At 46.0% G+C, this 71450-nt stretch overlaps 2 protein-coding genes, 1 long non-coding RNA gene and 1 pseudogene across 3 annotated transcripts; 1 reads left to right on the top strand and 3 right to left on the bottom strand.

Moving 5' to 3' along the window:
* Window positions 1–3639: 3639 nt before the first annotated feature.
* On the bottom strand, window positions 3640–3820 carry LOC144095744 (U2 spliceosomal RNA; annotated as a pseudogene).
* A 2733-nt stretch (window positions 3821–6553) lies between these two features.
* LOC144136675 (gamma-butyrobetaine dioxygenase-like) lies at window positions 6554–15555 on the bottom strand. The gene is made up of 8 exons (XM_077669198.1): window positions 15447–15555; window positions 12115–12198; window positions 11699–11856; window positions 10371–10606; window positions 9629–9879; window positions 8682–9046; window positions 7263–7531; window positions 6554–6745 (listed from the first exon to the last, which is right to left on the bottom strand). The coding sequence occupies exons 1-8, from the start codon at window positions 15451–15453 to the stop codon at window positions 6667–6669; spliced, it is 1449 nt and encodes a 482-aa protein (XP_077525324.1). The 5' UTR covers window positions 15454–15555; the 3' UTR covers window positions 6554–6666.
* A 27222-nt stretch (window positions 15556–42777) lies between these two features.
* LOC144136673 (uncharacterized) lies at window positions 42778–46350 on the bottom strand. Its single transcript, XR_013315656.1, has 2 exons — window positions 45743–46350; window positions 42778–42852 (listed from the first exon to the last, which is right to left on the bottom strand). It is a non-coding gene; the product is annotated as an uncharacterized LOC144136673 (long non-coding RNA).
* Window positions 46351–47905: 1555 nt separating this feature from the next.
* On the top strand, window positions 47906–59169 carry LOC144136674 (gamma-butyrobetaine dioxygenase-like). The gene is made up of 10 exons (XM_077669197.1): window positions 47906–48042; window positions 52531–52605; window positions 53086–53240; window positions 53654–53841; window positions 54407–54627; window positions 55192–55356; window positions 55989–56179; window positions 56611–56747; window positions 57677–57808; window positions 58898–59169. The coding sequence occupies exons 1-10, from the start codon at window positions 48036–48038 to the stop codon at window positions 58986–58988; spliced, it is 1362 nt and encodes a 453-aa protein (XP_077525323.1). The 5' UTR covers window positions 47906–48035; the 3' UTR covers window positions 58989–59169.
* Window positions 59170–71450: the final 12281 nt, after the last annotated feature.

The following is a 71450-nucleotide window of genomic DNA, read 5'->3' as shown; positions in this document are numbered from 1 at the left end:
GCGGGCAGTGGGCAGTCAAACACGCGGCGGATGGCAATGCAACTGATTTTGTTGCAAACGCTGAAGATCCTATATTTGCCTACTGTCTACAATGTTGGCGTGACGAAAAGCGTAAGGCTCAACATCACTGCACGTTAAGCTGAATATCACCCTGATACGGTGGTTCAACAAGGGCAGAAGTCACCCCTGCATTAACAGAATGCATATGGAGGCCGTGTAATACGATGATGTAAGCTTTACTCCTATTTGAGAAAGGGTGACCTTCGGCCCGCTTGAAGGTTTTAAGGGTTGTGTTATAGAATTTCAATAATCCGAGGATCGCAATAATCCGAGGATCTCAAATTTTGTGGCTATACGTAAAATGGCGAAGGATTTGCCTCTGTGGTCGTTTTTGAAAGTGGTCCAATGCTGGCAGCTCCGTAGTCCTCTACGTAGTACAAGCAGCGGCATGATGTCTAGTCACAGAGCTGTTTTTATCGTCGGAGAGATGCCAACACTTGCGGTGGTGCAGAGAAGGCAGCGCCGTCTAGCGATCACCTGGAAGATCAACATAGACTGATCGCCCGGGCCTGTATCGTCGCAGCAGCCGCAGGGGCCTTCGACCAGGAGCTCTGCACACCAAGCTCGCCATGACCTCTAGTGAGCAATAAAACTTTTTCGTCCATTCATTCACTGCGGCGGTCCAGAATGCGCTCAAGCACTCCGGTATAACGCTTTTCTCACATTTAAATTTAAAGCCATGTTTCTGGAGGACACTTTGGCTAATCCAGCTGCAACTTGCTTATTATAACGCTCAGAGTTCGCAAACAATGCTCGTTTTGTTTAAAAAAAGTATCTGATGTAAGTTTTACCTCTTGGGATTCAGAAATGATGATGAATCTTTCTTTTACTGAACTATTTTTTAAAGGTTTTCTTTAGTAGCGCGCTATTGACATCGTGCAGAGTCACATTAACACGTTATCTAAAGCAATTACATTTACTATATGTAGGCCCTGGCAGCCTCCGATTATGTCATGGAAATTATCAAACGTCAGAAAAGCGCTTTAAGCGGCGTGGCCATACGTGCGAAGGAAGGATTCATGTTTTTTGCTACTTCCATCATGTTGAACCTCTTCTTTGATAAAGGAAGGCTGAATGGCTCTTATAGCACCCAAATTTGCACTTATGTCCGCTTATCCTTTGAAATACGCTTTATTAAGTAAAGTAGACGATATTTTTGCTTTCACTGCTCATCTAGCAACATCTTCGACCATGACCAGAGCTCTAAGCGCCTTCTAGCACTAGGGTTAGCCTTTCGAATATCTTCGCCCAGAGCTGGACTTTGTCACTTGTATGTTGTAATTGCAAGTTACAACAGCTTAAGTTTTGGTCATGATTTAAAGCTGAGTATGATTAAGCAAAAAATGAAGCACTTTATTTCTTCTAAATACTCGCGCTCCGTGATAGGAAGTTATATTTAGGAGGACAACCTTACTGCATTTCCTGCCAGCACCACTGCAAGCGATTACAAATCAGGTAAATCCTCTCCACAGTGCTCCGCACCAGAAATTTTCGCAGTTCTGTGGTGACCTCGCTTTATTTCGACTCATCGAAGTTCCGGTTGGCGCCATTTTCTTTTAATAGTCAATGCGTTTTTTTAAAAGTCAGCACTCATTTCATTCGCTTGCAAACAGTTCGCGCTTGCCGCACAAATAGTCATCACTGCGAGCTTAAGCCTTCAAATGGCAGGCAACATTTAATTGTGCTGAAGACACGATAGATGGCAACACTGTTTCATAATGGTTCATTGCTGACCTAGCCGCCTGAGCTTGGAGGCCTCATGGTCCAGAGTCTCTAGCTAACCGCGATGCCCGCAGCTAACACCGAAGTTACCCAATGTGTGACACCCCGATGTTGATGCTGAGCACCGCCTCCCGTCGATCGTAATCCAGCGAGCAAACCGTTTATAATTTTCTGTTCCTAGGCACTCATTGCCTCGTGTCGCTAACTAAAAAGGGCTCACAAAATGTCACTTGCATCCTTTCCACCCCACTTTTTGAAAGCGGTGTTCAAGCAGTGCTTCTGAGAATCTATTTTTTTTTCCGCGAGACATTTACTCTGCGTTGTTCAAATGAGGCAAGTTTCATGAAAACTACGAGTACCATGCCAACAGCAACGCCTGTACGGCTGAGGAAAACAAGGGGTTTTTCGACGCATCGATTCTGGACTCAGGCATTACTAATTTTCGTTTACCTCTGGTTCTTCCACAATATCGTTAGTGCCAAAGCACAGCAGTGCCATGCCTTAGAGGGCAACTCTGAAGATTTTCGAACATGTTTAGTTGATCACGTTAAAACATCACATTAAGGCCCTTTATTGTGCTGTCTCTCCGTCACCACAAACCATTTTTTTTTCAAAAATACTACGTGGAACCGTTTTAAAATAGCAAAAATAGCAAACCGGGATTCAGATTGTTTTGGCGAGGACGTTACAACATTACTACAAAAACACTAGCGCGCGCGCTGAATGGCTCAAGTAGCGACTGAAAATTACTAATAGTTTTATAAAATGCCTCACACGACTCAGTACAAACTTCAAATTTAGTGAAGCCGGAAGCGCGTATTATCGTGCGGGGACTTTTTGTGACGTCGAAAGCATAGCCTTTACCTCAAAATTCAACTGAGCTGAAGCCCCGGAAACGGGCAAAAAATTAAAATATATAAGTGCCAGAATTAAATCTACCGTGGTTGCAAAACTTGCCGGATGTAGTCAGAAAGGAGAGCAAAGCCTACTGTATAAGTTTCGTTAGACTGTGGTGACCTCCAAAAACCCCGGAGCTGCTCAATTTACAGCACATACCCGAAAGCGAACTATTGGCGCCCTATGGTATATCTTCGCGCTAGGTGCTATTTATTAGGTGATAATTTAAAGAAAATGGACTGACTGAGCGCTGGTATCTGAAACAGCTAATTTCATAAACGAATGTGCAACTTCAAGCCGACGGCCGTAACACGACCATGGACTAGAAATACTAGATGGCAGCTCGACCCTCCGCCAGCTGTGTGCTCAAGGTCGCTTCGGAGTCAGCGCTGGGATAAACAAGAGCGCCGACGTCTTGGCTCTCTTGCTTGTTTGTTTCTTTTTTGCGTGCTTATTAGCGAAGCAGGATACGCTGCATCCTCTCGTTCTCATGGGAGCGTCTGGTGTGATAGGGCGCTCCGCACCACGGCTCTGGGACGAAGGCCTGCATGATCCCTTAGAGACGCAAACCTACTCAGCAGCTGCTGAGACGACTTATGCTTTACGGAGCTACCTCGACACACTTCGTTCGCTCTAGAAGTTCATCTGCTGAACTGTTTTCCTGCTTTAAGGGCCACGAAGCCACACCGGCGCAGTTATGACACCCCAGTAAGGAATGTTCAGCTTGGGTAACAAATGCGAGCTCAGAGCCCGTAGCAAAATAAACGCCTGATCATGCGCCTCCACAATAGCTACAACTGACTGACTGATGTTGCTGAGAGGAAGTAGGAAAAGGAAAGAGCACGGGCCTGCTTACTGGCTCAAGCCGAGCCACGCTCGCTGCCGCGTGCTGGAAGTAGGAGACTTAAAGGATAGGAGGGAAAGATAGATAGAAAAGGCGCCGCGCGCTAATAGGCCCATAGGCCCCGGGCCGATCCCGGAGGCAGTGCAATACCGGGCCGACCCGTGTCAGAGTGCGTCTAGCACTCTGCCATATTTCAAAAATAAGTTTAATATCTTGGGTCCAAATGGGACCCGTATCAGATATTAAATCAGGTATCAGGTACCAGGTCCCTCCAGCACAATAGCTAGAAGAAGAAAAACATGCTGCTGCTTGTGGACACAAGGCCGCTATGAGCACGAGCACCTATTCTCCATTTCCACTGGTTGAAAATGCAACCGCTTACTCCTAGTGCGCATGCCCGGTTCATGTTAGTGACAGGCGCATGCGACAGATGGAGGCAGCTGTCAAGCACACACGCAACTTCACAGGCGCAGCTCGCCCCTCGTTGAACCAGACCGCTCCTGCGTCTCCCATGTGCGTTTGTTTTGAATCAGTAAGCAGACGAATTTTCATCACTCCTTAGAGGGCGCCACGTATTGTGAAAAGGTGGATTTTGGCGGCGGCCGCATGCCGACGCCATTCACCAATCAGTTGCGCCGCGCTTCCAAGAAGGCCGATCCGGGATTTTTCGCTCGCGGATTTTTCGCTGAGGCCAACACCTACGACGCCGCTTTTTTTCTGCGACAAGGGTGTTGTAGAAAACTAACTGATTTAGCTTTCGTTTCTAATGACAGTAGACTGTTATCGTTTATGTAACTTCGTTTATTGCAAGAAACAAGAAACAATCAAACTGTTCGTTAGGAGGGGAGCAAGAGCTCGAAAAATTACATGCTTATCGTCGGGGCTCCCCGCTCGTTCTGCCCTTTTCCCTTGCCCCTCCAGAGCTCTCTGCTGGTCTCAACCTTTGGCCCTCTCCCTCGGGTTCCCACAGTCCCGTCGCCCGAGGGGAGCCGCCGCCGGCCATAAACAAGCGAGAGGTGTCTGGGTTTCGTCTCATGAAGCGTATTTAAGAAAATCACATACAAAGGACACACAGGTTAAACACGAAAAGAAAACGAAGTTTCAACAAAGGGACCATTGAGCTACCGTTGAAAATGTTTTCACGCGATAGCTTTAGCACCCCATGTCAGAAGAAAAATTGTCCGGTGTCGGCGTTGGCGACTGATTGAATCCTCGCAGCCGGCTTCGCAAAGTGACCAATTCCGCATGTACTATGGCTATTAAATCATGGACATGCATGCTATCGCATCATATACCCTTAAGGTGGAGCTCAAGCGTCTCTCCAGTTTTTGGGGAGGGGAAAGGGTGCACTAACTGTTTCTCATCTCGGTACACCCAGAAGGAGGAAAAACATTCATTAAGAGCATAAATACTATGTGGGTTCAGATTAGTTTAGTTTAGTTTATGTGGGTTTAACGTCCCAAAGCGACTCAGGCTATGAGAGACGCCGTAGTGAAGGGCTCCGGAAATTTCAATCACCTGGGGTTTTTTAACGTGCACTGACATCGCACAGTACATGGGCCTCTAGAATTTCGCCTCCATCGAAATTCGACCGCCGCGGCCGGGATCGAACCCGTGTTATTCGGTTCAGCAGCTGAGCGCCATAACCACTGAGCCACCGCGGCGGCTACTAGGTGGGTTCAGTAGGAGAACCCATTGGTCGCCATCATAATCCGGCCCCTCTCAACCAACGATCTCTGGTCGAAGGGATTGTGCCTATCAATGGTTGCCTCCCAGCGCTCATATGTCGGATCGGGATTGCTGTCCAAGTCTGGGTTTTCTTGACATACCCAAACTGTGTTAAAGAGTGTGCCAACTGCTCCACAGAATGGGCAGGACGAATAGTATGTGTCTTGATACCATTTACTCATTAAGTAGGGATGGGGCAGAGTATTAGTTTGCAGTCGCCTGGTAATGTGCTCTTCACATTTGCTAAGGGTTTTGTGAGGAAGAGGATATTTCCTTCTTATGATCTTATAGTACTCCGTAATTTCTGCGTAGCTTAGTAAGAATCAGGTGTTGCTAATGGTGTCAGAGAGAGGCTGCGCCCGAAAAGCACACCATGTGGGAAAGGTTGAAGGAATCATTCGGAATTCACCTGCTACGTAGCCTGAATGAGTGTGAATCGTCGGAGTCACATTTCTATTCATTTCGAAACAATGTGATTTGTGAAAAACTCTAGCTTCAGTTAGCTCTGGTATTTTGCGCACTGTGTGCTGATTACTATGTGCATTTGTCTGCGTGTACTCAGGAGCCAGAACTTTCAGATCAGAATGCGAGGAAGTTGGGCGCAGAAAAAAAGGGCGCAAATGCGTGACTTCCAGCCAGCTTTGAGCAACTCCTTGCCCCTAATTTTTAAACAAGTTTTGCGGGAATAATATTAGCAAAAGCATCGCTTGATAAACAAATGCCTACTGCATTTGAGCCTTAGCGTTTGGCTTTCGCATAAGTCGAACTGTAGGGCAGAAGTGGACCGAGTGTCTAGTGTATCGAATTCGCGGCATATCGATTTCTCAAGTGTTAGCAGAATTAAAAAAATATATTCACTTTTGAATCTAGGTATATTAGCTAATTTGATCATTAAGCAGTATAAGGGAATATAAAGTTGCCACTTGTGCATTGTATCTCTTTACTGAAGTCCATCGTCAGGCCACTCATAACAATCATTAACTTTGTTTAGCACGGGACCCTGTTCCTTTTAAATTTTTGTTCATTTGGTTTAATTATTGTTAAAACATTTATTTCACATCCTGCCTTTACGCTGAAGCTGCTAAATCCTTCAAATTATACGCACACTTGCCGCGTCGATTGATATTGCTATCATAAGGAGGCTGCAAAGAGACGCTGTGCATTATGGGAAGTTGCCTTTGCGGCTGTACGCAACATAGGATTTGAAGTTGTGGCAACTAATGTGAACACCTCGCGTTTCGACACAAGTGAGTATAAACTTAAGCGGTCTTCTCCTCCAAAAATAAAGACGACGAGTCTAGATCTGGGATAAGTTTTGTTTTATTGAACCAATCCCACTACTCTCTTTCAATATGAACTCCTATCGCGTATTTTTAAAGATGATCATTACATGTACATGGTGAATGGATGTCTATTTACAAAGCGTCATCTTTCCGCATCTTCTCGTAGAGGGATTTCAGTTCGTCTAGGTCCATATAACAGCCTTTCAGGTGCCTGCAACGACAAGACAAACGACCGTAATGTAGCGCACAGATTTCAACTGCGGAAAGCTTTCGTCATAATAGCAACATAAACTGACACCATAGTGATGAACTTTTGGAATATCATGAGTTGTTTAAACGTAATGTATAGTCTCTGCGGTGATTGTTAGCGCAGTTTTTTTTTCTATTTCGCACACTTCTTGACGCGACGAGCATATACAAGGGTGCGAGGCGTCGCTGCTTCAGATTAGAAGTGCACTTCAACAGTCCTATTTGTTTATTTGCCCTCTCGGCAAGAGGGATTACAACCTAAGTGCACAGCGTATAAGTGTAGTGATGAAATATGGGCTTATGCTATTCTGTTACTTAAACATGACGTGCCTATAGTTTTAATTCGCACCCAGAGCCAGGCCGCATTCAAAGGTACGCAAAGGATAAAGAGAGAAAAGATCATTACACCGTGAGAGTTCAGGGCATGTTACACTGGTGACAGTAATCACTCTGCACAAGAAGGAAGCTGGGCTGCTCACCTGTCGACCTTGGTGGGATCGTAGGCAGTTCTTCCGTGCAGGATCCTGCGGTTGTTCATCACGACCAGGTCGCCGGGGCTCAGGTAGAAGGAGTACTGGAGCGTGCTCCGCTCGACGCGCTGGGCGAACAGCCGCAACGCCTCGTAGTAGGTGGCCACCTTGTCCTGGGGCAGCAGCGGGGGCCTCATGGAGAACATGCTGTAGTGGATGTCCTTCAGCTTGCCCATGTAGTCGACGCTGATCACGGGCCACGTCTCGCGGAACCACCTCTGCGGGCCGTAATAGAATCACACGTGGGTTACTTCACTGTTGGCTTTCTTCTAAAATGGAATCTAAAGTTGCTACAGTTTCCATGCGTGCGCGTTAAAAGCGCTGTCCCACTGCATTCTGCCCCAGTTACGCGGACAACGTGATGCTGTCATTCAGCATGATGTTGCTACATACCTACAGCAAAGCTCTCTGCGGTCCCTTAGAGGGTCCTTGAAATCTTTGTTTTAAGTTGGCTATAAAATGCTCGCATTATGTAGAGTACAGGCCTCCGAGCGTTCATGCCGCGTACAAGACCTCAAAAGCGAGCCGATAATTTACAGTACAATTTTAAAACTCCCGATTCCGCGCCTCGCGGCGACCTACGGTGTTGAATTCTCGCCTGAATCCGCGCTCGTTACGTAAGCAGCGGGCTGTTAGCATTGGTTCGCGCGTGTCGGCAGCCGGAGGAGGGGGCGAGTGCGAGAAGCCGCCAGAGGAGCGCCGGCATTTCAGCGTGTAAAAAGTGACGAGGGGAGATGGAAAGGCGCCAAGACGCAGAAATTCAAATTTTGACTACAGATAACTGAGCTTGCACAAAGCGCAACTAAATTATTATTGCTGGAGAATATTTGTGAAGCGGCGTCCTTTAGCATCATAGACACATCGCACCTTTGTTGAGACCCCCTTTCACAGCCCCTTTAAAGCTGCATATCTATGGCCATCATCGTCATTAGCCTGATTACGCCCACTGCAGGACAAAGGTTCTCCCATATCTCTCCAATTAGGCCTGCCCTGTGCCAGCTGCGGAAACCTTATTGCCACATAGTTCTTAATCTCATCCGCCCACCTAACATTTAGCCAACCCCTGTCACGCTTGCTCCTCTTGGTGTCCAGTCCGTTACCCTCAATGACCAGGCAGCATTGTCTTCAGGAAATCATAAATTGAGCTTGTAGTGGATGTTGAGCGAATGACAGAACTCGTCCAAGAAACTAGATTCTACACTGTCGGCCATGACTGCTTAATGTGAAGGCGCACTATGTCAACAGGACACCTAGCAATGTTTTAGGAATATGTGGTGTACTCTGTTGAGGATTTCCCAGCGGCTGCCATAGCACTTATGGAACACAGTCGGTATAAACTACAACCGCTAAAAAGAAGAAACCACTCACGTCTCTCTCGGCATCCAGGAATGAGAACATCACGGGGGTCGTCGAGAGGATCTTGAAGTGCTCGGGGTAGTTGTAGCGCAGCCATTGGGCCGCGTAGAAGCCGTCCACGAAGAAGGACTTGCCGCCGGCCTCCTGTCCACACTTGGCCGGGTCGGCGGCTTTGAGACAGTGCAGCAGCTGTACACCGGGGGCTCGTTCCCTGTACGCCAGGTCGGTGTGGTGGCTGAACTCCACTCCGGTGTACGACAGGTGCGTCTTGGGGTCGGCGTTGTAGCGCACGTCGAAGGTCTGGCCGTAGCCGGTCTCCCGGATGTAGCCCATGCGCCGCGCGACACTGATGATCTCGTGCTCGTGCAGCGGCACTCCTGCAATGCAAGTAGGACACATATTAAGCATAAAAGCGTTTTGTCCAGCCTGCTTGTGGTGACGTGCCTGAGTTCAAAAACTCACGGAGGTTTCGATAACAAATGCGACATAAAGTGAGACTTTTAGTTTGTACTTTAAAACTGCTTCTTAGGTTCCTGCCAAGAGGAACTACGTAAACCAACAATTATCTGGCCAGTGGCTCAGAAGCCGAGTTTTGTCATTTTGTGCTATGGATTTACTTTTCACTTATTTTGGGCGTTGCTGCCCTCTGCTTTTGCTGCTAGTAATGGCTCATCTTGCACTTTGGCACTGGCCCGTGAAGACGTCCGTTTTCTTTCGAGCTACAAGGGAAATGACTTAGCATATATCTATTTCTGTGCATCAGTCCATCGATCATTTCAGGGGCACCCTCTGTGCATAGTGCTCTCTTTGGTTGAGCTCGCTGAAATAAACGATCAGTTCTTCGCGCCATTTATGATATGAGCGTGCAATAAATGTATCGTAGTAATAGTGCGTGTGTATTGACATCTCCATCATTAAGGTACGGGGACGTTGAGACAAAGAGGATTTAGTGAATTTACCTTTTAGGATAGAGATGCCATATTTGCAGACGTTCTTGAGCATTTTCTTGAGACCCGCTCGGGTGCCCATGAAGTCCTCGTACTCCAACTCAGGAGGGTTTTCCTCGATTTCATCCCGGTTCCATAGGATCACGGACGACTTCTTGTTGATGTATGCTTCATCGGTGATCTCGTCATGTGGTTGTGGCACAGCCATCGGTGCGGCGTCAGAAGCGGAAGCAGTGGTCGCCACAGCTGGTTCGGTGCGCTCTCTGCGTATAAGGAAGGCAAATATTACACCACACGGAAAATCCGCAGAGAAGATGGCTAATGAGGAAAGTTGTACACCCAGATATTGAGTAGACGGACGCTGGTGCCAATTTTTTTTTTGCGCCAATTTTCAGCTCTAATTAGTGGTTATAGGCATGTCAAATGTACTGCTAAAGAATCAGCACAGTAGTTGAGTGGAAAGCTTCTTTCAGCAGTAATGTTTCGAAATGAGACGCCTGGAGTTATTCTGATCTTAAAGGGTGGCATAAATTTACTAGAACTGCGTGTCAACAGTTCTCCAGTTCTCTTTCTGTGCCATGCAGTGTGTCTCACTTTGAATCGTCAGCGTCAAAGGTCTCTTGAAGATGAGAGGAACACTCGTCCCCACCCCACTGAAGCTTAGGACCCCCAGAGGAGCCAGGGAACCCCACTACGCGGCTTAGAAGCAAACCCCTTGGGGTGAACATTCGTGACAAGTGCTACGGCCACTTACGCTTCTCGCTCCTTGGGCTGAAAGACCTGCGTGAACTGGTGGAGCCACTCGGCCGAGTAGGTGCTGGCGTGCGGCGGCCGGCGCGCTGCCTGCGGCCAGAAGACCTCCAGGAGCTGCGCGTTGTTCTCGACGTCCCACGAGAGTGGCTGGATTTTGGGGTCGATCTGGGCGCTGTTGAGCTGCTTCTCCTGCGTGGGCGGGTGCACGCACGCCTGGCAGCGGCAGCTGTCCCGCAGCTGCAAGGATCGAAGGAAACTTGCGGTCAGTAATCATGCAGCTACTGTACTGTGCAGTGGACCCTTTAAACCGCATTAAGCTAGAGGTGCGGACAAGTGTAAGGACAGCACAGCGAGCAGACACAATGAGAATTTTTAGAGCTGTTCTGAAGACAGAGCAAAAGGGAGCTAGGACAAACAAGGCACAAATGACAGGACCGGCGCCTTCATTTATGTTTTCCTTGTTCCTGTTTCTTTTTGCGCCGCCCTCTGAACACGTTACAATCAAATACGAGCCAACTAGCCGAAACCGAAGTATTCACAAAGAAGAATGTTCGCGGCAACGGTAAGTCCCCAGCAGCGTATTACTAACGCACACAAGGGAACGGTATGGGGGTTGGCGTTTCATAAGAAAGCGGCACGTATCGGGGAATTAGCGCAAGCTAACGATTTCCTAGATGTGCTTAAGAGGAGAAAAGGTACTTTGGTGGTGTGTTATGGCTATACGGTGGACAGCAAGGGGAAACCGCGCAGGGGGCCTAAGGGCTGCCGAGAGCCAAGCTGGCAGGCAAGGTTAAGAAATTGTCTGGGTTAGTCTGTCTGCAGCTTTTATAGGACAGGGCTAATTATAGGATTATGATAATGGTGAGCAATTTGGACTTGAAGTGCTCTGTGTCTACTGTGTTGTGCTTAATTACATGTGTGCTTGTACACGTTTTTTTTCTCGTATTCAATTGAACAGGTATCTTCGGGTAAGCTGCATCGAGCAATGCCTCTACTGCGAGCTTCAGCTCAAGAGCAGCGCAAAATAAAGGTAAATTGGATGTACAGTACTCACGGATTGAAATAGGACATTCGGAGCGCGTGGCCGTCGCTTCATGGAGCGCCGCCCGTAGACGCTCATGGAACCAAGGTGGTGCATTGTGGTATGGCGTGAGAGGGAGAACATCTACAAAGCAGAATTGTTCCTTCCAGTAGCCAATCAGCCGGCCTGTGGTTTACCACATGCCTGCGTGGCACTGCAAGGCTAGCGCTCCGAATGTCCTATTTCAATCCGTGAGTACTGTACAGTATGTGCACATATCGGCTCGTGTAGGCTGTCAGGGTACATACCCACGTGCTGCTGAACTGGCACTTGCTGTTGTCGGAAAAGGTGACGCAAAGGGTGTTCTCGCTGGATTTGTACACATCTTTGATCTTTGGAGGGGGAAGTGAGATTTCTTCAAGTTCTTCGGCGAGGACGGTGCTCATAGGACGAACCGATCTTGCCGCTGGTAAAGAAAAACAGGAAATAAAGAATAGTTAGGCCAGCAAAAAAAAAGAATTATTGGAAGTAAGCCCTGCTCTTAAATTGATTTCCGTTCCAGAACATTTCGTTAAAATTTGAAAGAAAGAGCTGTACGGATGTCTCTTTAATTATAACTTCCGTGGCAGTTGAGTAAAAAAAAAACAAGATAAACGGTTAGGTACCCTTTTTGTGCTACTTGTTGCTAAGATCCATCATAAATGCCACAAAACTTAGTACCTACCTGTAGCCTGGGTAACCGCAATTCTGGAGGGACAGCTTTGAAGGATGTGCCTCCCGGTTCCATGAAGAAAGATTTTTCTGCAAACTGTAAAGAAAACAAATAAAGCTTCTCTTAAGATGAGTAATTTTTTGTCTAGTACTTGCCAAAGGAAAAAAGTATGGCGTCTCTAGGTAATTAAGCTGAAATTCACGCAGCGGCATTCGGTTCCTGCTCGCACTGGTTAACCCTCATCACCGTTTATTATTTTTTTTTTTCAGGTGCAATGAAACCCTCGCGTCTTCAGGGATAACTGAAGAGAGCACTCTTCCAGTTGACAAACGCTATTCCTGATGAGAAACGTTTGCTTATGGCACTACAAGGGGATGCATAACTCGGCGACTTAAAGTGGTTTCATAGCTACACATTAGCGAAAATTGACGATGACAAAAGAAGGTCAAAGCTCACACGAGCTCTCCTGACTGGATTTAGCTTCTTTTGTCGTCGTCTATTTGCGCTGAAGTCTAACAATGGCGTTAGCTCACGCTGGCTTCGTTATGCGTTTGGGGGTGACAACGATACAATGCCATGCGTATGCGTCTATCTTGCGGTCACCTTCGCCATCTCTCAGGCGATGATGCGAACCGCAAAGGACACACAGATAAAAACGGCGAATGCCCTCAGGCCTGCACGTAGACAGCTTCGAATTCGAAAGAAGCCCTATCCGCCCATCTATACTTCCACAACGCTTTCAAGCTCATTTCCTGGAACTCACCAGGCCAGTAACAGCCGTGATCGCAGCCCCGCCTTCGCCCTCTTGACCTCTCTTGCGGGCCCTGATATGTCGGAACAAACTTTCTAGCTACATGCCTGCACCTGTATCTCTGGATTATCAGAAAACCGGTTATCGGTGACCCACTACGCTCGGCAGTCCTTGTCTACGCTCTCAAACTCTGCAGTTGCCGCTCATCTCATTGTTACGTTTCAGGTCGCGTGCCCTTTGAACGGCTTTCGACTTGCGCTTCTTCAAAAACTGATAAACACCAAGGGCATGCGAGATAATCCGATACGGCGTCATTTGTCACGAAAGCCGTGTTGCAACGCGAAAGTGGGCAGCGATTCGGGGCAAAGTGGCGCCCTGGCAACAAACAGATAACGCTGCAGCTGCGCCTAACGGGCATTTGAGAGTATACGTCAGGTAAAAGCGCTGCGAAGAAATATTGACAAGCACTCACAGAATGCAGTGCAAACAAGGGAACTCGCGCGGCTTATCTACGATGTGAACGCCAGCACGCTTCCATTTCAAATAAGCAAATTATCGAAAGGAAAGAGAAATGCGCTTTCTGAGCGCGTGACAGCAATAACACTCTAGTGCAGTGTAAACGGTAAGATAAGGTCTAATCTATCCACTAATCGTGCGCACCGTATCGAACTGGATCCGGTTGTAGACAGTGTTTCACTTTTCCAAACTCGGTGCTCGAAAACATGGAAACATGAGGCCTCGCAAGCCCGCCACTTTCCGTTAAGGCATTTCTTGAAATCATTGTAATGGCTCACAAATTACTTTATCAGGATGAGAAATATTTATGGCTGCCCAGGAATTGCGTAAATTTACAACCGCAGCAATGGTGCACAGAGAGTTGTTATGCTTTACCTGCCTACTTTGAAAGCTCTAATAGCACCTTCGCAAGCAAGATGCCCAGTTATCGGCGTAGTATGCTATCGCTGCTCTCACTTGAGCTAGGGGCGAAATAAGCGCAGAGTGTTTGGGCCATTATGCTTCGAGTACAAGCTAGGCCCAACACTTGGCACTAGTTAAAGGCCTAGCTCGAAACGGTGATCAGGCTAGCCATTTAGGCGAAGAAACAGTGTCTCTCTGTAGCAGCTTCGGCATGCCCAAGAAGCACCCCTGGGACCCTTCTTATCGCTCGCGAGCTGTCTGTGCCCTTTGTGACATAACACTGATTGAGTCGCCATAAAGCCAGCAAGCGGAGGTTGGGTGGGCGAAAGCGCGTATCATCTCGGCCGCACACACAGGCAACGCGATAACGCATCGTCTCGAGTCCCTCTAGCTGTCGACGCTCCTGCGTTTGAGGAGAGAAAGAACGAAAGAACCTCGCTGGCAGTTCTCCAGACTCCGTCGCTGAGCTTGCGGTGTGTGCACTTTTCCTTAGCGAGCGAAAGAAAACGTTCAGCCCTAAATTTTTCGAGCGGCTCGAGACGTTATCAAGAAGCTTGCGAAAAAGTAAGCGCTTGCAAGATAATTGTGCGGAGTGACGCTGTAGAACCGCTCCCTATAAAATTTGACAACTTGGAATCGGTCCAGTAGAGAGGCTGGAGAAGAAGCCCTTGGCAGGGTGCCTCAGTCAATCGAAAAAACAAAAAGAAAGGATGGGAAGTGTTTGCGATTAGCGAGCGCGCACATGTTTTTCGAAAACGCCGGTACTAATGTTTCATTTCGTAACGAGGACGGAATCGCGGCAATTACGCTTGGACCGAGCTCGACGGCATCTCCGTCTAAAGCTGAGAGCAAGTGAGGAATACTCAAGGAAACCGCCATATATGGAACCCGATCCGGCAATGAATCCTGGCATCGATTCTGTCATGGAAGCTCTAATCATGTCTGCAAAATATCGGAACCATACCTTAACGTATCATTAATTTATTCCAAACACCTCAGATTAGCGAGAGGTCAAAGCCTCATCCGTTAGTTTCGTGTTTCACGAAATGTCATGCGGTACTGAATAATCTTGTACATAATTATTGAAGGTGGCAATGATGTTTCACGGATCACGAGATAAGTATGCAGCTACTTCTCCAAAGAACTCCAGCAGACATCAAGACGAAGAAAAAGTCAAAGCAAGAGGTGACACGGTGAATCACAGAGCACCTTAAATTCCGTTCTCATCTCACTACATTATACATATAGGTACCTATTATGCAAATGCTCAATTTCGTTTTCCCCTAATTAATGGCTACGAATACCTCGGTAACCCTGCATGAAATCAGAGCGCACTTAAATGTCTCGGGCCCGTTCGGTTCAGTTCAACTAGCTCACCTAATAGCGCTGTCAAATGACCATGTCACTGGTGAACAATCAATCCGGGAAATTACATAAATTGATAACTAGCTTCCGACCTTACAGCAAAAGTGCTGCGTTAGGCGCTTAATTATGCATGCGGGTACCCCGCTGACCCAAAGGGCGTTGACCCAACCGAGTTGTGCTCGTGTCATGTTATCAGCTTGTGTTTGCAAAGCAGCTCGCATCAACGTTGAAATTTGAAACCCTCATCGGTAGAAAGATCTTGCGTTCGACCCCAATCCAAAGGTGAAAGTGCATCAGCGCCTGTACTCACCTTCCATGGTTGCAAGAGTTCGCTCTGCCAACTTTTCATGTATGGGGTGGTCAGCTCGGCACTGTAGTTCAACTTGGTTTGAAGGAACCTCCAGGGTCCTCCATTCTTTATTCAGCCCATCAGCCAATGAGACGCCAGATCGTGACCCACGTGGTCTAACACGCCCCTCAGCTCCCCCGCGAGAGGAAGGAGGCATCTCTCCTCGTCGCCCCCCCCCCCCCCCCTCTCTCTTCCCTCCTAGCTTTCGTTTCCAGAGCACCTCGCGAAGCCTCTCGAACTCTCCCGCACTCGAGATAGAGAGGAAGGGAAAGATAGCTGTCGTGTCCCCGGCATGCTGGTCGATTGCTCGGCACGTCGTCTGCCGTTCCGCATACGTCACGCTCCTGTCATGTGGGCTGTTTGGGCTTGATCCCGAACACATTTACTATAGGTAAAAGCAATGCTGCAGATAAAATTTTCGAAGCAGGACTGTGACCGTGTGTATTTTGCGTCTTTGAGCCCATTGGAATCCAACAAAAACAACTCTTCGCAAATAAAGCGAACAACGCTCGCGCTATCTTTGTGTACGTATATATGTTTTCCTTTTCACACCTTCAATGACGCTAAGGCGTTCGTGTTTATTGGCGATATTTTCTTTCTTGTCTAATTTCCAAGATGACGCTCTGGGTTGTCATTGCACCTTTTTTTTTTTTTTTGGTGGCGCATGCCAGGCGGCATTCGGTGGGTTTTCGGCGCTTAATCCAGCTGAAGTTTTATTGCAGTAAGAAACCCGCATCCACCAAGCTTTCAGGGGGTCCAAGTCGGTTCACGTATCCTCTTGAATTGTTATTCTAGTTCTTCACATACCTTGGCTTCAATGCATGTTTAACCAGTTTGATACAGTTTCTTATTTATTAGTTTTCAGGGTGCTGCTATATCCTAATTTCTGCAGCAGCTAGTAATGTGTACATCTGAGTGATAGAGCCGTCACAAACAACTGTCAACAACAATAAAGGCTTTCTTCCGTGTGCGGACCGGAAAAGCTTTCTTTTACACGATTTCTTCGTGACACCGGAAGGCGCACTCTTTTTGATGTGTAAGAGGGCCGGTGACCGAATATGGCACCCGTTGGCTGATGCCGTCGTCTACCTGCCTGCCGACACCTATCGACTCCCGCTACGGAGACAAGAAGCGCCGTTCGGTAACGTTACCGCGACACGCGACGTGTTTTCCCATGTTTGCTTACGCCAGGGCCATCGCTTGGCCAACGTCGGGGTGACATAAACAGCCTCTAGGCCGGCAGACTGCCACGACGGTGTTCCCCGACCTTGGACTCGGGCGAGAGGCGCCGAGAGAGCAACCGCGATAAGCAGCAGAGAGCTGAGCTCGAGCGAGAGCCGCCGTCATTTCCTTCTCTGACCCAGTTGGCCGTGTTGCTGGGCGGTTGTCGCCGGCGTCGGCACGCGCGCGCGCGCGAAAGAAAACACGCCTTGTCATTGTGAGGGGGACGATAGCCCACAGCTACAACGGCCGGCCATAGTCCGCTGACGACAAGCACTGCCAGCCAAGCTCACATGCGGTGCTGGGCAATTCGAGAGACAATCGTCGGTGCCCAGTTTGCTCTGTTTTGAGGCCATTCTGCAGTGTACTAATGTCACCGATGAGAGCGGGAAAAAAAAGGTGTAGATGTGCGCTGTAAGAGTACGCCTCTGTAGTGCGATGCGCGGGTTCAGATACAATGGTGTTGTTATTCGAGAGGCTAGCTCGCTGGCAATGCCATTGTTGCCAGCGGAAAGAACATTTCAGGTATGCAAAGCAACGGGTGGTGATATTCGCCTGTGCAGACGGATGTACTTAAGGTGATAAGTGAAGGTTTCAGACTTGAGTTACGGCCCCGGGATGGTCTGCTGCATGCAAACAATCCACCACTTTTCTTGACTGATTGGCAAGCATACAGAGTGATTTGCTTTACTGCGTTCACGATCTCTGGAAGAATTAAACTTATAGTTCACATAATATACTTAGGTTCTTGCGATAAATCAGTGGATACAAGCAACTACCGTTTAAAGCGCATTGCTAGTGAATAACTAAATACCATTTCTTCCCCGATTAGAAAAATTCATGACTTTACAGGCACTAGGCTTCTCTGTGTCTCGCTTTTTACGCAATAGTTTGCATGCGCTTGAGAAATTAGCTGTTTCGATTTCTTAATGCCGGCTTACCGATGTCTAGCTACCTTTGAGCAGTTAAAAAGCCGCTGTTTGTGATTAAAGTGAAAGCGCAAAATGATTCAATCGAGGAATATTTTCTCATCTTAGCTATTATAAAGGACAACTATATATCTGCGTTCAGTGGTTGTAGACTCTATATTTGATCTCACATTTATTTTTTTTGTTCGGTTGAATGATTGCTGCTAACTCACAAAAAATAAATAAACACGCTTTTTGTTGGCCATCACGCTTGAACTTGGAAACGGAGGCCAGCAGCTTCTTTTTTTTTGTATTTCGCGCACTTGCCATAAAGGCATAATTCGGGTACAGCAGCTTGTGAGGTGCGAACTGAATATAATGAAAATCTATCTTAGGTAACGTTTGTGCATTGTTTCAGCAATAATTACTCGCATAAACTATGGATCGCCTTTTGCAACATTATTCCAAAGACCGACTGGGAAGCCCTCGCTTACTAAGCTCATTGATGTGTTTTCAATAATTGCTGTAGACAGCGAAATTAGTAAGCAAATGCGTTCGGTTTTAAAATGCTCAAGCGAAGAGTATGATGCAACAGAACAGTGGGCATATCTCACAGTCGGGAAAAAAAAATGAAATGAAAGCGTTAACAAAGCATTCATCCTGTCAGTACGTTTTTTTTTTTCCTTGGAGGGGTGGGAGGGATGCAAGTAACCATATTCTCATTAGCGGAGTGTAATGATTTGATTAGCACCGCTATCTGCGCTCCGCCCGACCGAACTGCAATAAAAGAGACAGCTTGTTGACATAGTATGAGGCTGCATACCGCCGAACGTACTACCTTGAGCGTGAACTAGATAGCAAACAAGTGCTGTAGCTTCTTGCTCGTGCCCCGCCCTTAGCGTATTTATCGGTGCAAAGGAGGATGAATTGGCACGCGTCTGTCCGGGCACAATTTATGCAGCGATAACGGATGGTAACGCATCAGGGAAGCCCCCAAGAAAGCGCCCACATAAATATATCCAGACAGTGTCCTGCGAAGCGCTGCCAACGGTTGCGCATTTCCTGGCCTACAACCGTGCACGCTGATAAACGTTGTGTTGCTTTTCTTTGATACAAATTATGCTGCCTAGATCCGATGGAGCTAGCGCGGCTTCTCGGTCTTGAGTCGAGAGCGCATGAATGCATAGAAGGATATTATGGGAGAAAAGACTTTCATTATTTCCAAGGAAAGACAAGAAAAATTGCGGTACTTTAGGCGAAGTACCGAGTAGACAGAAAACGAAATGTCCGTGTGCTGTGCGATGTCAGTGCACGTTAAAGATCCCCAGGGGGTCGAAATTATTCCGGAGCCCTCCACTACGGCATCTCTCTCTTCCTTTCTTCTTTCACTCCCTCCTTTATCTCTTCCCATACGGCGCGGTTCAGGTGTCCGCCGAGATGTGAGACAGATACGGCGCCATTTCCTTTCCCCAACCAACCATTTACATTTCCGCCAACTTCGAGCTTTAACAAAGATTAAAACCAGGGTACAGGAAACCAAGAATTAGACAGTGGGCCATCAGCAGCGGAAGAACGCATGCAAAAAGAGAGCGTAAAGGCTCCATTGCAATAAAACTGCACCATCGTGCAGGCTTTGCCTGTCATCACAGTCGTGAGTGCGGAAAGGGTTGACAATGTTGCAAACAGTACCTTCATTCTAGCGATGGATACAAAACACTGCACCGGACTACGAATGCCACATTAAGAATGATCGTCAACTGTAAGCAAATATGACACATATTTTTTTTTTTTGTGCTGCCGGTACCACCAAAGAATAGCGAGGTGTCACGACTGTTCATTGATGAAGAGTACTGCAGCGCTGGATGTAGTGGTGAGGAAAAATAAGCTTTCACCACCGCTGAAGAAGTTCACGTAGCTGCTTTGGAACACCAACGTGAGCTCAACACCGAGCATAGGTCCAACCTATCCGATCGCGACGTGTTGATATTGTTTCGCAGAGGTGTCTCACGCTCGCTGGAAAACATGGCTGCATTAGTAGAAAATATTGCACGTCACCCAAAGCGAATGCCGCTATAAAAGCCAATGGAGCGATGCACATAAGGTTTCAGGCGTTGAACACTCATCGAAAAAGAAAGGGTGTCCACACAAGAGTAGCCAAAAGCTTGAACATGTCTTCAAGGGGCGATTTTATCACTTCACCAAGTCTGCTCTTCTTCTGCTCAACTGGTATATGCTTTCTTCTTTCTGCCATGACTCTTGAAGTGCCTTACTCTTTCATGACTAAACCTCAACAGAAACGTTATATTTCTCCGAATTCATTTATCTCGCAAGCGCAAATCATGTTTCAAGGTACCTACTCGGCGGGAAAACTCCCCGCGGTCAGCCGACCCCGGGCGCCTGACATTGTGTGCCTTTATCTCTCTCCTTCTCTTCATTCGCATCCTGCGATAAACCGTCTAGCCCGCGCTTGTGCTAGACGGTCGGCGCCTCCGCGAGCTCACGTGCGGATTCATGTGATGTGACGTCGGCTGTGACGTCACGGGCGTCCAAGGACAGCCGGGTGTTTTTCTTTTGCGTTGCGCGTTGCGGCCAAGGGGTTTCCTGGCCTTGGCGGATGTCTTTCGTCAAGGGCACCCGCCTGCCCCGCCGGACTTGCTGCGCCACTTTCGAAAACTTCCGCACTCCTTTAGCCGCTGTTTGCTCCGATCCAATGTCGCGTGTAACCGCGTGGCCCCTTCTGTTGTGCTGCGCTGCGCATGCGCGGAAATGAGTAATATGCAGCACATGTGCTCCGCTGGCTGACATACTTGCTGTGATTGAACGAACAAAGTATCCTCGAGACACAGTAAAGGCACAAAATTCCTCCCAACGGTCGTTCTCAATGCTACCTACGTGTATGCAATGGAGAGAGATTGAAGCAGTAGCGATCTCCGAACAAGGCTGACAACATCAACGAAAATGTTTTTAAAAACCAGTCCAGGCTAATGAAATGTAATTGCAGGCCCGACCATTCATGCTAATTGTGTTGAATTCAAAAGAATCGTAACCAGCGCCCTGCACATCAAAAGCATAAATAGTAAAAAAACAACTATTTCGGGAACATGCATAATAGTACTTTTGAGGATTTTTTGTTTCTGCAGGTGCACCTGTGCGATACATAGCGGCGTCGAGTGAAATTGCACGAGGCGTGAGTGAGGAACAACAACAATTAAAAAGGGACGCGTTTAATTTTACAGAATACGCGACCCGTCTCAGCGATAACACGACTTCGTGCGCGAACTTCATTCCTAATATGTACACTGCCCACCGACCATATTGTCGGTGTGCAGAGGTGGTGAGCTGGCTGTGGATGTGAACCGGTTTATTATTATTATTATTATTTTTAACAGAGTAGCGGCCAGAAGACCAACCTTGTTGCCCAACCCTCTCAGTTGTCTCGTGATCCTGCCGGGGTCGCGACGTCATTTTGACGTCACGATTTGAGTCAGCTTCAAAACAGCCTCGCACGGGACAGGTTCGTGATCGGTTGTTTCGAAAGGAGAGCTTATGCCAAGAACTCGCTCCCTTATTTGTTCACCTGGAAATCACGTGAAATGAGATGTGTCTTACCAAACGCACGCCTTGATCGGCGGGTTCTAAATAGCCACACTATTCTGAAGTGGCGCCGACATTGCACTAGATGGGAAGAAATGAAGCCAGATTTGTGCGCTTGTAAGCAATTATCCGCAAGGGGACCGAGATATAAATTTTTTTTAGCCTGTCTTTCCGACAGAGAGCTAAATGGCATCGTCGGTTGCAACAAAGCTCGCTTGTGACAGAGGCTTACATGGGAAATAAATTAAATACAACCTCTACCCAGTAGCCCGTGGTAGAATTACGCGCGAAGTGGCTTGAAGCAAGTCAGTCATTATTCGCTGCTGTTACGCCCTGTGGCGTGCTTAGCTTAATGACTTTCCTCTTTCTTTGAGCCAAGTGCAAGCATTTCTTTCGCCTTTCGACATGCGATGTACATCAACGTACGTGCAACGACATGCAATGTTCACTGCCTCCGCATTGAGCAAGCCGGTGATGGCGGGCGAGCATGGAATTGGCAGTGCACGCGACGGTGGCGAAAGGGATTTGGGGTCCGGATGCTGTCCGTAGGGTGGAGACCTGTCCATGGCCGCCGCATTTCGATGAAGGAGAGATGCAAAAAGCATCCGTGTGCTTTGCCTTGTCAATTAACACCAACACTTGGTGGTCCAAGTTGGTCCGGAGCCCCTCAGTGAAGCGTCATTCAAAGCGCACTCGCAGCTTCGGGACGTCGATGGAACTCTGAGGACAACTCTATCCAAATATAGTTCTCAGCAAAAATTAATTCTCTGGCTCTTTGCCGGTATATTAATTTCTGTCCGCAACAAAACACGAATTTATCGCCGAGAAAATTGGGTTTCAAAATCTTCCCGTCGGTGATTCAAACCATGACGTCCTTATCGAAAAGGACGAGTTGGCACCGTTTTGAAGAGGATCGAGGTGAAGCGTAGCCTCTGAGATCCGCGAACGAAATTGGTGTCGACTCACGCTTTTTACTTGAGAAATCGGTCGGTGACGTCGACACCTGTATTTGATTTTTTGCGTTTTATAGATTATGAAACAACTGTTTCGCTTAGAGTGGTCTCTCTGTGATTAGAACGCGCTACCCTATCAATATAGGCTTACTTCAATTTCTCTTCAGTGTGCCTTTAATGCCCACATACCTCAAATCTTTAGCGCGACGCCTCTGGGAAATATAGGCAGAGGATCTTGCTTCCTGCGATGACTAGAAGCGCTTAAGCTGCCCGAAAGCTGTTGACGAACATTACAAGAATATGGATTCGACCTGACGACGTATTTGGCTATGATGAATTTGTTGGCTCATTCTAGTCCCTCTCTTAACTTTTGCTAACGTCGGTGACGTGGGAACTGAAATCAGCAAAGGGAGAGGAGGAATGATTTTATGTGATAAAATGCTGGCGTTTTTTATATAGATGACTGTGCTGGTTGTTGCGAAAGGGGAAAATTGGAGGACGCTTAAGCTTCGCCTTTAAGAGTGGAGCGTGACAGCGTGTTGCAGCACTGCCAGGGAGTCCACGGAACGCCATCGCCCGATCGGCGCGACGCCTTGCCCGTTAGACAAATCCCTCTACTAAGTAGGGTGAAATGGACGCGCGGAGCGGCAAACCACGTAGAAGCGCTGCCAGGCGCTGTGCCGAAACGCGCGGGACTTAAGTTGGAGTCGTAGTTCGTCGGCACATCGTTCTCGACAAACCCGATGCCACGAACGCCAGCATAGCTTCCGCGCCGAACGAACGGGCAGCAAGCCACAAGCTTCGTGGTGAACGCGCATTGGATGTGCGCTACGTTGTTCGCCGCTCACCACGTGATTCCAGCGTGCCCGCACGGCCCCACTGCGCCCGAACGAGACGAGCGGGAGGCGCTGCCGTCGCGGGCTGTCTGTTGGGGCAGTGGCGTACATTGCGAGGAGGAGCAGGAGGGAGAGGAGGGATTTTTCGCTCACGGCCAACGCCACCGACGCCGACGACACCGGCTTTTCTGCGACACGGGGCCCTTAACGCTGTAGCGTTAAAAAGAACTAACTGGGAGAACTGTTGTAAAACATGCAAAGTAAGGCTTCTTATGGGAGATGCTAATCAAGCGTTGAATGCTTATCTTGCAGCGCCCGCGCTCTTGCACTGACACCTGCTTACTCCACAAGGCGAGTGACTGTTTATCTGCCGTCGTCGGCGAAGCCTGAGCACGTTGTTATCATTGCCTAATTTCTACCTAAAGGAGCAGGTGACGACACTAGCAACGCACTGCAATCTGTGGTCTCTTTGTCAAGCAAAAAAGAGCCCAACCTCAACACGTTTCTTTATCTTTAGAATGACCAGGCATTTCTACAGTGCGATCTCCAGGCTGTAACCTGGGCGATGCAAAAGAGCATTTAATTTCGCTGCGACAGTGCGCAGACCAGTGTCGCAAGCTTCCAAGCTTTTGTTTGGATAAAATATCTTAAATAAAAAGTGGTAATAAAATATTCGTGGCGATTACACCTCTGGCATTGGCTGGTGAACGTAGTGCTTTTCGCAATTGATGAATTTGTTTCGAATTCTATTTCGACGCATTAGTGTGTGATGATTGTGTTTTTGTGTTTAGAATGTTACAACGAGTGGATTTGGCGTGAGAAGTATGCGGGCGCGGACTTATGCATTTTTTCATGCAGCGTCACGACCAGCGTCACGAGAATGTTCGGCCCCTGCCTTATTATAAGTACAACAGCTGTTTCTACGCAGTGGTTCAGGATGTCGCTTCATGCAGTCATTTCAGGATATTCTCTTGAGAGGCGTTTGAAGGCGCTTGGTGCCTTCTCGTTCCATGCACGTGCATCACCTGATTAGATGGCCGGTTGATCACGTAGTGGCCGGTGCTTTTTGACGACGACAGCCAGGCGTTGGCTTGTAAGCTCCGGAATAACAGCTTAATGCTATAAGGGATCAAGTTTAGCAGATCAACCGTACTTTATTAAACACACTCTCTTTCGTATATGTTGCGTACTGGTGTCTTGAACTATCTGCACCCACAGTGCGGCTACTTTTCCAAAGTTTTGGAGTTATTTGTTCGCTGTGACCACGGAGACTTAGATCATGTTGAGGGGTACTAATTGCTGCAGCCGCCGGACAAATGCACCCTATCCCCCCCCTCCCCCTAAAAAAAAGAAACAAAGCTGACCAGACTGCTTGTGAAAGCAAGAAGTATGGATGCTATGAGAAAGAACGGAGGAAAAATAGTAACACATTTACAAATATTCCGCCTTCGGACAAACGTGATACGTACGTCTATTGCTGTGCTCGAGCATCTGCATGGGAATTAAAAAAAAAATTAACGGTATCACCCCTGCCCCCGGTCCTCTGAGGAATCCACGAAAGTACAAGAAACCCAAATCATATTCGATCCTACACAGAAAGAAAGGGCGTTTATTCAACGCCAGTTGCATCACGGGCCTTCTGCCCTCTGAGCACTTGCCAATTTGTTTTGTTTTCTGGCTGTGAGAGGCAAATAAAACATTTGCGTCATTCCTTCTGTATCAAGTCCTCATATCGACACTCCAATTCTTTTCTGTTTAGCGCTGACACGTGACCGTCCCTCTGCTTCTAAATGTAAGGCTGGGCTGAGTGTTTGTTGCGTCGAGGTGAGGTGTAAACAAAATGATAGTTGTGGAGTGGGTACTTCGGCGCGACCTTGGCAAAAATCCATGCTTCTTCCCTCGAGAAACAAGTTGAGCTTACCAGCCCTCAACGTCCGTGTCGTTATCGCGCAGTTGCAACGAACAACAGATCTCAGAGAGGAAAAAAAAACGAGGTCACGTGATGCCGTGCTTGGCACGTCATACCCCGAGCCGCCAGCCCTTCTATGCGTTTGATATCTCCGGTAACGTCGCTAAAAAGGTAAACATGATGCAACGAATTTTCAAGCGCTGTAAATGTTGTTATTAACGGGTCTCGTTTAATAGAAAAGTGAGTTGAACTGCTTCTCGTTTTCATTCAAGCGCCGGCGGTGTGCAGCATGCCCTATCAACCCATCGTACTAAAAAAGGAATAAAATGCGGCCCTTCACAAAAGTAGACTGAGATATGGAACGAAAAAATTACAAAAGTGTTCCTCTGTGCGTACTTATTCCTTTGTTTAAAGCTGAACGTACATATTCCTCAACCATACCAAGGTGAGCAGTAAAAAAAAAATAGAGGATATTTTCTCAGAAATACATTCTTACATTTTAATTATTCCTAACATTTTACAGCGAAAGCTGTAATAGCTTTATACGAGCCATTTAGGCGGTACAGCGGCAGCCGTAACGTGTTCACTTTCCCCTTTTAAGCCCGTTGTGCTATTGGCGGTGCGGGCTGGGCAATCATTGTTTTTCTTTCTTTTTCTCTGCCCACACTAGTATATGTCGACGGGAGAGATTGAAAGACGGAAATGAGCGCGGCCGGTTGCTATGGCACCGGCCGAGCGAAGCGCGCCGTCGAGAAGAAGGAAAGCTGTTTTAGCTGAAGCCTGGTTTAGCCGCAGCTGGAGTAGCGAGGAGGATAGGGAGGAAATGAAAGACGAAGGACCGCGCTTTGGGGGTAGGCAGGAAAGTCAGAGTAAAAGAAGAAATAGAGTAAGGGGTGCGCGGCTTGCCGAGGCTCCGGCGGCTCGCTCGTCGCGAAGGCAATGGAGGTGGAGAGGCTAGCGCGGTGGTTGAAAGAGGTGGAGGAGGACCGCTGGACACGACGGTGGAGCGTATTAACAGCCGCAGCACCCGCGTGAGGCTTGCGAACGCGGCAAGGAGTCGGCTGTGGAGTTCAATGCCGCGTTGGCGAGAGAAAAAGACGACCACGACGGATGTTCGCTAAAAGTGTGCGCCGTTGGATGATCATAGATTCACCAAGCCGACGGAAGTGGTTATTCTCCATTCCGACGGGAAAGTCGAATGCGTGTTGATATCCGAGCTGAACATGCGAGACCACGCCGCTAACGGTGGGGCTGGCTCATAAAGCGGTGCAGCCTAGTGCCCAAGCGAGTTATAAGCAAAAAGGCTAAGCCAAGCAGCTAAACATGCTCGAAAAGACACGCGAAGCCAAGTAGCTATTTGAGTGCCAGGTTGGCTCGTCGCGTGCGTAAAATGCCTGTAAATGTACTTGTGTCAGCGCTACCGTCCTCGTTTCATGCATGTTCCAGACCAACCTTATCTACCGCAGACGCCGCTAAATCCAACCAGCTCTCGCTGATTAATGCCCTAAGCCGGTAAGCTCAGCTCTGATAACTTTATTATTTTCACCGCAATTGTTTTTTTTTTCTTCACAGGCACTACGTTACGCTGGTGGAGTGACATCCCGACTGTCTAGACCAACGAGGAATTTTTGCAGTGGTCCTTCACTATTGTTGTGTGATCGCTGTAGGTTGTTTGAATTACCCGCTGGAGGTCACGCGGTCGTGACGTCACGACTCTCTAGACCAATCCCGACTTTCTCGACACGCCAACAAATACCGCTGTCTCTCCGCTAAAGGCTATTTTTAACGCAATCGCGTTAAAACAACAGACAGACTTGAGTACACAACTTACACGACAACATAAAGGGTGCAGTACGATAAATAAATAATGCATTGTTAATTGCCGACAAACGTACCTGAAGAATAAATTATTAGTAGCTAGTAGATGAAAATTGTAAACTTACTTCACTGATGATATACGGAGGAAGAGTGTATGCTAATGTCAGCCCTCACATTAAGGCAAGCTAGTTTAAAGCACATAATAACACAGGATAAGTTCAGCGTATTTTGATGCGCTCTAAATTGTTTTAGACCGCAGTTCTTTTTAAGGGCGCTTCATCACACAAAATGCGTCAAATGCGCGAGCGCGCAGCTGTCGAGATGCAGGGAAGTGTGTGTCTCCGAGGAGGACTTCAAGTGAAAATGATGGACGAGGACAATGACACAATGCTTGTGCTCTGCTGTTGGGGGGTTGGGGGAGATAGTGAGAGAGAGAAAACTTTATTTTGCCTCCCACGTCCGGGTCGCTACTTCAAGTGGGTGCGTTGAGACTGCCGCCATAGCAGAGGAGTTGTCAGTTCGAATCTCCAGGCTCCATCCGTAGCAATGACCTGTACATTCTCACGTTCTGTGGGCAGGTATGCTCATCGTAAACATCGTTTATAAACGTTTTGATATCGTATCATCCGGTTCAGATACCTCTAAAGCAGCAGGCGGTGGGAACCGATCTTGGCCGCACACATGTGCAACGTATCCCCAGAGAACACTGCCAGAGTTCTGCGCACATCCTGAAAAATAGCTGAGGCTGTTTTCCTCTCTCTCGAGCGGTCAGTGACAGCACGCGATAAGTCGCGCTAACGATCTCTATGCCAGCGGTAAGGCATAAGCGCAAAAAAACAACTTTCCTTGAGCAGAGACGCATGTTATGAAGCAGTAAACAATCCTAAAGCGAAGTGCTGCAGTCATCTTTCAGTCTGTTCGTGCACAATGTATTCCGCTGTTCAAGGTTCTCGAGCTGTCCTGCGAATTAGAAACCACTTTAATACGTGCTAATTTTCTGCGCTGTCCGGTACAAAAGCATGCGCAATCACGGAAAGAATAAAAACATTTAGCATGGTCGCTATGGTGGTTACACTGCAACTTTTTTGGCCGTGCAACAAATGCAGTTTTGGGGAGAAGAACTGCACATACTCGCATTTGCCTTTTTGCTTTTTAGGCAATTTCGGCAAGCGCTCACCGCACGAGTACGCGCGTTAAGGTGGTCTGCAGACACACAGGCGTATTCAAGATGGCCTGCATAAATACGGGGTCGCCTGTGACCATCATGGCTGACGCCACGCCGCTGGCCTCTGTATTGCTCTATAAATGGAACACGATACGGAAGCTAACAGAAGGAGCTAGTGGCAGTGACCATAAGGCGAACGTTTCCGTTGGTCACCTCTAGCGTAGCCACCGCGGTGGCTCAGTGGTTATGGTGCTCGGCTGCTGACCGCAAACACGCGGGTTCGATCCCGGCCGCGGCGGCCGAATTTCGACGGAGGCGAAATTCTAGAGGCCCGTGTACTGTGCGATGTCAGTGCACGTTAAAGAACCCCAGGTGGTCGAAATTACCGGAGCCCTTCACTACGGCGTCTCTCAAAGCCTGAGTCGCTTTGGGAAGTTAAAACCCATTAACCAAACCAAGCCTCTAGCTTGGCTTGCCAAACCACGATCGAATCAAGAATAGATTAGCGAACGCGAAGTGCTTGCGACAAGTTCGTGTGAGAATCCGAAAATTGTTTTACGCGTGCAATTTAATCCCGCCAACATTCCTGCAAATTTCGGCTCATTCTGTTGCTGTCACCTTCGTCATCATGGCTTGCAAGTACGGGTACTGCCACACGCAACGCTAAAACACTTTGTTGATTTTCGGCATTGTGTACGGGAAACGTTATTAGGGAAACGCGTTGCCGTATTAGCTGTGCGGCCTTACAGCAGCGTAAATTCTCCAAGAGGGCAACCATTGTTATGACGCCCTTGCTGAAAACGAGAACACCGGGTTTGTAAGGACCCGCCGCGGTGGCTCAGGGGTTAGGGCGCTCGACTACTGATCCGGAGTTCCCGGGTTCGAACCCGACTGCGGCGGCTGCGTTTTTATGGAGGAAAAACGCTAAGGCGCCCGTGTGCTGTGCGATGTCAGTGCACGTTAAAGATCCCCAGGTGGTCGAAATTATTCCGGAGCCCTCCACTACGGCACCTCTTTCTTCCTTTCTTCTTTCACTCCCTCCTTTATCCCTTCACTTACGGCGCGGTTCAGGTGTCCATCGATATATTAGACAGATACCGCGCCATTTCCTTTCCCCCAAAACCAATTATTATTATTATTATTATTATTATTATTATTATTATTATTATTATTATTATTATTATTATTATTATTATCATCATCATTATTATTATTATTATTATTATTATTATTATTATTATTATTATTATTATTATTATTATTATTATTATTATTATTATTATTATTATTATTATTATTATTATTATTTGTAAGGCGGGAAACATGCACGATGTACAGACCTGATCACGTGTCTAGAGCGTTCGAGCGGTGCCCTGCGGAGGAAAGAAAGCGAAATTCTTAAGCAGATATTGGTTTCCGCTGTTAAAACTTGCGCTCAAGTGCAGCCGAATAGACTTGAGAACAGCACATGCAGACAGAAGCGCGTACACCCCTATAGAAAAGTAGCTGCGATAAGACTTCAGTTCATATCATTTGCTCCGCAGATCACTGCTCGCTCACTCTAGACAAGTGTGATCGGGTCTGTACTCCCTTTCAGCGGTGTTTGTCCTGTAGTACCTTTGTTCGAAGCACGTTGTTGATCTTCACCAGTTTGCTCGGAAATGAATGCTTGTGTAGGCCTTGTTTCCGCTGCTTCTACTGCTGAACGTTAAAGTCGCTATAGTGTGAAAATTTCATGGAAGCGAAATGCGGAAAGTCTCACTGTCATCGCTGGGCGTCCAAGCAGAGGCTAGGGAGCGTTAGAGTGTATTATTTGGGTGGCACCTATAGAGCATGCATGGCTTCATGAGTTTCATCAGACCATTGCTCCATGAACCCCATGCATCCATGGGCAGCCGGAGCAAGAGTCCCAACGAACCTATTATCCCTTGACCAAATGTTCCCTAGGTCCATGGTCTTAAAAAGTCCCAATGAAGGAGCGCATGCATAGACACCCAAAGATTATGGCAAATTTTCATGCATCAAAGTACAATAATTTTTAGCATAAATAAGTTCCCTTCCTAGCAAAATTATTCGCCTTTATTAGCCGTGAACGTTAAATCTTCCAGAAGATCACTACCTTAAATGCCCTGTAAGTTCAGGTACAGTCTTTCAAAAGGTACAGGTACAGTCTGTCAAAAACAGACAGACAGGTACAGTCTGTCAAAAATATACAGCCCAAGGGGTTTGCATCGAAGCCGTGTAGCGGAGCTGTTTAGCAGATTTGAGAATCCTAACCTTGGGAGGGTTCAGGACTTAAGTTCCTACCGTCTTCACGAGGTTAGGGGCCCTGAGTATGCAAGTGAAGCCGCGCTGCAGGACTCAAAAAGCAGACCCCTTGCACTGTAGACTTTTGACAAAGACTGTGTCGTCGTGCAGCAGGGGTCGCCACTGAACACCCCGGCTCTTGACGCAATTGCGGCCCCGATAGCGATGCCTGACAGAGCAACTGCAAAACAAATCCGGGGAGCGCCGCGATAAGGCCGCCGCCTAACAGCCGTCCCATTTTCCAGCCTTGCTCTGATAACAAGGGCCTGAGCTGCGTTCTCAGCAGAAGGCTGAATTGAACCCGGTGACGCTAGGATAGTGGCATCTCTTCTTTATTTATTTTTTTGCTTTGATTGTCGTCATTCCTGTGGCGCTTATCATCCGTTGGGTTCTGGCAGGCCGCTCCAGCACAAGCGATAAGCATGGAGAGCAGAAATATGCTTTGTCACTGCCATTCTGTTTTCTTCATTCCATCAGAACAAAAAACGTGCGATTAAGCATATGGGATTCGCCGATAAAAAAAGTGCAAAATAACGAAGTCTTGCTTTGTGACGCAAGGTATGCGTCAATAGCTGTCGCTTTCTGTTCGGTACAATCACACTGGACAGATATGGTATGATGCGCCGAAGTTCACTCCGATTGTACAGTGCATCGCGGCGAACATATTCTCCAAGCTAATACACAGCACACGAGGTTGGTGCACCTATAGTGAAAATGGCATTGTGGTCGCCCTAGGTTATCGCACCAGCACTACTATCGATGTCCTATAGGATTCGGTTGCTGCCTGAACACCGTGGTTTGGTCTGTCTGGCTCGTAGCGGAAGCCAATAGTATTAAACAAAAAGCTATCTGTGCCCCTCCGCCTGGAGCAAACGTGCTCCGTTTTGCACATCCCTCGTACAAAGAGAACGAAAGAAGCGTTTCTAGGATAATAGGCGCTCTTTCGGACTGAAAGCCAACGAACAAGAAAGAATGTGAGGGGCCGTGCCCTTCGCAATCGCACACGTAAAAAGAGCGATAACCTTCGGCTAACCTTGCTTTGCTGCAAAGGGCGTTGCTGATCAAAAGGAAGAAAAAAAAGCCGCGTCATGGTAGCGTGCGTGAGGAACTGCTATCTTATCACGCAGGCTGCTTCGCTGGATTTCCCGAGAAATGCCAGTGACACTGTTGTGTAAAAAGCGTGCGCAGTGCATCGCGCAGCCTCTCACGATCGCAGGTGTCTACGCAAGCACTGATTAGATGTGGCTCTCCATCGCTGTATCTTTGCGTCACAGCGAGCTCATGACTGACTTAAAAAAAAAGAAACAAACAGGCCTCGTTGAAGAATAGTGATGATAAATCAACACTTTCAACTTTCAACAGACGAAAGTCTACTTAAAGTGTATGGCCATAAACCTATAGACTGTCATAGCATTTGTATTGCCTATGGACTCTTATATAAGATTCTGAAGCGCTGGCAGACGACGGACGAAAGGAGGACGTCACACACAGTGTGCTGTCACGTCCTCCTTTCGTCCGTCCTCTGTCAGCGCTTCAGAGTTCACAATGTCAAACCAACAAGCCCAGCAGCACACCTTGCTCTATAAGATTCGTCTATAGAGGGTCTATAGACTTGATACATAAAGGCTATGGAGAATCTACGATTGTCTAAGTAATTTTTGCAAAGGAATGGGCTCTTAGTGGAACTGAAAGGCTCGCAGGGTGCGATTTTATGCTCTTTGCAGTGAGGCACTGATATGGGTTGAAGTGCGCGATAAAGCTTTGCGTTTGGAATGTGAAATAATCAGCAGAATCTCATCGCTAGTTTGGTTAATGCGGTACTATTGTGCTCGTTTCCGCCAGTTTACAGTGTTTGTCTGACTTTGCTCCTGCGTACGGGCAAGATCTCCGCGAGCGGAAACAGGCACGTCCTCGTAGACTTTCAGCTTCATACATGACTGAAAGCAAACATGTTCTGCATTGGGTGCTCGACCTCAACCGGAAAGCATTTATGAGAAGAAATGCGCTGAAGGCTAGTGCGCAAGAGGCCGCGCTAAATATTTGCGGCTACTGCGTTCGGCTGAATGCATGCTTAACAAACGTTTTGTCAACTTACAGCGCACCGTGTTTCGGTGATAACAGTGGCCGTGTGAGAACCGGTTATCTGTCATGGTTTTGCTAATCATGCGGCGTCCTACCACGCGCTGGTAAACAGGCAATACAAATAATCGTGCAGCACATTCTTCAAGCGAATGAGTTCAAAACACGTTTGTTGGTCCTCTTTGTTGGGTTGTCAGTGCAATCTTCACGGCCCTGTGAGGAGAGGTTCACAATGCGCAGCCTTAGAAAAGACCAAGAATATCAGGGACGACAGCTGCTGAGTGCGCACTTGCGTACGCTTGTCCGTGTACTTGCGAGTGCCTTTTTTGGTGGCGGACGCTTGTGAGGGGGCGCACACTTGCGTGCAGTGCGCCAACTGAGCACCGCACAGTTTGGTTTGGTTTATAGGGGTTTAACTTCCCAAAGCGACTCAGGCTATGAGGGACGCCGTAGTGAAGGGCTCCGGAAATTTCGACCACCTGGGGTTCTTTAACGTGCACTGACATCGCACAGTACACGTGCCTCTAGAATTTCGCCTCCATCGAAATATGACCGCCGCGGCCGGGACCGAATCCGCGTCTTTCGGGCCAGCAGCCGAACGTCGTAACCACTCAGCCACCGCGGCGGCTGCACCGCAGAGTGCGTTGGCATCATCTACCAGGTGTTTCAGGGGAACGCTAAGATATTTACAAAAATAAGCTTTTTTGGACAAAAATAAGGCTTTTGCGGCATAGTATTACCAGTGTTGTCGGACACCGGAAAGCCGGTGAATTGTCTCAAGTAAAAAGCTGATTAATTAATTTCTGATAATCAACTTTTTAACTGTCACAGCTAGGCAACTGGCTGGAATTAGAAATTTGTTGCCGGTCGTTAGCAATAGTCATATCAGTTTTTAAAATTTCGAAAACGCCATTACCCTCACCGCTGTGGCTCGACAAAAGTCGGCTAGATCGTGCTAAAATGCGTGCGCTTTCGAACGCATGCATGCAAAGCAACCCCTCCAGTGCACGTAACTAGTCGAGAAAGCTTAATTTTGTCGAGCCACAACGCCAAGGGTAATCGCGTTTTCTAAAATCTAAAAAACTGATATGGCTTTTACTAACAACCGGCAACATGTCACTAATTGCAACTAGGCGCCTAACTGTACTAGTTAAAAAGTAAATTGTTAAGAATTAGTTACCCAGTTCACTACTTCCAACTACTCACCGGTTTTCTGGTGCTCGCCAACACTGGTAATACTATGCTGAGAAAGAGATATTTTTACCTCGAAAAACCTATTTTTGAGAGTTGCCTAATGTCTTCCCTGAAACACCTGGTATAGCCTTTGGCGTTAGTCTCTGGCTTGAAACAATAACTATCACGCATGCGCTTTCGTGTGTGTTGCGGTTTACTTCTGCCACCGCAAAGAAGCTATGCCCAACTCCGTGGGCAGCGGGAAATGTCTCAAACGCAAACCAAGGCACGTTGGTTGCGTGCTCTAGACAAGCATGTGCAGCATTGCATGTAGCACAAACGTCATGGCGCGGCAGCGTTGATCAAACCGGGAGCACGGGGCACAGCAAAGCCAGTTTTCGATTTTGCCGGTGTAAATACCACGCCCAGGGTGCACTGAATGTCGTCTTGTTTATTTAATGACGAGTTTTAACTTGCCAATTGTTCTCTGCGCTTTTATCGCAGCATTCCAAAGAATTGTCTGAAGGCTGGCCTCTTTCTAAACGACCGCGAAAGACTGTATGCAGCCACAATGGGCACGGAAAGACGCCTGTCTAATCTTTGTTAACCGGGATTTTACCCTCAGCCCATTGCGGTTGTCTAAGCATGAAAAACAACCTTGTGCGCTGCAGTAAGCTGGCCATGTTTGCGGGAATGGAGCTAAGTAGATCTTGTCAGCAAAACATGTGAACGTGTGCTCTTCTCTTGTCCTCTGGTGTGAAATTCGTACAAGCGCAAGAATCGAATGATAGTTGCTGCGAATACATAAGGTCCTCCTGACTTCGAATTGTGTGCACATGCGCAGTAATCAAGAGATGCAGTTGCCTTGCAGTGCATCCTTCCGTGGCCATCTTGGGGCTCCGCTCTTCTGACGGCTGCTCTTGATTTTCCAGCTGGAAGCTACCACACCGCTCGCATTGCTATCAAGAGTGCAAAACGGGCTGTAATCTCTGCCCCTGCACAAGCCTTTCGGAGAAACACAAGAAAATATAAAAAGGCCGAGTCCCCTGGCCTCCCAAAATTTGTTCAGAATCTCCTTATATGTGATCAGAAAGGTAAGCGTCGACATGCTGGAGCACACCTGAGCATTTGATTTTGTTCGTTGGCACTTTTCATAACTTCATAATTTAACTGCCAGTTACCACGGTGGGCAGGTTACCACCTGCTGCTTCGCTCACAACGCCGACCCCCCCCCCCCTCCTCCTCCCCCTTTTTGTGCAGAACGGGAGCCTTAACGCCGTCGCGTTAAAAGGACTGGAGTAAACGGAAGATAATTGGAAGGGTGAAGAAAACGACGTAGCAGGCCAACGTGACTGCACTGGCATAATACCGTTCAGCAATTCCGCCTGAGCTGACTACAGTGCCGCTCTTCATGAAACATAAATCAGAGCCTATCGAAGGTAGCGATTCTGTGCAATCCCCCGCGCTGAAGGCATAACACATGGTTACGACTTGTGGACATAAGGTGCAGAATGCTAAGGGGAAGAACTCGCGTTGGGCAAAGAGCTTACTTCTAACACGATACAATTAGGAAAGCCGCAAAGGCGAAAACTGTCCGATGTGCCCGTCTAGGGGAGCCATGCATCAGCCAACCACTCTCCTCTCCCAACTTTCTTTCAACCTTAAGGGGAGAGGAGGGAGATTCCGCACCGTGAATGCCCCGGCAAAAATGAAAGTGACTAAGAATGACCCAGCAAAATTGGACATAAGAAGTGATTACGAACAGAAAAAAAAGAGAAATAGCATCAGAATCCGAATACATTTAGAATGCGAATAGATTGGCCTGAGAAAGGAAAATGCTCTCGAATTTCCTGCGCATCAATTCAGTTGATCATCTCTGATTTTTTACGTACTAGCAACAAACGGTCCGCAGAGGGCGCCTGTCAGTGTTTTGCACATTTAGCAGCCTGATAATTATTTGTGTGTGTTCAATTATCTAGCAGCATAACGAAGTCATGTAACAATACCATAACAATATCATTTTACTTTTTTTAACTTGCATGCCCTCCAAACTATACAAGGTCAGGCACTTCGCACATGCCTGGGTCTCCCTTGCAGCGCATCAACAGTTGCTACCATTGCAATCGCCCAGGACTACCCACTCTCGACGTAAATAACCCTTGACACCCTGCGGGTCCACATACGGCATCTAACAAGGATTCCCCACCGCCACTTTGTGTCAGTTGCGAATCAAAGACCACACGCAAGCGTTTTCAAAGGTCATAGCAGCCCACCAGTCGTCCATCCCATCACAGTTCACCCCGGCAGCACGGCCTTCCTCTACGCTGTGGTGTCTGCGGGAGCCATGTGTGTGCCTTAAAAATCGAGACATAACGAAAAAATCGAACTTATCGACACCAGCCATTGAACAGTTGACACTCTACCTACTCCACGCCGCATATAGTGACCGCACTCATGTGTATACAGATGGTTCGGTCTCAGGTACAAGTTCAACCTACGCCGTGGTCATTCCTGCAAGACAGACCAGTATTAAGCAGCAAACTTCGCATCGGACAACCTCCACCGGGTCAGAATTGGCCGCTCTTCGTGCGGCTGTGCAGTACATCGGTGCACAAACACCCCACAAATGGGCTGTGTTCTGCGATTGAAAAGCATCCCTACAGTGTCTTAATTCTGCTTTACGCCATGGCGATCACGATCAACTCGTAGCTGAATTAAGACATCTCCAACACCAGGCTTGAGACACGATCTCGCCAATGCTGTTTACCGCATGTTTGCAGGAGGTATTTCGAGGCCTGAATTGGGAAGAGTTGGGAATAAGAATAAATGGAGAATACCTAAATAATCTGAGATTTGCTGATGACATTGCCTTGCTGAGTCACTCAGGAGGTGAACTGCAAATCATGATCAACGAGTTAGACAGGCAGAGCAGATCGATGGGTCTAAAAATTAACATGCAGAAAACCAAGGTAATGTTCAACAGCCTAGCAAGGGAACAACAGTTCACAATTGGCAGCGAGAGCCTAGAAATGGTGCCGGAATACGTCTACTTAGGGCAGGTAGTGACAGCTGATCCGGATCATGAGAGGGAGATAACTAGAAGGATAAGAATGGGGTGGAGCGCATATGGCAAATTCTCGCAGATCATGAGTGGCAGTTTACCAATTTCCCTCAAGAGGAAAGTGTACAACAGCATAATCTTACCGGTACTCACCTACGGGGCAGAAACGTGGAGGCTAACGAAAAGAGTTCAGCTTAAGTTAAGGACAACGCAGCGAGCCATGGAAAGAAAAATGATAGGTGTAACGTTAAGAGATCGGAAGCGGGCAGAGTGGGTGAGGGAACAAACACGGGTTAATGACATCCTAGTCGAAATCAAGAGAAAGAAATGGGCTTGGGCAGGGCATGTAATGCGAAGGCAAGATAACCGCTGGTCTTTAAGGGTAACGGAGTGGGTTCCAAGAGAAAGTAAGCGTAGCAGGGGGCGGCAGAAGGTTAGATGGGCGGATGAGATTAAGAAGTTTGCAGGCAAAGGGTGGATGCAGCTGGCAAAGGATAGGGTTAAATGGAGAGACATGGGAGAGGCCTTTGCCCTGCAGTGGGTGTAGTAGGGCTGATGATGATGATGATGATGAACACCAGGCGCAGGAAGAGGGTCACGACATCGTCTTTTAGTGGATACCGGGACACTCTGCATTGTCGGAAACGACGCAGCTGACGCTGCAGCTCGAGCGGCTCACGGCAGTGCCAACATTGTCGAGATACCGTTGACAAGAGCCGACGCAGCAAGACATCTGCGAATGCTTTGCCGAAGAGAGCTTTTAGCGTCATGGTCTTATACTAGCAACTCCACATGCCGTCTGCACCGCCTATAGATCCCTTACTTCAACTCAGTCCTCCATCTGGCCTCTCCCGCTGCGATGCTACGCTGTTGTGTCGTCTGTGGCTGGGTGTGGCGTTCACAAATGCCTACTCCCACTTAATCGCAATGGCAGACTCTCCTGCGTGTGAGATCTGTGGGTGCGACGAGACTATAGAACACCTTCTTTGTAACTGCCCTCGGCTTCAGCGTGAGCGTGCTCTCCTGGCTGCATCACTCCGCCGTTTAGATCCTCGGCCCTTACTGAAGCCAAGATTCTGGGTGCTTGGAGTGAGCCTTCACTGCAGAGGACAGCTTCGAAGGCACTTTTAAAGTTCTTAAAGGACTCAGGACTGAGTGCAAGGTTGTGAACTATCAGTGTGTGCCCTGTGTGCCCTGCAAGTAATGGCCAACGGACATGTGGAAAAGTGATCATCTCCCTTTGTTCTCTCCCTTTTCTATCTCTCCCTCGGTTCCCATTCCCGCGTGTAGGGTAGCATACCGGGCGCTGCCTAGTTAATCTCCCTGCCTTTCCGTTTGTCTCTCTCTCTCTTAGCATAACTCTTCGGTACACAATCTGCTAGTAGTTCGAGCAGGTTCACAAACATTGACAGATCACAATGCTCAGAAAGTGTAAAAATCATGCCACCGTAGGCAGTTCGAGCGCTATTCCCCACAAATGGTAGATTCGGTGAGTCACGTAAACCGAAATCTTCATGTTAATGTTATTCTTTAGCTTTCTTCAAAGAAAGCCCCGAAAAATGCCTTCTGGAAGTAGTATAATGAGTTCACTATGACACTTAGACTACTGAGGATAAATTCGAGAAATTATAGAGGCATCGACGCTGCTTTTGAGTGTAATAAGGCGTGGCTTAAGTTGCGCCAACTACGAATCTGCCTTTCACGTTACAAGCCTCAGTTATCATCTTTTGCGGAACCAGTACGCCAATTCGATGAACCTTTTGGGGTCCCATAAGAATTTTCAGCCGACAAGCCGAACTCATAGCGAAGGCTATTTAGACTGAAGTCACCATGACTGCTCATCCTCCTGAAAAATAAACTGAATGCTGCTAACCTCCCTTGGTTACCTAGAAAGGGTTGCAGGTGTTTCTTTCTCTAACGTTAAAGTAGCGATAGCTTTGTAGGAGCCGTAGTTGCCTTGCACGCTCATGGCTGTCCGAATGCAAAGGCCACTGAAACGAACCGTTAGCCGTACATCGTTTTTAACAGGCAGGCATTAAGATTGTGTTGTGCCAGTCTCGAAGTTGATTCTTACTCAGCCTGCTCAAAAATGAGGCGATAGCACGACCCGTTTTGACCTGAGCCCATCGATGGAATCCCTTGTTTCACAATGAAGCGGGCAACAAGGCAAAAGGAGCGCGTTGGACGGGGGCCGCTTTTTTGAGTGGCACTCGCTTCTGTGCCACTCTTGCTAACACTCAAGCTGTGTACATGTCACACTGTCGTCCTCTTTGGAGCGCCGTCGTCTCCGCGTAGGTTCCCTGGCGAGGTTACAAGTGCAGAAAGGCATTCCGGAAGTTATCGGTATCCACAAGGCTCTCTGAAGGGAACACGAGGAGTGACATAACGTCCTCGTTTGCAAAAAAGGAAGGCCGGGGAGTACCTGCGCTGAGGACAACCGTTATCCGAGCGGCAGATAAGATGTAGCCCTACGCGTTCACTAATGTATTCGGTCGACGAGAACCTTAGTGCTCGGTGCATGATATCGAACAATGCAAGAGGCATACTGTTTGCTCAGACCCTGTGCGCAGCTTGCCGGGTGAAACCGGAACTCGTGCCAAAGCAAATCATCTTTAGCGTGTCCAAAGAGTGCTTTGCACAGAAGCATGACGCCAGTGCGTTGTAGGATAAAATTTATTAGCAGAGCGTTTCGCTGTTATATTGTTACGCTAAGCAGAGGCGGCGAACGGCAGTCGTAGAGAGTTGTTTTCTTGTTTCCGAGAAAACGGAGCTCACACTGTAGCACTTTTATTACTTCTTGATGATCATAAAGCAGATGGTGTGTGCCTGATTCTTCGAGTAGCTTTCCATATAGCTTCATTTCGTCCCCTTCATAGATGTTTGTAGCTTCTTTCTTTTGCACTCAACGTTTGGTTGTTCTTCGGGGGTATGCGTCTTTTACGTACAGAGGAGAGAATAGCGACGCTATAAACCTCCGTTTTTCATTTTGTTTGACCACACGTTACTCAATCATTAAATGCATGCCGTATTACGCAACCGATTTGCCCTTGTTACAGAATTTGTCTGCACTCAGGGTAACTTGCGTTAAGTGCCGAGGTAGCAGGAGGTCTACCGGCAGTAAAAAAAGTAAATGAAAATATACATACGGGCCAGAAACCAAAGAAAAAAAGAATAAGGTGAACAAAACTAACAGAATAGACCGTGTGAGTGCTTTCAAAAAGGAGATTCCCTGGAAAAAATTTTACTAATGCTCATGTCACGCGGACACTTTCAAAAGTTAAGAGTCAAGGGCCTTCTAGATTCTCAATCTCTGTTCAAAACTCGAAGGAGTTGTGCCGCTCCTAACTCAATCACCGTCGAGAGTTTCCATCATCTCACACCAGCGTGTTGAGGCGCCACCGTCGCCGCCAATAATTTTCAGGCATGCTATGAATTGCTAGCAATTCGCAAACAACTGAAAAGTTTGAAAACAAAATGTTTATTCGTTTCACTCTTGAAATCAACTTCGTTGTCTTCGACAAGCTCCACTTTCGAAGAGGCTGGTGTTGATTGTTTTTGTACCGCTGTTAACAATGGTATTATGGTCGATGCAGTGTTTTGCAGCCCGAACTATCTTTTTTTTCTGCAAAGTAAGTTGTATATTTTAAACACCCATGTTTTTCAGACATCATACTGCAGTGATTTTATTTACCAGCGCGTTCCTGTGTGCGCTCCGCGTCCGAGAGTGCACGCAGCCCCCCCTCGAAGGCCCTCGAGATCTCGATAGAGCTCCACGGTGCTCCGTTGATTCGATGGCCATTGGAGTCTCCCGTGTAGCAACTCTCCATTGGCCTTTCAGTCGATAGGCTATCGGTTTGAGGGCCTTGGAAATTACCGTGCAATACTGGTATTGAACCCAAAGACAACTGTTCAAAAAGTATGCAGTTGAGCACTTGATACATTCTCTCTCTCACTCACACACACACACACACACACACACACACACACACACACACACACACACACACACACACACACACACACACACACACACACACACACACACACACACACACACACACACACACACACACACACACACACACACACACACACACACACACACACACACACACACACACACACACACACACACACACACACACACACACACACACACACACACACACACACACACACACACACACACACACACACACACACACACACACACACACACACACACACACACACACACACACACACACACACACACACACACACACACACACACACACACACACACACACACACACACACACACACACACACACACACACACACACACACACACACACACACACACACACACACACACACACACACACACACACACACACACACACACACACACACACACACACACACACACACACACACACACACACACACACACACACACACACACACACACACACACACACACACACACAGTGTTGCGTAAGGGGACCTTGAGTAAGCGAACCTTGAGAACACTCTCAAGGTGGTTCGCTTACACCCAATAAACATAAATACCCACAAAAGCAGCAGATTGGACAGCCGTCGCCGTAGCTCAGTTGGTAGAGCACCAGGCGCGATATTCGGAGGTCGTGGATTCGGATCCCACCGGCGGCATGGTTGTTTTTTCCGCTGCTTTATTAGAAATTTTCTTTAAGCGATAGATTAATCTAAGTATTATTATGCCACTGATCAGCACTACACAATAAAAAAAATTATACATTCCCTTATGCATCTTGGTTTCGGTGACTGTTAGCTCCCCTTATATATATATATATATATATATATATATATATATATATATATATATATATATATATATATATATATATATATATATATATATATATATATATATATATATATATTAGTACTACATCTGAGTTCCCAACTTGAAATTATTTCAAAGGAGTGATAAGAGTTGGACAGTGGTAATCAGTGGGGTTGACACAGCGTCCCTTTTTCCTTGATGTGGCAGAGGTGTATGATGCAGGATGACTTAGAGCTTCGTGGGATGGAGCAAGAAATAGACAAATGAAGATTTTAGCCTGGTCTCATGCTGCTCTCTTTGTGTTAGGGCAGTCCTTGCTTCTACAATCAGCCGTTCTTGATGCTGCAGTCCCTCTCAAGATACAACGATGCTACAAGTACTACGGTGCTCGGCAAGTGTGCCACAGAGAACCACCAACCTTCAATTAATTGTGCATTGGAAAATCTCTGCAACTCCATGCTACCTTAATGTATGCTTCCGCCTCGCCTGTAATGGTGGGTTTAAGTACGTGCTTGGCGCTCACATCCCGATGGTAGATCAGCGCGTCAGGCTCACGCGTCAACGAAGGCACTACTGGCCTTACCATGTAGGTGTGAAGAACTTAGTGATACATTTGATGACGCAGGCTTGTATTGTGTGAATGGCTCGTTAGCTTCAATTAATTTGAATGGTAATGGTGCGTTATGTAGCGCCTTATTTCTTGAAGTGTAAAATGCATATACAACCAGCCCAGCGACAAACGTTACTGAACACTGCTCAATGTAACTCTACTCAGTGGTAAATGGGCTTTCAGTGAATATATCACACAGAAACAGGCTTGCTAAAGGGATCCCACAGAAAATGAGCACCAGTTAACTGTGATTGTCACAGTTCTCTTTAAACTTTATCGAGCCATGAGCTGCGCAAAGTGCACAACTTTGCAGTACAGCGCGGAGCGAACTTCCGATTGCAACAAATTCAGTCCCTGCCGACGTGCGCCCTGACACGGCTGTGCGGGTAGTGTAGGGAAAAGATGAATCGGCGGTCACACGTGCTCTCGTTCGACCGCCAACGACTTTGCCAAAATCACTGACCGGTGCAGCAAGGGCGGGACTGAACGAAGCAGTCGTCGCTTCCTGACCTCCATTCGAAACGTAAGTGGGTCTCCGCCGCGTTTAAAGATGACCTCAATGCGGATCCGCGCTAGACACGATGTGCCCGCGATCGATTTATAAAAAAAAGGCCGCTAACTCAATCCAACCACTCCATACGGTCACCATCCTGCATCGTTTAGGCAGTTCACGGTTTAATGCAATTACAAACCAGCTGGCTAGTAAGGTAAAAAAGGCATGTACAGAATCATGTGTACAGTGCGACAGATGAAAAGCCTGCAGGCATACAATGGGGAAACTTATGACGTTGTAAAAGTAAAGCAGAATTGAAAAAAAGAACGAAAGGCGAAATTACACAGACCATTGGCAGTAAATTTTAGAAACTTTATTTGAGTATTCTGACTTGTAGGGTCCTTCTTGGCAGTGCTGAACTTGTGTACGGTGACTGCATGCAGAAGTGGCATCACGTTGAGTTAATCATGAATAAAAGCTATTTTTCGAAGACATAACTTAGAAAAATATAATTTGATGAAGGGCAAACAAAGGGAAAAAGAGAACAGTGGAAGATATGATTAGGTAACGCCCGCTGCCGGGCACTGTATACAATTAGAGGTGCGAGCTGTTTAACGTCGGCATTTGAAAACTAAGTTAGCTGAAGACATGGTGCAATTGAGGTGCCTGAAATGTGCTGAGAAATCAGAACGGGCGTCTTTCTGCGCTCTAGCCGAATTTCGCACTCTTCTGTGCCTAAAATGTGGCTGTACAAAGGCAGCATTTGTACAACTCAGCTCCGTGATTAAGGAAATATCGTTTATCTGCTGCACAACGCCAACTGCCGGCGCACTCAGTACTCGCCGAGATATTTTTCCAAACTTTGCTTTTCATATATATTTTAGTATTTGGTTTTCCACGCTAAATTCCCTCCAGACAGAGCAAGAGGAAATTTACAGATCATAGCTTTTTTTCCGCATAGAGTTCGAGTATGATGGCTTTCAAATGTTAATTCTTTAAAGATTAATAGGTTACGCTAGCTTGTTGGTTGCCATACATACTGTCACATAGCAGCTGTTAAGCACCTCGGCTCAACACTGCTTCCAGGTGCTTTTTGTTATGTTTGAATGCTTTTGTTTGCGAAGAGATCAGTGTAGTAGGCCTGCGGCCTCCTCAAACCGTCTCAAGGGCCTCCAGCATCCTGTATTTGTAATTGATGCAAATAAATAAATAATAACTTTTTAAATAAGTCAGTAAATAAACCAAATTAACTAAACGAGGTACGAGTAAAATACGCCGCAAGATCGAAGCGAGCCCACTTGAATTTAGTTTTGCGAGCATTGTTACAAGTAAACATGAGGGGCACTAGTGAATAATGCTTACAGAGCTTTTTATTCGAGCTTACACTGAGCTCTTTCTTCCCGCGTAATTTAATCAGCCAACGCGCCAGCGATATATATTTGATTATACCGGGTGCTAGCCTTCACTGGACGCTTTCCGAGGCGCGGTTGAAGTAAGCTGTCAAGAATGCGCAAAACAGCCGAAACACAAATTTACAAACAAGCTTTGGTTTCCTGATATCAAACCATTGAGATATTCTCATTTCTTTACGAGTTTGTAGGGTTGGTCTAAGGTGCCCAGAACAGAGGCTTTACTTTTATGTCGTGCAGTGGGGGCATTTACGTCAACCCAGAAGCTCGAAACCTCGGTATTACTGCTCAAATGTAGACCTTGTGTCCAACCCTGGGCATATATGCATATCAGGAGAGGTTAACGGTTGGCAGCGGAGTCCTCTACTCTATTCTTACAACGTATTACACAGCATGACGCGGCTAAAACAAGCCACAAAGAATGCAGTCGATAAAACAACGTGTAAGTAGGATTGATAGGTAATGTAGAAGAAAAACCTTCGATAGTACGATGAAAACCGCCCGCAAAAAAAAAAAGGAAGGAAGGCGAAATGAAAGTCATGTTCGAAAGAAAAAAGAAACTTACTCTTGATTACTGTATTTGTGAACTCGAGTTACCGAAGCAAAATTTCAGCGTTAAAGGATTACTTTCCAAAGATTCCCAGACACATAATCAAGGTAAAGGTACAGTAAGTAAATAGCGCTGAAAAATAGTTTCGCAACCAAGTGATCGCTGAAAAACAGCAAATAGCAATACTTTGTTTTGTTACACATTATCACGTTTTTTTTTCCTCTTTCTGTTCTTGTGCTTCACTTCATGCAAATCAATTGTACAACGTTTTTGCCACGTTTCTTGAAATGTGTTTTTTTTTTATGTCTGACTTATGTTATTTACCTGCTATAACTTCAGTGCTCCGAATATTGTACAAAATTTGTATTTACTGTTGAAAATTAGAGGTAACATGTCTGTTTTAATCAAAATATGATGTTATGATACTGCTATGTATCGGTCTTCTTGGCCTTAGTCAAGCTGCATGAGCAGCTTTTAGCCAGGGAGACCCTCCAGGCACTTTCTGGAAAATAAACATTGAATTGAATTGAAAACGCAATTCCAGATTAAATTTAAGCGAATTTAGGATGTTTTGGATGTTAGAACGGAAATTCGAATTCATTTCGTGGGGAAGCTTCAAGGGCTGGATGGAGAGCCGCCAGATTTCAGCGATGTCAGTACACCCACCGGAGCTTTAGGAATTCTGGACAAGGGCGACAATCTGAAGACACCGCTCCCATTGAAGAAGTGCTACGAGATCACACCAATATATACTTATGCTATATACTTTTGATGGGGGCTGTACGTAGCGTGACTGCTGAGAATCCTTATTCAAGGAAAAAGAATAAACTTTCTGGTCACAGAAACAATTTATGTTTCGTAGTGATGAAACGAAGCTGCGTTTTTCGATTTTATGAAATTTTTGGTATTGTGAACAAATTGGCGGAAATTGAACACTTGGCAAAATTTGGTTGCAATTGCATGATTACAAGCTATTTCATATTGTCTGCCCATTCACTAGCTCTTCTAATAAACCGGAAAAAAAATAAAGAATTAGGTTTGACATCAGATGGCGCCCCGTAACATGTTTACGGAGAAAAATCGCGCAAACATTACGTTTCTCCGAAGTCAAGCAGCTGGTAGCAGGCTTATAATTGATGTTTTTTTTTTTCACTGAATTAATGCTACAACATTACTTTTCTCCGAAGTCAAGCAACTGGTAGCAGGTTTATAATTGATGTTTTTTTTTCATTGAAATAATGCTACACTATTGAAGATTGATAGTTAATGCAAGATACACTTTATGACGCTATAGTTGCCCACAGACAATGACGCAAACCACGTATCTGCAAAATTTGTATCACAAGTCAACTGAAAGTACTTACTTGACCAAATGGTGTACTGCTAATTTTCTTGGTCTCTTGTTCAGTCTGCTGAAGTGAAGACCTGACCTTGGCTGTGAAATTTTAAAACTGCCAGCGGCATCCGCCGCATCTGCAAGCTCTACATACAACTACATGCAACTCAAGGCCGGATTTCTTGCGCTTTATTTTTTAATGCTACTGATATGTCGACTTCGATATATTCGCTTGCTTAGCACAGCTTCGCTTGCTTCGAAAACTTTCCAGAACTCGAGTACGCTAATTTCTCCTCCATCGAATCTAATCAGTGTTTTCAACCACAAGGCAATAAATATCACGACTACTCGAAACGCTGAACCTGGATACTAGCGCTTAGTTCAAGGTAGGGCATAATTTTGGCGATGAGCTGCAGAAGCGTATCCGGACTCCCTGCTAAATTTCTCAAAACGCGCGCGCGCGCGGCCTTCCGCTCTCGTAACTGGCAAAACAAAAATACGGTGCGCAGTTGCTGGGGCCCCGACGTGATCGGAGTCGCGTAGCCGCCTTGCGCGGCCACTCGTTTAGCCCCCTTTACACCCTCACCAAATCGGAGAGAGCGAACCGTAGCGTCCGCTTGTTCCTCCTCACTTTGCTTCCGGAGTCACCGTATTGCGGCAGAGCACGGTTCTTAAGTGGAGCGCTTGATTTTTTTTTTTCTCGCTAGGAGCTGAGAGTAGTTGTAGGCGAGCTTCTTGGAGCAGAAGTATACCGCTTTTTACATTTACTTTCGCTCAATATTGGAAACTGACGTTTAGCATACGCTGCTCCTTACGCATACAAACGGGTATTAAAAATTAATACTGAAATCATGGCTGTTGTTGCGAACAGGGCGGCATACGAATATTCAGGTACCGCTAGGAGCCAAAAGCTGGACAGATAATAGTCTGTTTAGTCAGGGTCTTACAAGTTATGGATAATAGTCTGTGTAGTCAAGATATTACAAGTTATAGAGCAGTCAGTGCATAGTGGAAGGCAAACGCTTCAATAAAACACTAACTCAATAATATTCCCAATTAAATTCCTGAGTGCCCTGTCAATCATCGCAGTTTCTTCACATTTTTTCAACTATAAAGAAATGCTACGCAAATTTTAAAATCTGCAGTGCTGCCGAGAAAGACAAATTTTCAGACACGTCCGACCTAGTTAACGTTGAACTTCACCATCACAATGGCGAAGCGGCTTATACAATTTCTCATTGGGTTTATACCCGTTTTAGTTAATAATAATAATAATAATAATAATAATAATAATAATAATAATAATAATAATAATAATAATAATAATAATAATTGGTTTTTGGGGGAAGGATATGGCGCAGTACCTGTCTCGTATATCGTTGAACACCAGAACCGCGCCGTAAGGGAATGAATAAAGGAGGGAGTGAAAGAAGAAAGGAAGAGAGAAGTGCCGTAGTGGAGGGCTCCGGAATAATTTCGACCACCTAGGGATCTTTAACGTGCACTGACATCGCGCAGCACACGGGTGCCTTAGCGTTTTAGTTTCGCTAATTTTCTTTTCAGGACATGCAATACTTGGCAGTTACCAAGTACGTTTTCTTTGTAACTGGCAGCATATTGGCTGCCCATGATGAATCAATATTTTTTTTTTACCATTTGCAGTACTTTGATGTTCTCGTTGCATGAGTCTCACCGTTATTGTGGGTAAAATTTCGCATTCACAAAATGAGATATATTAGAAAAGAGGTGGTTTGTAGCACTGGGCGCATAATTCAACCCTTGCGGTTGTCTTTTATTGCTACATATGTTCCGCCTTTATTATTTTTTTCTGTGACCAAAACGCGGACTGGTAGACTTACGATATGTTCAATTTTTTATGCTGACAGTTTTGACAAGAATATATCCGCTGGTGATCCTTTACAGAGGCTTGCATTTTGTGCGCGCAGATGACAATATTAAGTCAACTGTTGCGAAACGCGAAGCTGCTTTAAACGCCTTAAGATGCTTTGTGCAATATGCTATTACGCCGCTCCGGTGTGATGGAGGATCCATCGCGCAGCGCCCGCACGTGACCCGAGCTTCGAATGGCGGCCGTCTCCGCCCTGCGTCCGTGCGTCAAGGCACCGTACTCTTCCACACGTCCGGACCTTGTGCAGTCGTGGCACTTAGCGCCTGGCGGCGAAGGCTGGAACTGATTTCGACGTCACGGGAGCGCCCAAGGACATCCGAGTTTCAAAGCAGGCGGCGGCACGGCTGGCCACAGATGATAAACACGCCGAGCTCATGAGACGCCTTCACCGGTGACCCAAGGACCATTCAACATGCAAGGTACGTACGGATTTTCGCTTCAAAAAGATAGAAACTATTTCGTTTTATAAAGAAGGTGTTTTTTTTAAAAATATATTATACTGCACGAGTAATAACTGAGACTCTTCACCGTGATAATACCGTCAAGCTCTGTATTTTCAAGCTCTGTCTGTCTTTTCAAGCAAGCTCTGTCGTTTCATTTGAACACATCGCTTACGAAGGTATTGATCATGAAAAAGTGACTCATCAGCGTATAAAACTTTGGATCGTTGGGAAAACGACCTAACTTTTTTTATCTCTGTGTTATGGACGAAACTGGCGCTAACTTGTGATTTAACCGTCATTTTTCGAAGACCTCTTCTGACTGCCGCATGAACTGGAGATTTCATTAGAGAAATGAACGTCTTGGTCACCGATCTATAGCAAATTTTCAGGAAACTTTCTTGCGTAGACCGAAGGCATGTTTCTTATTCTTACTTCTGCATGTGAGAAATTAGCGAATGTCGACGCATAAAAAGGCAAACTAAAATTAGAGACGTGAGCCAGAATGTTCCCGAAAAAATATTGCTCCTTTATTTTTCATTTTTACAGCGTAGACGCAATGATTGCGCTATAGTAGTCCTCCTAAATGAACATGGCTTCACAGCACTCTCACTAACAACGATTTCCTTGCAGGCTTAGAAAAAAAAGTGAACTCTACGCAAATAAAATCCAGAAGGCAAGAGCGGAAAGTTCAAGTCATTCCTTATTTGAGCTTACTGGCGCACATGGGGAAGGGACCAGCGGCATGCGTCTTCTTTAATCACTTTGTTTACACAAGAGGCGCGTCGCCGACGGAGAGGAAGGATTTGAGAGAGAGATAGACGTCCATTGAGGACACCCCCTCGGGCCTTATCGGCTTGGCTCGCTGACGTGATAGCGGCGGCTGTAGTCAGCAGTGCAGCAAACTTGGAGTGAGAAAAGAGAGCTTTTCACTCGTGTTCTTCACAGCATTATTGAATAAAAAAATTCACGAAAGCTGATATCGGGCTCAGTTAGCTAAAAGCGGCCCTGGGAGCCGCATGTTGCAAGACGTCACTTGCAACAGACAAAAATCGTTCGAGCAAGGTTCCGACTAGCAAGTCAACTTTCTGTGAAATTAGACATTGTTCTAAAGGAACGAATCGTGACTATGGAAGAAACAATTACAGCGCGAAAAAAAAATACAGTAATTACCCTTATACCCGCCTTATACCCGCAAATATCTATCGAAATTAAATCCAAAAATCGGGTTTACTTCTTCCGAAAATGAATTTGCGTTCTATACAGCCTTTCAACTTTTTCAAAAGGTCCATGCTGTTAGCTGTCGCCGTCATAAAGCAAAAATTCTTGCCGATAGAACGCAGCGGCCGTTGTAGTTGTCAGTGAGGAGAATATTAGGTGCTTATATGCGCTCGTAGTGAGATTGTAACGTGTTGCGACTAACTAAATGTCTAAAGCATTGTCACTCCTTCCCTTGCCCTCACGAGCAGGTGTCAAGCGACAGGCACGATCAAGTGTTGGCACTACTGTATGGTTAAACTGTCAAGGTCACCTTTCGTCTACGCGCTGATTAAAGATCGAAAATTCAGGATTACAAAACCCAACCTATATCTGCCTAACTGCGCATCATTATCTCCTCTTCCAAATTCTGTTAAAACTCTTCAAGTTAAAAACTTAATTTATAAAACCCACCATCTGACAACGTAGCTCCACATTTCTTTGAGAATACTAAGAAAATAAGGTTAATCTGTTCCGCCAAATGCATGCCAATATCCCTGATGTGGCGAATGTAGCTACATGCCTTAGACTGCTTTAATTTGGAGGAAGGGTTAGGCTCTGAATTATTCTGATACTAATTGTAAGTCTTCTGTGAAAAGACATCAATTTACGTTTCTTTTAATCCTACATTAATTTATGATTTGGGAAGGCTGCGCACATGTGAAGAAAACTAGCCAACTTATCGACTAATTGTTTCAGTCTCTGCTAGTATTGGTGATGCCAAAAGTTAAATGACGAAGTAAAATCGACACTGCGAATGTAAACGTGCCCCCCCGCGGTGGCTCAGTGGTTAAGGCGCTCGGCTGCTGATCCGGGGTTCCCGCGTTCGAACCCGACTGCGGCTGCTGCGTTTTTATGGAGGAAAAACGCTAAGGCGCCCGTGTGCTGTGCGATATAAGTGCACGTTAAAGATCCCCAGGTGGTCGAAATTATTCCGGAGTCCTCCACTACGGCACCCCTTTCTTTCACTCCCTCGTTTATCCCTTCCCTTACGGCGCGGTTCAGGTGTCCAACGATATATGAGACAGATACTTCGCCATTTCCTTTCCCCCAAAACCATTATTATTATTATTATTAATATTATTATTATTATTATTATTATTATTATTATTATTATTATTATTATTATTATTATTATTATTATTATTATTATTATTATTATTATTGCTGTTGTTATTATTATTATTATTATTATTATTATTATTATTATTATTATTATTATTATTATTAATGTAAACGAAGTTCAATAGGGGTCGTTTTTCAGCAGCACACAAATATTATTCAGCCGAAGAAGTGCGCTTCAACTAAAAATCTCGTCATGGTGGATAAAGGCCACTGGATTCATTAATTAGTACTTGTTCCATGGAATACGATTTATGCAGGATGTGCTTGGAATGTTGGGCATTGTGCGCCTTTGTGCGCGCCTTAACGTTCGAGCAGCCTTTCATCACCCTTCTTATCACTGCTTAATATATCAGAGATACCACTTCCTGGAGTGGACGTTGCATGCTTTTTCTTTTACGACATACACGTTTTTCTTGTCTGGTGTGTGTGTTGCTTGCCTCAGGCTGTTGTTTTCTGGCCTTTCTCAACAACAAATTTCACGGCCGATATTTAATACGGCGTGTAGAAGGAAAAGGCAACGCTTTTGTGCCGATAAGTTTTAGTAACGGTGAAGAGTGTCGATAACGGAAACCATGGCGGACGTCCTTCACAAGGACACCTCTCTGGACACGCGCACCATGTGGGGTATGTCACCAAGAATAGGGTGGGTCACCGACCTGAACATTTAGGGCGTGTAAGCTCCGTCTGCCAACAACAACAACGCGCTAAACTGGTCTCGCGAGTTATCGTTTGCTTTATCTCTTTCTGCACTGAAGAGAGCACGACAGGGAGAATAGCTAGGCTCCGCCGTTATCCAAATGGTCGAGCGCTCACCGCAGACGAGTTCAATGCTCTCAAGGCACGCTTGGCGCCGAAAGTCGCCGACCGTTGCTGTGACCTACATAATGAATATACATGCGCCGAAGTGCCGGTGCTAAACCATTTAGGAGAGCAGTATTTGGTGCGGACTGCCTTACCGGAGGAATGTCAAACCGTCTTTGCAGGCGCTATAAGAAAGCGGAAATAATGTCGCCATTAAGTCAGAGATAATCGAACAGGTCAGTTCGACATAAAAAAAAAACAGACGAAATAGGCGTGTATTAAAAGCTTTACGGGTCACTTCGTGTTAGGAAGATGATTACACAGATTATAAGCAAAACCTGTGAATGTTGTCGAAATAAAAGCATTGTCCTCTACACGCGTCGCAGAAAAGTGCTCGTAAGAATCGCTAAATCGAAATAGGCAGAAATTGAAACACTTCTTAAAAGAGTGCTCCGCAAGCAGAAACAAGAGTACCAATACACAATGGTTGGTGCGTGTGGGTGCGTGTGTGTTTAACTTCGACTTCGATCTCAAGGTCAGATGAAGCACCTCAGCAGCTGCAGCTATGACAGACTATCCAATTGTGCGCTAAAAGTGGAAGACGGCTTTAATATTCACGTGCGTACGCTGAAAACTGTTTTATAACCGTAATAGGTTTGCAGATGGTTGACAGCACATCCCTAGCTCTGGCATTGACGGGAAATTGCGTGTTGCAGCCGGTTGCCAGCATATTACTAGTATCGACATCGCCGAAAGATTGCAATATCCCACAAAAATTTCATAGTGCTCTCAAGAATCTTTTGTTTAAAATAAATGAACACTTATGCCCGTGTTCAATGTTCCAGATAGAATATTTTAATTTGACAAAACGAGGTTGGCGTACTACGTGAGATACCACGCGAATTGTTCTATGGTACCTCTTTTTGTCTCTACTGCACAAGCCGCAAGATCAGCTTCCCAGTGGGCACTGGAACTCTCTTGGACGTCCCATGGATGTCCTAAACATCCACAGGACGTCCAAAGGAGCTTTAGTGCCCATTGGGTTTAGTCATCGCCAATATTCGCTCAAGTTTCATGCTTTATCAGAAAGCAAGTAAAGAGTAAGTTGTACAAGTTCAGAGTTTACTAAAATCTGGTCTGAATGATTCTGTCACCGGGCAGCTCGATTTGCTCTTTTATTTTCGAAGAAACCCACAGCGTGCAGCCTGCGCCGAACTTTATCTATTTTTATCCTGTCTGTAAATTCGTACGCGCATTGTAAGCCTTGTCTATTTCTCCACGCAGTGTGTCGAAGACTCCTGTTCTCCGGCCTGGCGCACAGCCGCGGTGTCCTTAGGAATGGCGTTGCACGCAGCGGAGGTGAGATCTGGGCTCACGGGCATCCTCCGTGAGATAGAAGGGAGACCAGAGCGAAATAAATTCGAGCCAGCAGCCACCGCTATGAATTATTCAACATAAAGTGAGAGTGGATAGACAGCTGGCAGGAAAACAAGGTGCATCGTACTTTTACGCATTTCATCGAGATAAAAAGAGAGATGAAGGGTGGCTACCCAGGTATAGATCCGGTTGGATCTAATTCACATCTCTCGGAGGAGTTGTTTATTCAACGAACAGGCCGAAACTTTCTGGTGGCTTGGCAGGTCTCTTTCGGTGTGCGGTTTTTTAGGACCCTATTTTGTGGTAGCAACCAGAAAAAAAAATGTCTAAAAAAATAAGAGATCTGTGTTGAGTTTCGGCATAAGGTCAGCAGGATCAGAGGGACTGTTGCCACCCGCCTTAAGGTTCGATTAGTTTGATATCAGGCACAATAACGCGTGCCCTGCTCACCCTATGACGCAGGCGCCAGCGTGCGGGCGATTACGTCGGACCTGGCCGAGATGGACGATGAAGAGAATGTGCCCAAGCCGGTCATCCGTGACGTGCGCAAGGTGAACGAGAGCACACTGTGCGTCACCTTCTCGGACGACACTAAGTGCCATTTCAACAGCGTCTGGGTGAGTGGCTTTGCTACTTCAATGGGGGGCTACTGGAAAGGGGGGTGGGCGGGAGGAGGCAGTGTTAAAAGGCGTGGAAAAATGGTAAGAATGAACGAATCATATACATGTCTTGGGCTTAGAAATGGATTTTATGAGGATGTGAGCTGAAGCAAAGGGCTACAGGATGCGCCATTACCCAGAGGAAGAGTCAAATTACCCCATTTCGCACGTGGAGAAAGTGCTGCCTGTATTTTTTTCCTTCTGTGAACAATAACAGATTAGAGTCTCACAAAAATAATCAAGTAACTGGTGTCACTGCTTGTTTCAAGTCATATTTAATTTTTGTATCGCTTTGATGTGTTCATCGCTATCCGTACGTAACGCATCCAACCCTTTTAATTTCCACATGTTGTTCACTTCTTTTATTACAGCTGCGTGACAGCTGCACATGCTCGGCCTGCGTCCACCCTGCGACACGCCAGAAGCTGCTCAACAGCGTCAAAATAGACCCGAACATCCAACCCCTGTCTTGGGCCGTTGAGGGCGGTGAAACGCTGGAGGTCTGCTGGCCCCAGTCCACGTCGGCACCGCCCCACTCGAGCAGCTACTCGTGCGACTGGTGAGGCGCGATACCGCCATTTGATGTCGAGGTTGCTAAACAAGAAAAGTTAAGTTATATGCGACGAGCATTAGTGGCGTATAAATAGAATCTGGCCGCTCCCCCGAGGAGGGATTGTCGTCTAAGGAAAGGGCGGATTGTGCTGTCCATCAAAAGCTGCTAAGATGTTTCATCAACTTAATGAAAAAAACGGGGCTGAAACAAATCAGGAAAAGTATGTTTCTCAAAAGTTGACATATGCTCTAAACTGCACCTTAGTGCTCCAAAGGTCCGGATATTGATGCAGTTTACAAATGCGGAATGACTATAATGGCTTGTGAGCTTCAGGTTCCACGTCATCAACAGTTCGTGTCCCCCACGCAGTGGATCTTTTAATTTTGATAAACAATGTAAATTTCCCGCCCCTTTATAAAACTGAGCCATTTGTTATAATGATGGACATGTGGGCGGTTGGGACATAAAGAGTGCACAGAGTCAACAGACTGTGAGTGCATGACTAATACTTCCGAATACTACACTTTACTGACGCCCCATCTTCTTCCGTTTTCTCTTCGCTGTGAACCAGGCTGTACCAGTTCGGCAAGCTGTTCGAAACCAAGGAGGGCGACCCGGCCGAGGTGTCCGACATGTTTTATACCAACACGAAATCGTCTACTATTCTATGGAACCGCGACGAGTTTGAGGAAAACCCTCCTGAGCTGGACTACAAGACCTTCATGGAGGAACGCTCGGGCCTCAAGCAGATGGTCAAGAACCTCGTCAAATACGGTATCTCCGTACTACACGGTACGAGTAGCCCTTAACTGACCTCTCTTTTTTCACATGGCTGCTGTATTGTAAATCTGACTCTCGTATTGAATATTTTTTTGCAAGACATAGCTTTGGTCTGGTCTCGTTGGTTGAGGTGCTGAGGAAGAAACAACTACGGGGCACGTTCTTCGCTGACATCTCAGTTGCCTTTTATTTGTCGTTAATATTGTGTGCCTGTGTCATCTTTCCATTTCCCTTTTTCGGTTTTGCAGTACAGACTGTGCAGCTGCTGCTGCAACATAACTCTATCCTGTCGTCGCTTCTATTTGGTCCTTTCCCAATTGTTTAAACTGCTCAGCTCGAAAATATGCACTCATTTAACTTCTCATAAGTAGTTGTTTCATTTATTAAAAAAAAGAAGCGGAAACTGATAGCCATAAACCTCTTGGTGGTGCATTTTGTTTGTGTGCTCGGTTTTATCTTTCCCTGTCTTCCTGAAGAAAATGCACATTGTGCAAAGCTTTCTGTAGCGTTCCTTGTCACCATGCATTCTTAAAACACACTGCATATTTTGCTTTTCTGGCTTGTTCCCGGACACAGGAGTTCCACCGCACGAAGATGAGCTAGAGAAAGTCGCTGCGCGCATGGGCTACATCCGGGAGACCGGCATGGGTCGAGTGTTCGACGCCACTTGCCAGCCGGAGGCGCACAGGGGTTCCCGTTTCCATCAGCACACCGAACTCCCTGATAGGGAGAGTGCACCAGGTAGGCACCTCCTAAGCCCTGTGGAGCAAGGGACGTAGAAAACTCTTAACTGTAGAGACATATTAATGGTGATCCACTGCAGTAACGTTCCGGTGATCCACTGCATAGCGCAACAAAGTGACGATTAGAAAGACAAGAACACAAATACAGCCTAGTGTGAATCGCTACATCGTGTATAGCAGATGTGCTTTTTCATAAAAGTAAGAGTGCCTTGAACGAACCATCAATTCTATTTTTCTATATAGGTTTTTATGTCTAAAGCTGTACCAACATTAATTTGGTTTTGTGTTGTAGAATTAACCACAACGTCAAAACACCAACCCAATCATAGAACTATTAAAGTTCCAATACTTTTCTTTCGAATAAGTTAAGTAGCTTTTGTTGTCACAAGAAATGCACATAAAATCAACCGGACAGCTCAGCTCCCTTTCATGTCCTTAGCTTGTAGCATCAAATTGTAACGATAAGTGAAACTGAAGCATTTTGCAATAAGATTTTAAATACAAACTCCACCTTTTTACGACTTAAGCACAACTTTAGAGCATTGCTTGTGCTACTATTTGAGAGAAGGTGTGTGACGTGTGCAAAAGAATCACGAGAGAGATGAAATGGCATGTCGCTGTCACGCCCAGGTGTCAAGCTGTTGCTATGCATTTCTTCGGACGTGCCGAAGCAGACTCTGAGCGGGACTCCCAGCAAAGGAAAGACCTTCTTCGTGGATGGTTTTTACATCGCGCAGTGGATGAAGTACAACCACCCGGAGTACTTCAGACTGCTGGTGTCTACGCCGGTCACCTTCTCGTATTACGACTCACGACGTGGCGTAAGTGCCCATCTCGTGGCAATGATTTGACTCCTTTGATCGTAAACGCTATAGGCCGAGTGGGCACCTACATGAACACACTAGTTACGGAACTCATTTACCTGATACTAAGGTTTCCAAAGAAGAAAAGTGTTCAAAAGTAGATAGGGTCCAATTAAAATTTCTGAAATTTTACTGTCGCCATTTCATGATTTTTTTTCTTAAGACTTGTGTTCAGAGCATTTGAGATTAAAAAAAGTATCGTTGGAATTTCTGGGCATAGCATAGATGTTCCTACTTTAATTGCAGCACTCTGCTACGAAATAATGGTGTGAGCTGTTTCGAAACATAAATAGCAGTGCTTTTACTGATAATCAGTGCACTGATTTAACAACGATAACGAAAAGTTAATTGCTGAAGCCACCGTTGCTTTTCTTTTATTCTTCTTGCAGGTGTGGCTCCGAGACACATTTCCCATCATCAGGACGAACAGCTATGGGAAGATAAAGAAGATTCACTACAGCACGTTTTCCATGCGGCCGCCACTGCTTTCGTCAACCGAGGCTACCAAGTTTTACGAGGCATATAGGTAAGGGGGCGTTTATCTACCACTTCTGTAGGGTGCCCTTTTCCACCTGTGCTACCACAACCACGAGAATTGTTGTGGAATGCTCTTAGTTTGCATACACCATAAATCGTTAAACGCTTCATTGCTGACCTCTACACTGGACAAACATCTGCTTTCTACATATTTTCATCGATATATTTTCTCACTGTGTTTTACCTAAATCTGTTGAAGGCTATGATGAAACCATTATCAGTGCACTATATCAGCAAAATAGGAGAGGAGAGGTACTTCTGTGCTCTGGGTATTAAAAATGTACTAACCTACTCGTACACATATTTACGGTTAGACACCGAACCAGCCTTACAACCACAGGTTGCTCGTTCCTTGATCTTCTTTAAAGCAAATAACAACTTTCACACCAAGAAATCGCAGATTCTGCACGAAAATTAGATCAACATTGTCCGAGCCTTGCAAGTATTCAGCAAAAATCATATGCAGAATGTTTTCCCACCACTGGTCTATTGCAGCAGTGGTGGTTCAGATCTCTGCAAAGTTACAAATTCCAGTTTTCTGAGCTAACCCGCCGCGGTGGCTCAGTGGTTACGGCGCTCGGCTACTGATCCGGAGTTCCCGGGTTCGAACCCGACCGTGGTGGCTGCGTTTTTATGGAGGAAAAATGCTAAGGCGCCCGTGTGCTGTGCGATGTCAGTGCATGTTAAAGATCCCCAGGTGGTCGAAATTATTCCGGAGCCCTCCACTACGGCACCTATTCCTTTCTTCTTTCACTCCCTCCTTTATTCCTTCCCTTATGGCGCAGTTCAGGTGTCCAACGATATATGAGACAGATACTGCGCCATTGCCTTTCCCCAAAAGACCAATTATTAATTATTATTAGCTGACAGGCGGAACTTTTCGTGTTATTAATGTTCAGTGCACTCTGTCGTCCGCAGCACATTCACCAAGCGCATGGAGGAAGAATCGTCCCAGTACGCGTTTCATCTGGCGCCGGGTGACCTGGTGGCGTTCAACAACCGGCGCATACTGCACGGCATGAAGGAGCTCGGTCCGGACCACAAGGACGTGTACGTTTTATGCATTAGAACAAGCTCTGAACGGGGCGCTATTGCTGGAATATTTGTGCCGGACTGAATAGCAAAGTCACCCGAAGTGTCTAACGAAGGCACAGCTTGTTTTCTAACAGTAATAAGCCGAATGAATCTAATGTCTTAGGCTTTGTCATGTTCAAATTGCATATGCCTACTTTGCTTGAAGCAATTTTAATCGACACCAAATTGAATTTATGACTAGGAATGACTCTAATCAGGCTAATGCAGCAGTTACTCGAAGTGTATAGATTTCTTTGCTGCCTATGTTTTTTTGGTAAACTTGCTTAATTGGGATCTATGTTTCGCAGGTGAGAAATACAGGATTGAATACTGTACTTAACAACAATATGTTTATTCTCAGAACCAGCGAAATTTCCTTTAAAGTGGCCATTGGTTCAGGCTTTAAATGAAACTTGCAAATTCAGTTTATATTAAAGCACAGTTGTTCCCTTAAAGCAGTGCTTGTGTTCGATGCGTAGTGCGTAGTTCCAGCGGGTTTTGTTCATCACCATGCTGGGCCGACACGTTATAAAAAAGCGTGGCGAATATTACAAAACTACTGACTCAGCCAACATGATGCCTAAAATGCTTTTTTTATTGGGAGGGGGGTGAATAATGGGGTAATGAATAGTGCTGTGGTTTCTACTAAGAAAATGAATTAGTGTTCACTTTGTACTTCTTACGCGCTATAGCAGAAGTTGCTGAAAACGTAGACACAAAAAATATTTTGTCACCTTTTTTTGACATTATTTTCATAACATTTACCTACAGCTTCGCCAGGTTCCCAAACGCATTTAAATATTATAACCTTAGCGTGTGACTAGTCGATCTTTCAAAGTAATCAAGGAGATGGTAACCCAGGTGCTGGCGGATCACAAATGAATTTTGTGCACGAAAACATTCTGAATCCTCAGCGAGGATCGTTATGCCATTCTTTGCCAGGATTTAAAAAAAAAAAAACATTTTGCGCGAAAGTGAACGCATCTTGCAGAGCTTAGAACATTATTTGCGTGTCATCTCCACAATGCATCATCTTCACTCACAACTTATGAATATTTATTACAGGATCCTGAGAGGCTGCTACATGGACATGGATGAAATAGCCTCTCTCTACGAGAAGATGCGGAGAGATGACGACCCCCCTGCAAACTCATGAAGCTGCAATTCTCTGACGTGTGCACTTTTGCATTCACTCGTTTCAGTATCCCGAAGAAAAGGTTCTCAGCTTTTGTACATAGCACTCTGCCCACATGTTAACTTCGATACGTATCTGGGCTTTCATATGTTTGCACATAAAACAGAGAAGTCCTGGAAGAATAAATTCTGCATCTACCGAGCCTGCAGCGACTTTCGAAAAGAATCCAACAAAGCCCAATCCTCTCAGCTGTTGGTATTTACGAAGCTCTTCGCTGTTGAACATTGACTTCAATTTTCTGTTCTTTTTATTTGAAAATCTAATTACTTATTGGTAAGTCCTTGGCTGAACTCAATGCTGCTTTATAGCCATACTTCAGAGCAAGTAAAACAAAATTATTTCATTATTTACATGAACCCTTCACGTCATGCCTCAAATTAACAGTATTACTGACCTTGTAAAGCGATGACTTGAGCTGATAGAAGTGCAATCGATTTTCAGTGGTACCTTGATATGCGCGCATGTGTTGGCTTGTGCATATATCCAGCGGAATGTTTGGAACTGTGGAATCATCTGTTGTTGCTGCTTCAGGATGTAGTCTGTTGCACGTAGTTTATTTGAAGCCCCAGGTGACAGAGGGCCTGACACGGTTTTCTATGCAGATTCAAAAGCAGAAGGCCAACAGCAACAATCGTCGTTCCATTTTTGAAGCAGGACGCAGATGAGCACTCCCCTCTACATCATCTGCTTTCATCGTTTCTACATGTTTTGCAGCCTGAAATGTCAACAATGCTTGTCCCGCATATTATAATAGCATTGCTGCATGCTACAAAGGAACAAGTGGTGCCATAAATTCATGCGAACTTCATTCTGCAAGAAGCGTAAATGTTACACTCTATCTCTTCCAGCGAGAAGGTCTGTATTAATGCCCCAGATGAAAATGGAAGTTCCATTTACAGTTGCAAATGCACTTTTCCAGCTGTAAATTGCATTTTCCAGCTGGAAAACAAGAAATTCCAGCTGGAACTTATCCATCTGGAAAAATATTAGCTGGAAATGGCATTTTCCAGCTGGAACTTTTAATTGCAATTTTTCCAGCTGGAAAATAACGACTTCCTGCTAGAAACTTTTCCAGCTGAAATTTTTCCAGCTGGATATTGCATTTCCTAGCTGGGATTTTTTCAACTGGATATTGTATTTTATAGCTTGAACTTTCTCAGCTGAAAAATACAAAATTCAGCTGAAAATTGTAAAAAAAATGGCAAACTTGTCCCGTGCTTGCTCGGCAGAGATTTACGCAGCCGCAGCTACCAACCGATGCTGAAGCCCATGTCGCCTATTTGCCACATGCGTGACATGGACCTCAGCATCGAGTTTTGCTAGCATTCATTATCGAAGCTTGTACCTTCTCCTTAATTCCAAAGAGCGAATTTGCGCTACAACAACGACAAAAAAGCGAGCCTCAATGCCTCAACCAATGCCAATGATTGATTTTGCTACTCTACGTTTTATATTAATCGGATTTAGCCAAAACTAGCCAAAGCCGATCGCGAGCCGCACTGAAGTAAACATCAAATATGACCAGCGTTCGGAAGTTCAGTTGTTGCTCCGTGCGCGTGCGCTCGCTTTTTCGTCTTTTTTCGTCCTCAAGTGCTGTTCGCTGACAATGTGGCTGTGTTATCGACGAATGAGTTTTTTGTGCATCTGTAGATGACATCCGTTTTCAGCAGAGGAGATTCGACAGCAAGAGAAAGAAGCAATTTGCCATCAGGCCGCGTTATACTCCGAAGTAATCAAAGCTGTAGGGGAAAATCAGTCTTTTCCTTCAACAACACCTGAGAAAAAAAAAACAAGTTACAGCTAGAAATTGTAGCCTTCCAGCTGGTGTAGGCGTTATTTTTGGCGTGGAGCTTTGAGCTGAGAAACGTGTCCTCCGTATTACTTCTCCAGCCGGAAAGTTCATTTCCAGCTGGAATATGAAACTGGAAATGCTTTTATAGCTGGAAACATTTCCAGCTAGAAATTTTTCCAGCTGGAAATATTTCCAGCTTGATTTCAAGCTGGAAAAATTTCTAGGTTCTATAATCCAACCGGAAATGAAATCATAGGTAGAGCACCATTACTCAAACGGCATTCAAATCGCAAATCTATTGCTGCGCCATTACCATGGCCGCCAAGAAGTTGATAGACGTTTTAGAATCTAAGTCTTTAAGAAACTGCAGGAACTGACAAAAAGAATCGGAATTGTGGAGAATTTGGGAACAATGCAAATGAAAATGACTGGGGTGACGTTGAGAGACAAGGAAAAGAGCAGCAAGGGTCATGGAACAAACGTGAGTCATGAAATCTGAGCTGAAATCAAGAAGAGGAAATCTGCGTGGGCAAGGCATTTATTATATATGAAGAACCGATAACCGATGGTCCTTTTAGCCACGTTACGCAGTGGTTACAAGAGAAGGCAGATGTAGAGAGAGACGGAAGATGATGTGGGCTGAGGAGAACAGGAGGTTTGTGGGGACAGGGTGGCCACAACTGGAAAAAGGCAAGGTTAACTGGAGATGAATACAAGATTCTTTTTCTAGCATTGGATGTAGACAAGACGATGAAGTTCATGGTTATATGGTGATTAATGCTCCCAGTCTAGTACATTCGAATAGCGCAATATCTCTACATTGGTAAACAACTGGTCTAATAAACTATGTATGTGTGCTAATGTGCAGCTGAAGAGAATTCGACAAGCTTAAAAGGGTATAAATAATTCGTGAAGGCTGCAGGTGAAGCATGCCAACTCTTTTTGCGCCGGCGTTTAAAATGATGACGTAACCGCCGATTAAAGCTGCGATGGCGTTCCGGCTTTTCCCTAGCGCACAGCAGGGGGTAACGAGCCGAATAACGAAGAAAATAAAAAGCCCACTGACAGTAAAGGCTGCGAAACGCTGTTTGGTGACATCGGACGACGCACTGCGGACTGTGGGCGAAGGCAGCGGAAATCTGAAACTTCAGGAACAATGACGTCATCGTCTAGTTTCTCCGCACTTCTCCGATGCTTTAAAAATAAGCCTGAAGACATTCCGACTTTAATCGGCGATTACGTGTTCACTTTAAACGCTGGTGCAAAACAACTTGGTTTGCTTAACCAACAAGGATCATACAACCAAATCCTTCTATCGCGTGGAATTCGGAAAATAAATTTTTCAGCTTTTTAAAACATAACCTGCTGGGCCAGTGACCACGTGCCAGCGTGACTGCAGAGGAAAAGTGTGTGTATGGGGGGGGGGGGGGGAATCTTGAGATGTCACAATCGCGCACTAATGATATTCGGGCAAATTTCTATTGCCTCGCCTTGTTTAGGACATGAAAAAAGCGGTGTGATCAGCAAAAACTTTTGCGTGTGTTTAAATACTCCGCCTCCTAAAATTTGGTTCGGAAAGGAGACGCTGACTAGAAAGATGGCGGCCATACTTTGCTGCTGGCGATGCGGTGACTTGATTTGCTATTAAATCTCACAGGATCAGCGAGCACTGCAGGATTCAGCGCGAAAAAAATATTTAAAAAACAGCGTTAGCCTGCTGCACAGTCCAATACTAGCGACGTCTTTATCCGCAGTTGCACAGCTGCTGCAGGCGTGAGGAACTTTTAAATGTTACGTTTTTTAATACAGTTTCGTTTAGTATTCAGGAGGATCACCGCGTGATAAATGTTCTCACTAGTTCAAATAGTGCGCGTTTTTGAGAGACATAGAAAAAAAAAGAACTTGCTTTAAAACTATACCGCTAGATGGCGACTCCATCCACATTTTTGGGTACTTCGTTTTGCACGGATGAAAATTTTTTCTTTATATGGATGAAAGCGAAACAAGCAGCACCGAAGCGCATCACATGTTAACATCACAACTAAAATGCAATAACTTTATGGACAGAGGTTACTTGTACAAAAGGTGGTGCGATTATGGATCGAAAAATTTTGACCATTAAAACTGATAATAATTAATAATAATTGGTATTGGGGAAAGGAAATGGCGCTGTATCTGTCTCATATATCGTTGGACACCTGAACCGCGCCGTAAGGGAAGGGATAAAGGAGGGAGTGAAAGAAGAAAGGAAGAGAGAGGTGCCGTAGTGGAGGGCTCCGGAATAATTTCGACCACCTGGGGATCTTTAACGTGCACTGACATCGCAAAGCACACGGATGCCTTAGCGTTTTTCCTCCATAAAAACGCAGCCGCCGCGGTCGGGTTCGAACCCGGGAACTCCGGATCAGTAGTCGAGCGCCCTAACCACTGAGCCACCGCGGCGGGTAACCATTAAAACTGCTGAGAGCGGAAAGAGAAAATTATTTCAAGAGCGATAGGTCCGGCGATAATGGAGCAATGAGGCCGTTCATAGGTAAGGTAGTCGTATGCAATTATGGTATCCCCTATAGGCCGCCGCCAAAATGTTTCAGCGCGCCGAATATGTGTGTTTACAGGTTGTCCCATCTAAAATGAATAAAGATTTGAAGAACACAGTGTTCTCTCGAATTAAAATCAAGCAATGCTCTTAGGATTTATGTAAAATACCGGCTAGTATTTTTTTTTAGCTACGCCTAGTTTAACCACTAGTCGACCTTAATGAATTGACTTTTTAAATATGGCGGTGAACCCTCATGCGCTAAATGGAAAGTTGTCGAGCGCCATGAAGATGGTACTACCTAGGTGCCTTAACGTCAGTGTGCGTCAAATATCCCCAAGTGTTCGAAATAATTCCGGAGCCCTCCGCTACGGCGCCTCTTTCCCTATTCCTTCTTTTACTCCTTCTTTCATGCCTACCCTTGCGGCGCGGTTAAGGTGTCAGCAAGAAATGAGACAGTTACGGCGCCTTTCCTTTTAGGCATTCTTTCTTTTGACGTCCCTCCTTTTCCTAGTGAATGTTAGTTCCGCGCACAACATTTTTAAAATATGTTACAGCTAGCCCGTCAGAAAGTCTTACTGCGCCTTTCCTTTACACAAAACCAATTTTCGTCTTCATTTCTAGTTTCAACGCCAAGGCGCCCGTGTGCTGTGCGATGTCAGTGCACGTTAAAGATCCCCAGGTGGTCGAAATTATTCCGGAGCCCTCCACTACGGACCTATTCGTTCCTATCTTCTTTCACTCCCTCCTTTATCCCTTCCCTTACGGCGCGGTTCAGGTGTCCAACGATATATGAGACAGATACTGCGCCATTTCCATTCCACCAAAAACCAATTATTATTATTATTATTATTATTATTATTATTATTATAGCGCCCGTGTGCTGTGCGATGGCACAGCACACAGCACGTCATTGTTCCTTTCTACTTTCACTCCCTCCTTTATCCCTTCCTTTACGGCGCGGTTCAGGTGTCCAACGGTATATGAGACAGATACTGCGCCATTTCCTTTCCCCCAAAACCAATTATTATTATTATTATTACCTAGAGCTGTTGCTCTAGGTAAAGGAGGTTATGGATAAAAGTTGGCAGTGGATTAACTTGGCTAACCCTGGAATTCAGCGAAAAGCAAGGACGCTTGCTAAGCGTCTGAGGCTCGTCCATGGCAGCTCCGCTACACGCTCGCGACATCCGTTCCATATATACTCACACGACCACGTGGCTATGACGTGGTATCACATGGTCTTACGACACCTCTATCGGATGTCATCACGTGGCTTCACATCACCCCATCGGATGCAAGGTCAAAGGTTAACCCAACGGTCTCCCACTGTCAAAGATCAAAGCTCGACTAAAGGTCATGGGTCAAGGTCAATTAAGGGTTCGACACCATAACTGTACCACACATGGTCACACGCGGCTAACGTGGTTGGGCTGAAGGTCGTTCAAGGTCATTCTCCTGCTTACTCCACGACTGCTTTAGCTAGCGTAGTGAAGCTTTTCGCTTGAAAAACAAAATAGCTGCGAGGGATGAGATGAAAAGAGCAAAAATGCGATGAGAACGAGGAATAACTGATAGCGCATATCGAGCAAACGCAATTTGACGCCACGCGATCGTGTGATCTGCAGTGAAGATTTTTTCAAACAAACAATAAAAATGTTCATCGATCCCAAGGTGGAGTAGTCTGAATTGAGTTATGCTTCGCTCGCACGAGGCACCTTGCAAATCGAGCTCAGAACGCCAGCCACGGTCCGTTTCCAACGGCCGATCGGGGTCCTTCGGTCCGCCTGGCCACCGTGGCGCAGGCCTCCTCCCTCGACCGAGCCCCGCGGCGTACGTTTCTTGTGGAGCCGACCGACCTCTCGGTCGGGACCCGGTTGGGGCCTTCTCCAATGGGCTCGTGTCTCAGACCTTCCCAGGGGAAGCGAGGAGAGCAACAACGTGCTCCGGAGGTGTCCCCTTATGCAAGCATCACCCCGGAACCCGCTTTACGATGCCGAGCGGCGGCTATTTACGCTACCTCGGTCTCACCCGTCAAAATTCTTGCTGCCTATAAAACTGCCAAGAATTAAAAGCAATGAGTCAACTAATGGTCGCAGTTGGCTACCGAAGAAAAGGATGAACGCGTACACGCAAAACCTTTTAACTGATTTTGAAGATGCACCAAAATGCTTTGCCAAATCATACAAACATGTGACAGCCCATGAGGCCCGTCCGCGTGAAATAACATTATTTTTGAGCGAGAGGGTTTTTTAGCTCATTTTATTAGTACGGCGTAGTATGTGGAAGTGGTAGTGACCTCGTGGTAATAGCGCAAGACAGCAGTCATCATACCACATAATTTCAGTAATTCTTTTAATGCCCTAATTATTTCTGGACATGCTGCAAGGTTTTTGCGTCTACCTGACAGCTTCCGGCACGCGCTTAAGAAACGCCAACTTCAGTGCATGTCCAGCTTTCTCGGGGGAAAATTTTGAAAACTGGAGAATTGCAAGACACTCTTGTGGAAATATGGAAGGTAATGGTCCATTATTCTGATATGTAGCTAAATCTTCTTTTAAAATGTTTCCATCAATCGCATCGAACAGTTAAGACTGCAATATAAAAGCAATGGGGAACGCTTTTGAGGATAGCAAAAATGTGAATAGAAAAAAAATTCAAGACTGCCGTCGGATGATCTACGGATATATTGATTGTTATAGTGAAATCTCACATTCTATGAGAAAACTGTGTTCATAAATGGTTTAGAACTCAAAAAAAAATGCTTTTGTCAAGAATTGCTGGATATATACCAACAACGTGTTCAGTTAATCGGTTACCGTTGCAATTTCGCCTAAGTTATCTGCAGTTGTTTTGATAGCTTCTGCCTATATGTACACCTTCATCTTATCTACCTTTTTTATTTTTACATTTTTTATTTCATGGACTGTGAGAGACACGTCGGCGTGGTCTATGTAAGTGGGTTGTACAGCCATGCGGATATAATGTACGAGACCGAGCTGAATTAAAAGACGATCAGCTAACTAATATTAACTAATCATTTTTAGACTCTTTGTTTCAGGGCGCAAGATTATATTGCGAAATTGAAGGCTGTCAACATCGAAAGCGAGCAGAACTATTAAATTTTCTAAAACGGCGCTGTAGTTCAAAATTTTGAAGATGAAAAATGAGCTTTTGAGAGCTCATTAAAATCGGCTTTCCGGCGTTTGCAGATTGGTAAAAAGGCGTCGATCGCATTTTTAATGCAGCGAATATAGCTGTTGTTTGTGTGTTTTACGCTCTAGAAAGAATTAATGTTGTTTTGGTGGTCATACCCAGTGCAGCGATGCCATTGGAACAATATATTACAGGGTTCCCATGATAAAGCCGCTACTTTCAATGAAGATGATTCTTTTATAAGTTAGAAAAGTAAAAAAAAAACGGGGGAGGGGACACTCAAGCTCCGCCTTTAACGGAATCACGCGAAACCGTTAATGGGCCCCGTCAGCGGATCCTCTTGCCCATGCAGACGCGGGCACTGTTTTCATTTTACGTGAAACACCACACGACATACGGATAAGGCGCAGCTTTAATGAAGCCGTACGAACGTACAGTCTTTGTCAAAAATATACAGCCCAATGGGCTTGCTTCCAAGCTTTGTAGCGGGACACATCTGACAGTCCTAAGCTTGGAAGGGCTGAGGACTTAAATTCCTCCTGCCTTCGAGAAATTATGGTCCCTAATTATGCGATAGGAGCTGCGCTGCAGGGCTCAGAAGCAGACCCCTTGGGCTGTATACTTTTGACAAAGACTGTACCTGCGATTCCTAAGGATAGCGTGTTTGACTCGCAGCCCAAGGGTCAGGGGTTTCGGTCGATGATAACTCCGAGAAATCGATGGCTCATTTCACAGGGAATTACTTCATTTATATATAGACCGTAATGGGAAGTGGGCAACGGGTTAAGGAAACAAGTGAATACTCATAGGAAGTGATCTCCATACTTTGCAAGGAGAGGTGAAATGTAAGAATACCTGCCAACTTGCAAGCGACATGCACCTGATGGACAGGTAGAGATGCCGCCTCATAAATGAAGGGTTGGGTCGATTGCGGCAGTATGTCGATAATGACGATAAGTGGAAGACTGAAGAGCGTTTGGCTCAGTGGACCACCCTATGGAACTCTATGAAGAATGTAATAGCCTTCAGTATGGACAAACAGTGGCCTACGGGGTATGTAGCGGTGCGTGCGAACACTAATTTCGCAAGTTTCTGAAGCGTCCAAAACGGCCTTATGTGTTGGTTGCCGTATGCACCTTTGGCATGTCCACAACGCCGCTGTCAATCGCTCCATATCTTTCGCTGCTCAATTAGCGTTACCAGGTCAACCATATTGTCAATGGACGAGAAATCCCAAGCCCTGTATATAGATATATTTGGTAACGCACCAGGTACTGATCCATGCGCGTAGCCACCGTTTTATCCCATAACTGGCGACGCCGCTGACCAGTGCAATTGGAAGGTATGGCAAAAGATAAGTTGTGTCTTTCCAGGTTTTAGGAGTGGGAAAGACAACTGCACTTCCATTCCCTCGGAATCATGCGCACATACCGTGACTTGTTATAATGGTCGAAGAGCTAGTACACTTCGAGCCTCCTGCCGAAGGTGTGTAAGCGCAGAATACGACACACCATCGAGTCCTGCGAATGGTGACCGCCTACGAAAAGCCAGTGAGGCGTCGAGCAAGAAAGGAGGATCTCCTTTCTTGGATCTCCTCCAAGAAAGGAGCGGATTCATTCGTAAATTTGTAGAAGCGGGAGCGTTGTTGCAGTCAGCGTTCCGGATGCAGTCACTGGACCGGCTACCCTATAGTGCAAAAGTCTTCGCCTCACACTTGTCCAGCGGAGTGCAATAGACTTGAAAGAGTGGTACTATTGAGGGGATTTCCGAAGACCACGGACAAGGCGATCAGCAAACTTCCATTTATGTTTGGCTTGCAGGCCTTGAATTGGGCGCTGGACTTTGTTCTACATGCGCCTTGCATTGATCAGGTGGAGCAAACTTTTCGCAGCAGTATTTAAGCTCTGCCCGCCATCGAAATGATCGGAGGAGCCCTCATTCTATATCGAACATGGAGTGTGATTGCACAGAATTTCCTTAATTTAACGCACTCCGCCACTGCCCTGCTCACAGATGCTGGCCGATCATTAGGTTGAAAACGAAGGTAGTGAAATCCAATCCACCATGTCCTGCAGTACATGGTGATTGGATTGAATGTACGAGAACGTTGGTGCATCTCTCCCTTGTACCTTGCTCCATAAATGCTCTTTCCATGGTATTGGGGCTTCGTACTTTCGAATGAGACATATGAGCGAGGCAAAGCAAAAATACGTGATCATCGGGGATCACAGGTGTGTGTGGATATTGTGCAGATGCATGTACAGTGAACTAACCTGTGGTCTCCTTTAAGCAGGCGATACATGGTCATGCCGCTTGGTGTCGGAGCTAGAAGTATCGCTTAGTGTGGTCCTTTTTCAGTTATCACGAAGTTGCTTTATTCTGTCTAGCTGATTCCCGGATCGAACACCCTGTGAGTCGCACTGTCTAATAATGGGTAAAGAAGAACACTTAATGCCAAGTTGGATTGGGGAACTATTGATTTTACTTTACAACTCTTTTACAAATTTATCAGCTTTACAAATTTTTGACTCCGGCAGACAAGGCTGGTCGAATAATATGCTCATATAGTTCTGCGCTATGGTTAAACCGAGCTTTCCCGCGTGGAGTTTGACATTAGACGACCACATTAGTGCCGAGGTCCAGCTTTAAGCCCACCTTACTTGTACTTGCTGCTGTTGCCGATCGACATACTTATTCTCTCTTTCATTTCTTTCTTCGAGTCCTGTGTTATCTGGCTATTGCTTTTTCTTTACGGAGCTGGGAAGGGCAGTAGGCGAACACATCCGGGAACACAAGTCACCAATATCGGGGAAGCAAGCTGGCATAAACTGCGATAACAGAGAATGACCCCGGATGTTGAAAAAGCTGGCTTCGCAGAGTCCTCGTTAAGGGAGGGCACTGTGGGGAGAATGTCCTAATAGTGAAGGCCGCCATACACCACGCATCTCATCTGTACTTTTTTATTAGCAAAACGCGGCATCAGGCCGAAGCAGGGCTGCCAAACTTCCTGAGCGAAGCACGAGGTTAGCTGACGCACATCACCATTAGAGATATGGTATCACTGTGGCTGACCTCAGCAAGAGTTAAGCGAGTCAAATAAGGTACAGCTCGATTTCTATTAAGTCAACGCGTGTATGTGGATTTATAGGAGAGTATATTGTTTAGTAGCGGCCGTGCACTCAGAATAGCCCTTTCATACCTCTCTTCCTAGTGAAAAAAAAACGCATTTACATGAAACAAAATCGAAAGCTGAGTCTGAGCACGAAATTTCTGGACACGCTGACAGTGATGAAGGTATGAGGCAAGAAATCCATGTTTGCATGAAATCAGTGTGAAAAGCTTTTTGCTGAAGCAAAAAAAAAAAAATTTCAGCCAGCCTGCTTAATCCGCCGTCAACATGCTTCTTTGCGTATGGAACAGAGGTTTTACAAAAAAAAAGTATGGGAAAGAAAGCAATAAATATTAAAAAAGGAGATAAATAAATAAATAATTAAATTTTGGTCCCATAATTTTTTGTTATCTTATGCTGATCGTCTCGACGCCTGAGGCAATGCGAGTGTTTGCTGCAAAAGATAGTACTCCGCATTTCCCACCAAAAAGCCTGTGGAATGTTTCTCGTCTTGTCTAATTAACAAGCTCTGGGACGGATTAACTGGTGCCAAGAGCACGCATAGGCGCCCAAGAGAAGGCAGCATTGAAAGCGAAACTACAATTCAAATATTCTGCCTCAGGTGAAATTTTGTTCCGTTTTCAACATAGAGCTGTCGTCAGTGAGCAATAATGTAGTATCCTGCGGTGCGTATTACAAAGCAAGCCACACAAGGACACACTGAAGCCCAAAAGGTTGTCCGCAGACCGCTTTGCGCGCATACTCAAGAAGCTTGCGTGAAAGTCCTCTGCCTTGTTGATGCTTTTATCGGTCTCCATTGTTTCGCTCTTTTCGAGGCTAAACGAGGCTCGAAAGGAGGGAACTCACTCTGTCGGCAAAGTTTCTGGACAGGCCTCCCGAGTACCAAAATAAATGGCTGAGACATAAGTAAGTCGCAACGAGCAGCAACGTGGTCTTTTCGAGAGTGAGAAAGAACGGAGCCCCTTGGCTCTTGTTCTATGCATTATGGCCTAAGATGCGTTTGCGGACGGTTCATCAAAGTAGTGGAACATCTTCACGCATGGTTCGATCCTTACGTTAAAAATGGCTTTTTTTTAAATTATAAGGAAGATGCTTCTCTCTTCAAACATCTAATCGCATCGACGCTCTTCACTTGAAATTATTTGGAAATTGCCCGTACTGGTGTATATTTTGGAAGTTCCACTTTGTGCCCTACTATCCCGCAAAAACGGAGCAGCAACGCAGCCGTGGCACTATTCTTCAATAATAATCAAAAATCTGCTTTTTGAACAATTTCAATGCGGCACAAATGAGAACACAATATAACAAATAACCTCTTTAGCAGCGTGATATCAGTCCAGGTTCTCGAAAACTACTAACACATGTCATACGCCACTTTTTCATACCTTTAACATATTAGATGATCATGATTACAGATTTTTATGGCGGAAGAGCATCTATGGCCAAAGAGCGCCATGGCACGAGGTAGTTTCAAATTCTCAAGGTGTGGACGAAGACCCATTTCCCAAGCATTTTACCCTAAATGAGCCGAGCACCAGACCAAGGGAAAGCTTGTACCCATTGTATCACCGGTGGGTATCCGGCGGCACTGGGGATCGAACCCCGCACCTCCCGCATGCGAGGCGGATGCTCAACCGCTTGGCCACCGTTGACTTTTTGTTTGTCTTTATTGCCTGTTGCTTGGCCACCGTTGACAACACGCAACAAGCTGTCGCGTTCCACTCTTAAAAGCGAAGCTTAAGCGTCCTCCAAAATATAAATATCATCACAAAGCCAGTCAAAGCCAAGAGTGGAACGTGACAGCGTGTT

The sequence above is a fragment of the Amblyomma americanum genome, chromosome 6, assembly GCF_052857255.1.
Source record: "Amblyomma americanum isolate KBUSLIRL-KWMA chromosome 6, ASM5285725v1, whole genome shotgun sequence".
In the NCBI taxonomy this organism is placed as follows: domain Eukaryota; kingdom Metazoa; phylum Arthropoda; class Arachnida; order Ixodida; family Ixodidae; genus Amblyomma; species Amblyomma americanum.
The sequence above is the reverse complement of the archived record's forward strand: the minus strand, read 5'-3'. Positions and strand labels throughout refer to the sequence as shown.

Excerpts from the sequence above, each read along its gene's own strand:
- LOC144136675 (XM_077669198.1), bottom strand. Across the intron at positions 9,047-9,628 it reads TGGCATCTCTATCCTAAAAG|GAGTGCCGCTGCACGAGCAC; the intron begins GTAAATTCACTA and ends CTTGCATTGCAG. Across the intron at positions 7,532-8,681 it reads TCCTGGATGCCGAGAGAGAC|AGGTGGTTCCGCGAGACGTG; the intron begins GTGAGTGGTTTC and ends TACGGCCCGCAG.
- LOC144136674 (XM_077669197.1), top strand. Across the intron at positions 55,357-55,988 it reads TGATAGGGAGAGTGCACCAG|GTGTCAAGCTGTTGCTATGC; the intron begins GTAGGCACCTCC and ends TGTCACGCCCAG. Across the intron at positions 56,748-57,676 it reads AAGTTTTACGAGGCATATAG|CACATTCACCAAGCGCATGG; the intron begins GTAAGGGGGCGT and ends TGTCGTCCGCAG.